The sequence below is a fragment of the Anabrus simplex genome, chromosome 2 (assembly GCF_040414725.1).
Source record: "Anabrus simplex isolate iqAnaSimp1 chromosome 2, ASM4041472v1, whole genome shotgun sequence".
In the NCBI taxonomy this organism is placed as follows: domain Eukaryota; kingdom Metazoa; phylum Arthropoda; class Insecta; order Orthoptera; family Tettigoniidae; genus Anabrus; species Anabrus simplex.
Window position 1 is genome coordinate 598804504 of NC_090266.1, and position 72089 is coordinate 598876592.

Consider the following 72089-nt stretch of genomic DNA (forward strand, 5'->3'; position numbering starts at 1 on the left):
CTATTCCACTCACTCTTCCTGTCTTGGACAAATACAATCATTTTATTGAACGCATCAATGTAGCCGCTTCGATAGCAATCCCGAAGAGAAGAAATATCCGCAAACCTCGGGGGTATACGGTACCTTGGTGGAATCCTGAATGTTCAAAAATGATAGCTAAGCGAAAATTCTGCTTTAGTGCAAACAGGAGATATCCTACTTGGGGCAATTTCATAGCCGTGAAGAAACAAGATGCTGAAACAAAACGGTTTCTGAAAAAACGGAAGAAAAATAGCTGGAAACAATTTTGTGAAATTCTCTCCAAGGAGACTCCCCTCTCGAAAGTTTGGACGATAATAACAAAACTCAAAAAGAAACCCCCGGTGCCTCGAACAGCCCACTCGTGCACGGAAGAATTTGCGAACATTATTTCTCCTCCTACTGCTGCCCCGCAATGTCATATAACACCATCGGCTCGCACCGGCAACACACTAGATATTCCAATGGCGCCATTCACACTGCATGAACTCGAGACTGTTTTAAAAAAGTCTTCAAATACAGCTCCGGGCTATGACTACATACACTACAGTATGATCTCATATCTCCCAATGAACGCAAAAAAGTTGCTCCTGAACCTCTTCAATGAAATTTGGGTTAATGGAACTCTTCCGGAAGATTGGATCGCTCAAATTTTCGTTCCCATTTTGAAGCCAGGAAAGGACCCTAGCGATCCATCGTCTTATCGGGCCATAGCCCTGCCATCGTGCGTCGCTAAAACTTTCGAGCGTCTCGTAAAAGTACGACTAGAATGGTGGTTAGAGCATAACAAACTGATGCCAAAAACCCAATTCGGATTTCGAAAGTCCCGTAGCACACTCCATCATCTAAGCGTCATAACTACTGACATCGAGAGAACATTTTTTGAGAAAAAATACCTTACAGCAATTTTTATTGACATTTCTGGAGCCTATGACAGCGTTATTATCGAGGTCCTCATTGACAAACTTCAGAACTTAGGGGTTCCTGCTCAATACTACCTTGGCATTTATAATCTACTCCGCCATCGAATCATTTATGTTCGAGAGCAAGACAATACTCTGTTTGGACCACGCTATGTAATAAGAGCCCTTCCTCAAGGGCCCATTTTGAGTCCGTTATTGTATACTTTGTACACTTCAGATTTGGAAACGTTTTCCAACCAAATATTAAAGTACTCCAATACACCGATGATATTTGCATCTACGCTAAATCTTCCTGCTTCAGGGTAACAAGACTTTGGCTAAATGATGCTGCGATAGCCCTTTCTTCATGGTCTTCAGACCGTGGCCTGACACTTTCCCCATCAAAGTCGTCGGTCATTGTATTCACTAGGAAATCGCGTTCATATGAGGCAACAAATATTCGATTGGGTCCATATACCTTTCCTCTTGTCTCATCAGCAAAACTGCTTGGATTGTATTTCGATAGTCGACTCACATGGAGACGACATATCGAACATATACTTACGAAGATTAGCAAAACATTGAATGTGTTACGGGCTGTAACACGTCCTTGGTGGGGATCCCACCTCGCAATATTATTAATTCTTTACAGGAGTCTGATTCGCCTAATATTTTATTATGGTTGTTCTTTCTTCGGAAACGCACCAAAGCACACTTTGCAGAAATTGGACGTAGCCCATAACCGATCCAACAGGATATGTGTAGGTGCAATGATGTCAACTCCTACAAACGCTTTGCTGATTGAGGCGACAGAAATGCCTCTAGCTCTACATCGTCAGGTTCTTACGGATGTCTTCATACTTCGTACAGCTTCCATGTCAGAACACCCATTACAGAAGAAACTGGAGAGCCTGACACAGGCTATCGCTGACGAAAGATTGTTCCCACCACGCCGGCTTTCATTGCTCCTAATCAGCTACAGTGAAATCAAACTGAGGATACCTTTGATTTATAAAAGTCCAATCAACATAACCTTCCAATTTGACTAAAACCTTACCCTTCTGAAGCCTTCAGTTTATCACCTTCCACAATATATGCAGGAGTTTAAAAGCCTCAACAATGCAGTTTCAAATTTTGTCAACAGTACCTGGTCCAATTATGTCCAGATCCACACAGATGGCTCAAAAACCTCTGAAGGAACAGGGTGTGCATTTTATTGCTCACTGACGGAAGAATATGGTAAACTCAAACTTCCTACAGAAACATGTATTTATACCGCCGAAATCCTAGCTATCCTTGCTGCCATCAAATATGGTCTCTCTTACCATTTTCAGAACATACTCATCCTCACCGACGCGAGAAGCGTCTTAGAAAAACTGCAACAACAACTCAAAACAGTACCACAAATCCTTACATTTATGATCTACTTCAACAGATTCAAGAAGCTAAAACATCCGGTAGTCAAATCCGTATTTTTGTGGATGAAAGGATACATTGGAATAAGATACAATGAAGTTGTCTATCATCACGCGAAAGGAAGGATACTCAGTGGCATGTTTCAAGGGATACAGCTTCCATATACTGACTTTATTCCGCTAGTCAAAAGAAGAGCCTATAACCAGTGGAAAGATGAATGGGCAAGAACTAGCCACCACCGAGGAACACATTACGCACAACTGCAAACAACAATACCGCAAAAACCCTGGTTCTGGAGATACAATATTGCAAGGGGACATCTAACAACCATCATCCGGATGAGGCTTGGACACGGATGCTACCCTCACCACATCCACCGCATCGTAGTGACTACCACGACAGTTTGCCCACATGCCGATTACGATGATGCGGATCTGAATCACATAGTCTTTTCTTGTTCCAGGTATGAGCAACAACGAACAAAGTTATTCGCACAGCTTCGGTCATTACGTATCCCATTCCCCACAAATGTTAACATTCTTCTTCAAGACCACGATAGCAAAATCTACAGAGCACTGATCCAGTTTCTACAAGACACCAGTCTCACTCTATAAACCCTGATGCAGAAGCCAGCAACAAAAACAATTAATAAAGATAATCTCCCAACTGTTACACACCATTACATTACACACCTTTCTACCGTGGCCTTCCTATCCTATAGTAACGCCATGACCGGCCTCCTTATACTTATCACTACCAGCTGGCCAAATGGTGTCTAACCAAAGGTCAATCTTGTAAAAAAAACGTTTCTTCTTCTGTCATCTCCTCAGCCTCAGGAATGTGACATGCCATTAGCATCTCCAGCGTGTCCTTCCCCACCTGAGTAAGCGACTCATCTGGTTTCTCCAGTGTCCCCACCTGATTTATATGGGTTGATTTAGGAACCTTCTGGAGCCTTGCTGTTTCAATGTGTGATTCCATTTTCTCACAGAACAGTCTCCAAGATTTTCTTTTTGCTTTCCGTATCTCTATGTTATACTCAGTGAGTATCCTATGATATACGTACCACATACCATTTCTAGATGATATTCTATACAACAACCCAACCTCATTTTTCATTTGGCTATTTTGGTGTTCCACCACCCTACTTTTTGGTATTTTTATTTTTTGAGAGGACAGTTCTCATGGAATGAGTCTATAATAGCCTCTTCTAATAGTTCCACTGCCTCATCCAATTCTTTCTGTCCTCTCACGTCAGTTGGAATTTTTTGTACAGCCTTCCCTAGAACTTCTCTGTATCTATCCAGTTAGTTCTTTTTGGGTCTCTGTACTTCTCAATCCCGCATAGTCTCAAATCTATTGCAAATTGGATATGCTGATGGTCTGTCAGTGATGGTTCCTCCAGCACCTTCCAGTCTTTAATAAAGTTTGCAATGTGCGTAGTGCTTATCCCTACGATTTTTATTTATAAATGTAGGCTTTTTTCTAGGTTTAGTATCGTCAAATCTGTTCCAGTAATAAACTCTAGTAAAGACTCACCTCTTGCATTGCAGTTCGTTCTGCCCCATGCCCTGTGGTGTGAATTTGCATCTGCTCCAAGGACTAGGTGTTTGCCTTTCCTCTTTGCGTTTCAAATTAGGTTCTCAACTTCTACAGATGGGGCATATTAGTTGAGTCATATGGGAGGTATGCAGAGCTTATGGTTATTTCTCTGGGACCTTCCCAATTTCCAAGATTTATCTTGGCCGCCACTAAGTCCTTTGAACAATGTTCCTGCAACAGAAGGCATTTTAGTTTTCTGCTTACAAGTAAACATATTCTAAGCATATTTGATGTAGTAGCGTACATTAGTTTACCTCCAGATTCCGCCAGTCCTGCTACTCTGCCCTTAACTACCCATGGCTCTTGCAAAAGAGCCACATTGATAGCCTCGGACTTGAACTTCCTGACGAAATTGGCCACAGCTGATTTTTTATGTTGTAGGTTGGCCTGTAGAATTTTCAGTACCATCCTTGCCAACGCTAGGTTTTATTTTCCCCTTAATTACTTGAAATTTGATCTTCCCAAATCCAAGCTTGGCCTTAAGGCCTCTCTTCTTGAGCTCTTCAATATCTCTTTCTTTAAGGGCCAAAACAATTGTCCTTCCTGTGTTATCAGTAGTTGTTGCATTCAGCACTCTTCACTCTTTCGTCGGAAGTTTCGTGTCATGCTGATGTATCCTGACAAGCACATCATCAACCTTCTTATTGTCAAATGGAGGGGGAATCTTGGTGATGACCTTTGTAGTATTCAGCACCTTCTTGGCTTCTGCCACCTCCAAATTCTTCCCGTTTCCAACGGTTGCAATTGGCCACTGTCTGTTACAGCCAGCTTTTAGTTTCTGGATTTGCACAGATCAGTACCATTGCTCCACTTTCCCGCCTTGGAGACTCGAGGAAGCCTGGAAGGCATCCGTCCGACAGCGGTTTCATTTGCGCTATCAGAGAAGATGAATGTTCCTTCACGTCTTCCTCCTTCAGTTTCCATCTGGAAAGGTTTTAGCTATTATTGCTACCCTGATTGAAGTTTTCTTTCCGAAAAGGACATAACCGTCTCTTTTTTCTGTTCCTTGGCTTGAGGGCTGGGCGTGTGTGGCGTATTCAACATTATAAATCATCCTAGGTAGGGCCCTCATCTTCACAGACATTTAGATCGCCTAATAGGCCGTCTACTAGAAAAAGACCTGCCCCAGGCCTCTCCGGAGGACATACGCCATTATATTGTATGGTTCCGAAACTGCCTGTCTCTAGAGACTATGGTGCTCTGGAAGGTACAGTCGCTCAAAAAGAAATGAGCGTATGGTAGGCTATAGTATTTTGCTCGCATAATATTTTTTAAGACTTTATAATGCTTGTTGTGGATAACCACATAGTTTGTGGCTATAATGAATGATATTTAATAATATTTAAAATTAATTCTGTTACAATAATAAATGCGAGGGACCTACAATACCATGCGCTTATCCTTTCTTCTTTTAGAGCGACTCCACACCTGCAGTCTTGGGACAATATCAGAGGCAGACATTGGACTATCGGACATTGTGTTCTTGACGTTAGAACGGAGGCCGAATGTCGACTAGTATAAGGGGCAGAAGACTCACCTTGTATAGAATAGTAAATGATGAAACCTCAATGTCGCTTGCAAAGAATGTTAGGGTATTATACAGTATAATTTTCTAGTTAAGGACAGGAAATTGCGCTTTATTCTGACAGTTTTGGCTAATTGAATGTAGAACAGTGGAGCACCTTACTTCTTGTTGAAAACTTCTTGTCAATATTCTTATTGTATTTGCATTCTTGTTAACATATTTATGGGGTGCACAACTTCTTTCTCTTCTTCTTTTCCTCTTCTCCCGCTTTATCTACACCATGATGGGATCGCGGGTGCGAACCGTGTAGCAAATGGGGACTTGACCATGTTTTGCGGCCAGATGCCCTTCCCGAGGGATGTAGAGGGATGTGTTCACTATTGCGATTCAATGTGGTCCTTGGTAGCGTGGTGTGGTGTGCGTCTTTGAAGAGGAGAATGTTTGTACAAACATTAATACACAGTGTCCGAGTAAGAGGAATCAAACAAATCCGACTGAAATCCCCGACCCGGCCGGGGATCGGGCCCGAGATCCTCTGAACAGAAGGCTCAACGCCGACCATTCAGCCAAGGAACCGGCCTATAGTGAACACAACTGATTTACACAAAATACCGTATATTTTCTTCAACGAATAAGTTAATGTCTTTAATCTCCGTAATGCCAAGTTTTGAACAACTTTTATCTTGATGACATCATTTGTGTAAGCCGTAAACTTCATAGTTAGTGTGAATATCTTGTATATAATAGAACTGTCAACACGAAAACATTCTTATTGTTTTGTACATAGAATTTACTCGTACAAAACACGACATCAGAGTTAGAATGTGTTTGAAACTTACACAATACCAATTACAATTTTGTAATAGTTCATACGAAGAGCTGTCCAGAGCAACCTTAAACAAAGTTAAAAACAATTTTTTGAAATCGTATTTGCAGCCCCATCTTACGATGCGCTTAACTTCAGAGCTCCTGACTTCTCCTTTGGAGAAATTACCCATCAGCACACATCACCCCTTTGGAAGTGATATCTATCCAAATAAAATACGTTTCAGTGTTATGATTACAGCCTGAGCTGGAGATACTGGTGACATCCCTTGTGCCCATTTCTCTCTTCTCTTGATGTCTCTTCACTTCACTCGTCTTCTCACAATGATTTCTTGGCCCTATAGGTAGATACGTCTAGCACCCTGATGGGCGATATCCTGTTTTCAAGTCTGTTGTGCCAGAATAAGGCGGAGCATATTGTCAAGTGCTCCTGTGTGTAATGTGACTGTCCATTTGAATAGAATATTTCACTTACTAAAAAGGCTAAGTGAGATGCCAGAAACACGTTTCCACGATATTGACGAACAATGCATACAGCAGCAGATTAAATTCCGAGCCAGTGTTTGTGAGCACTGAACTGTCCGATATGTTTACTGCCTATTCGAGTTCGGCCTGCGGCGTGGGTGTGCGGGTTTGAGTGTAGCATATCTAGTTATACGTGAATGTTTTTGCTCCCTCACTGACTACGTTTCAAATTACATGACCGAGCGGGTTCGCTGCATGGTGCGGACGGCGTGGCTGTAAGATTACATTCGAATGATAATGGGTTCGAACTCCACCATCGGTGCCCTGAAGATGGTTCCCCAACTGGCAAATGTTGATGCTGCACTTCCATAATGGCCAAGGTTGCTTCTTTCCCAGACCTAGCCCTTCTCTATCCCGTCGTTACCGAAAGCCTATCTGAGTTAGTGCGACGTGAAACCACCGATAATAATAATAATAATAATAATAATAATAATAATAATAATAATAATAATAATAATAATTAAAGAAAAAAGATTGTATGAAGGAAAGAGATTTTCATCTACGTGTGTCAAAATTATAAATTGGGCTGTATAGTCGAACAACACTGAAAGTCAAATTTTAAACCTTAACTTTTTTCTATTTGCTTTACATCGCACCGACACAGTTAGGTCTTGTAGCGGCGAAGGAATAGGAGAGAGCTAGGAGTGGGAAGGAAGCGACTGTGGCATTAATTAAGGTATATTGCCGTTTGCCATTTCTCATTTGTGTGGAAGCCACGGAAAACCCTCTTCGGGGCTGCCAACCATAGGGTTCGAATACACTATCACCCGAATGCAAACTCACAGCTGCGCGATCCCAACCTTACGAAAACTTAATAATGTTATTTGCTCTACGTCCCACTAACTACTTTTACGGTCTTCGGAGACGCCGAGGTGCCGGAATTTAGTCCCGCAGGAGTTCTTTTACGTGCCAATAAATCTACCGACACGAGGCTGTCGTATTTGAGCACCTTCAAGTACCACCGGACTGAGCCAGGATCGAACCTGCCAAGTTGGGGTTAGAAGGCCAGCGCCTTAACCGTCTGAGCCACTCAGCCCGGCTACGAAAACTTAACAAGGCTTCATTCAATAACTCTATATGTTTGACAGATATTGGGTGTCAACAGTACGTCATTTTATTTATAGAACTTATCACAATCAAAATAAGTTCCGGCTCCTCAGGAAAATGGCCTGTGTAGTGGTTTTCGGTTCAGTGATTTCCAGGTTTGATTTCCGAACGGGTGGGGGATTTTAGCTGAGTGAGGTTAATTCATCTGCCTCGCTGGGTGTTTATGTTTGTCTCAATACACACCTCTTCTTTACACACAACACACCACTTCTTTACACACAACACACCACACTGCCAACTACCACAGAATAGAATAATACCCTACATCCCCTATATAATAATGGCGTCAGGCAGGGCATCTGGCAATAAAACTATGCCTAATCCCCATCTAGCCACAACTCGCACCTGTTGCCGAAGCAGAATGTGGAAAAAACGGTAATAAGAAACGTAAAAGGCACATTAAAACAATAAAAATATCCTTAAATCAGAGCTCTGAACACATCTACCGATAAAAATCCGGCCAGATCCCACTGTAACATTTGTACAAGACGTTGTATATTAGGGTAAGAACTTTTCCAGTGAATTAAAACCCATCGGCAGCTGTCTTAGGTTTCTCACTGCTTTACCGAGTTCCCCAGTGTGACTGCCACCTCTCAGTTCAATGGCTGTACAGATAAGTCACCCTCATACATTCCCGCGGCTTTTAAAATCCTTGGGGCCGATGACCTTAGATGTTTGGCCCCTTTAAACAACAAGCTTTAAAATCCATGCAACATCAACATATGATTTCGAACAACTAACTGACATATGACTTCGCGAAATAAACATTAAAATAATAATAATAATGTTATTTGTTTTACGTCCCACTAACTACTTTTTAAGGTTTTCGGAGACGCCGAGGTGCCGGAATTTAGTCCCGCAGGAGTTCTTTTACGTGCCAGAAAATCTACCGACACGGGGCTGTCGTATTTTAGCACCTTCAAATACCACCGGACTGAGCCAGGATCGAACCTGCCAAGTTGGGGTTAGAAGGCCAGCGCCTTAACAGTCTGAGCCACTCAGCCCGGAAATAAACATTTCTCTTTAGGAAAACATACTGTTAACTCTGACATCATATGATCTAAAAGTGGTAGTATGTCATCTGATCACTAATTGGAAGGTTAGCTCCATGAATTTGGCTAATGCTGTTCGAGGTATTGACACATGAATTTACAGTTTTTCACTTAATAAATCTGCTGTGGATTAAATGTATTTAAATTTTTCTTGAACAGTGTTCTGTGGTTATTTAGTGTGTACTTTCTGTAGAGTGCTAATTTGTTTGCTTTGATCATATCAAGTGAGGTACAGTGAACTTGGCGAGCGAGTAGCAAGGTCAGTAAAAAATTCCCTACAACTAGGAAACCTTCCAATACGACAATCAATTGTAAGTGTGTGATGGAAAATAACACTATTAGCTAAAATACCGTACTGATTGTTCCTTCTTGTTCTTTAACAATTTTCTCGAGAAAGTCTTTTGATGTGACGTCCGTAGACAACCTGCGCGTCGTGATGAGGATGAAATGATGATGAAAACGACACATACACCCGGACTCCCGGGCCAGCGGAATTAACCAATTATGGTTACTACTCCCAACCCTGCCGGGAATCGAACCCGGGACCCTTGCGACAAAAGGCCAGCACGCTAACCATTTAGCCATGGAGCCGGACTTCTTTTCCATATCATAATACATAATGCACAATGTTAATTGTTCACAGGTACATTCATAAGTTGTCTCATGCCCTTCTGTTTTAAAGTACTAACTGCACTCGCTTTTTATGCGATCTACAATTTTCTGAAATATTAACTTTCCACAACATTCAAGTAAAACCTTTGGCTTAGTTTTGCTGATAAGGATTGCATATTGGGAGCTGTCTCTAAGTGTTCTTTCAATATTGCATGACCACCACTGACGCGATACCTAAGAAGAACACGAAAATTCTATTCGATTTCAGATACCGCGCTTGAACAAAGTTGGATTTTTCCGTCAACCCCATGATTCCTGGTAGGAATATGTTAACGGCTGCACAAAACAACAGTTTCTATGATTGTAACTAGCCGCTGCCTATTTTGTTCAACCAGTTTCCTCAAATGGCTGTCGATTTGAACAGATACGTTTTCAAAATTTCCGCCCGTTGTTTCCTTAAAACAATTAGCTTTAAAAAGAGTCATTTAGTGGTGCAGACATGAAGAATGTTTGCTGAACCCCTGCATTGCATTCTTATAGCGACTGAATGGTTTTAGTGAAAGAGCTCCAAGGTTTAGGTCACCCTTACGCTCCTCATTTCTGCCGAATAATACACAAAATCGACACTATGCACCATTATCTTTAACATTATTAGCTAATCAGGGGATTTTAATAATATATTTTAGCTCGAAATATGGTGGAGATGAAATTCATATTTCGAATGCGGTAAGCGATATATCAGACTATCAGAAATTGCCTGATTGTTAACATAGTTTAAGACTAATCGGAATTTGTTCTATATGATTGTTAAAATGTGATACTTGTACATACATGCACACTTTTAACACTCCCCGCATAATCTATACATATAAAATAGCTTGTCCTGACTAACTGACTGACAGATTCATCATCGCCGAGCCAAAACTACTGGACATAATGAAGTGAAATTTTGGGGATAGATTCATATTAAGATGTAGGTGCTAGCTAAGAGAGGATTTTTGGATATTCCGTCGCTAAGGGGGTGAAAAGGGGGATGAAATTTTAAAATGAGTGTATCTATATCTCAAAACTTTAAAAGTTAACAAATGTAAAAATTGGTATTTAGAATCTTCATTAAAAATAAAGAAACACGATTTTTTGTTTTCGGAAGGAGGGGTGGAAAGGGGTGAAAAAGGGGTTGAATGGATTTAATGAGGATACTTATATATCAGAAACTGAAGATATTACAGCCCTGAAAACTGGTGCTTTGGATCTCCTTTAAAAATAAAGAAACAAGTATTTTTTTGTTTTTGGAAAATCCAATTAATGGGGGGTGAAAAGGGGGTGAATTTTTAAAATGAGTGTATCTATTGTGGATACTCCAACCACTATTCTTATACCTTCATACCTTCCACACAATATAAACAACATTTGTTTGAGCGCCAGTTGCTTTTTTAAGAAAAACAACAAAATTCGGTAGAGCATACCTCTTATATCAATTATCTCAAGGCGTGAGGTGATAAACTCACATATCTGGCAATATACAGTGATATGGATCAGGAAAATATTAAATTACTGTTGTTTTCCACAATTGAGGATTGTACATGGAACTGGAATCACTTATTATAATTAAAATAAAACTGAGTTTATAACTATAATTTACGTCACAATGAACAATCATTGACGTCTTTTAATTTAACAAAAGAAATATATCGTGAGATTTGCGGTACTAATAAAAGGAAAATTTAATCTAAACAAAAAAAGCTATTGGCATAAACTTGAAGTGCGATGTGATATCGCCGCTGATTACACTCTTCTTCATGTTATGAATGCATAACATGTCTGATGCTTTAATTACCTGTTGTCTGCATACACCGCTGTTGAACTTGAAATTCTTGGGAAAACCTGTGAGCTGAAGTCGGGAGCCGTCTGCTGTTATCTTCTTATATAACAAGGAGTTGGCCTACATACCATGTACGCGTGTAGGGAGTTCCAATGTAATTACGTCCACTCAATATATTATAAATAATTGGAAAATATTATTGAAACATCTTGTGAAGTCCATCCTCACAAGAAGATGATGTTTCTTTATCAGCATAGTACCCGTCTCTGTTCGGATACAACCACCACTTGTAGACTTCCTCGATTATTACTTCTTCAAACACAACTCTTAACTCTAACCATCACTCGAAGACCACTTCTTCCATTTGATACATCTGACTGTTACATATGATCTGAACGATATGAACTGAATACTATGAACTGAGTAGATATGAACTGAGTACTATGAACTGAATAAGAACAGAATACCTCTCCCCACCGTCGCCTTGACTTATCTAACCTCGCGATGACGACTCCTCTCCCTACTCACTGTTCATCCCTTCCACTTCCACATACAGTAGCTGGCGAATACTGACACCTGGTCGCAATCACGTGCCCACGCACTGATGTCATCAGTCAAGTGTTGTCTAAGCGTACCCAAGCGGCTTGAGAATGACTAAGCTGAATGCGTCACCGGAAAATTTACTTGCACAGTTAAACATAGCCTCGATTGCAAAATACTATGCCAGCTCATCCAGCCAGAGTTACAAGCCACAGCATGATAATATGAAACCAACAAATCTCACTTACTACAATACAGAATAATTACAAATAAATTTCACTTAACCTATGATTAAATACAATAATATACGTGATACCTAATTATTACAGTCTAAATGATGAGAAACAGAATATATAAAATCTAATGAATCGGGTTAATAATAATAATAATAATAATAATAATAATAATAATAATAATAATAATAATAAATACTGAATGGAATCTGTAACCCTGTTGTACGGTTACACTATATCACAAAACTTTTAAAGTTTATAGATGTAAAAATTAGTATTTAGAATCTCCTTTAAAAATAAAGAAAAAGTATATATTTGTTTTCGGAAAATCCCAATAGGAAGGGTGGAAAAAGGTCAAAATATGTTGAATGCCTTTCATGAGGTTAATTATATTTCAGAACCTGAAGATATTACAGACCTGAAAATTGGTATTTGGGATCTACTTTAAAAACAATAAAGAAACAGGTTTTTTCGTTTGTGGAAAATCCAAATAATGCGGGGTGAAAAGGGGGGTGAATTTTTAAAATGAGTGTATCTACATCTTAAAATTTTAAAAGTTTACAGATGTGAAAATTGGTATTTTGAATCTCCTTTAAAAATAAAGAAACATGCATTTCTGTTTTCGGAAAATCCCAATAGGAGAGGAGAAAAGGGGTTGAATGCCTTTAATGGGGATACTTACATCTCAGAAACTGAAGATATTACAGAACTGAAAATTGGTATTTGCGATCTCCATTAAAAATAAAGAAACATTTTTTTTCCTTTGGAAAATCCAAATATTGGGGGGGGGGTGAAAAGGGGGATTTTTTAAATGAGTGTAACTGTATCTCAAAACTTTAAAAGTTTGCACATGTAAAAATTGATATTTAGAATTCCTTTAAAAATTAAGGAACACGTTTTTTTTGTTTTCTGTAAATTCGAATAGGAGGGGGTGTAAGAGGGTGAATAATGGGTTGAATGCCTTTAATGAGGATACATGTATCTCAGAAACTGAAGATATTACACAACTGAAAATTTGTATATGGGATCTCCTTTAAAAATAAAGAAACTCGTAATTTCTTGTTTTTGGAAAATCCAATTAATGGCGGTTAAACAGGAGTGACACATTGGGGTGAATTTGTTGAAAGACTATATCTACAGAATATCTGAGAAACGTATAATGTTACAGACGTGAAAAGCGATATTTGGAATCTCCTATAAATGTAAAGAAACATAGGCGATTTGTTTTTGTAAACTCCTCTTATGGGGAACTAAAAATGGGGTGAAATTTTAAAATGAGAATTTATACAGGGCCTACAGACGTGAAAATTGGTATTTGGATCTCCTTTAAAAACAAAGAAAAGCCCGTTTGGTGGGGGGGGGGGGGAATTATTTTGGTGAGCGGGAGTGAAAAGGAGTTGAATTCCTTTCATGAGGACACATAAAACAAAAACTGAAGAAGTTACCGTTGTGATAATTGGTATTTAGAAGATCTTTTACTATTTAAGAAACAAGTATTTTTTGCCGGAAAATTCACTTGGGGGGGGGGGGGCGGTAGGAGTGTGAAAGTGAAAAAAGTGAATTATTTTAATCTCAAAACTGAAGGTAATAGACGTAAACATTAGTGTTTGGAATCTCCTTTAAACATAAAGAAAGACGCCTTTTTTAGTTTTTTTTTGGGGGGGGGGTTAATAAACTTAACGGCGGTGGGGTGTGAAAGGATGTGAGACCAATTGATTTTACTGTTCATAATACTTATAAGGAGCCTCCGATGCTCAGGCGGCAGCGCACCGCCCTCTCACAGCTGGATTCCGTGATTCAAATCCCGGTCTCTCCATGTGACATTCGTGCTGGACAAAACGGAGGCGGGATAGGTTTTTCTCCGGATACTCCGGTTTTCCCTGTCACCATTCATTCCAGCAACACTGTCCAGTATAATTTCATTTCATTTGTCATCCATTAATCATTGCCCCCGAGGAGTGCGACAGGTTTCGGCTGCCGGCACAATTCCTATTGTCGCCGCTAGATGGGGGCTTTATTCATTCCATTCCTGACCCTGTTGAATGACTGGAAACTAGCTGTAGATTTTCGATGTACTTATTCTGATCATAAACCGGTCATTTTTAATCTTTCTTGGGTTCGTTTTCAATTGCCATATTTACCGGGCGAGTTGGCCGTGCGCGTAGAGGCGCGCGGCATTGAGCTTGCATCCGGGAGATCGTGGGTTCGAGCCCCACTTTCGGCAGCCTTCAAGATGGTTTTCCGTGTGGTTTCCCATTTTCACACCAGGAAAATGCTTGGGCTGTACCTTAATTAATGCCACGGCCGCTTCCTTCCAACTCCTAGGCCTTTCCTATCCCATCGTCGCCGTAAGACCTATGTGTGTCGGTGCGACGTAAAGCAACTAGCAAGAGCCATATTTTCCTTCGGAGAACGTTCTCAGATTACAGTAGATTCTCCTGGCATATAAATAAAAATTTAAACACATTTGAAATAAACGATAGGATTGAGATTGACCGTCGAATTGTTCACCTCTATAATAAGGTCAATAATGCACGGAAGTGTGTCTTTCGTATGGCTATAAATCCCGCACACTTGCCTACGCGCGACAATGGTGCTGGTTACATTTTCAACAATCACAATGGCAGCAGATGTAATTTACCACCAAGTAGCGGTCTTGCTTCTTGCTGTTGGGTCCAGAACATCTATAATAATAATAATAATAATAATAATAATAATAATAATAATAATAATAATAATAATAATAATAATAATAATGTTCTGGACCGTCGTCAAATGTGCGGACCGCGCTGGAAACGGCTCTTGGACGGGTAATTACTAAGAATGCAGTCCGGCCGCGGGTTTTGTACCGCCAAGGCACCCAAGACGACTCCACGCCGGATCTCGTGAATGATTTGTTCCACATTAAAAATGCTTATAGGAAAAGATGGCAAAGATTTAGGGACCCAAGTGACCGGGTGGAATACCTGGACCTAGCCCGGGAAGTACGAAATCGATTGCTGGACAGAAAGATTGAAAAATCTGAGGAAACTTGCTGTAATCTATTAGAAAACGAGTCAGATCGCGAATTTTGGCGGATTCTCTCAGAAAAAGAGTCAGATCGCGAATTTTGGCGGATTATATAAAAACAATAAGCATTCAAATATAAATTTCAGTATAATACCGTAGCGAAGTACGGTTATCTTGCTAGTTTGGTAATATTTCTGCTGCTGGATTAATGTCAGAAGGATCAACTTCCTTTTGATTATTAACTCAATTTACACTCCTAGGATAATTTGAATTAACACTGTTTCTGTATAGCCCTATCAAAGAACGAATGTAGAGTTGACTGGCTGCTTAATTTAAATGTCTAATTTGAATTAAATTTCGAGTAAGTGTATACTTTCACATTGCTTTCAGTTCTACAATAACTCACCCCATGGGTGTTCTGTTAGGTTTAGGTCGGGACTCAGTGCAGTTGTAGAATATTATTGTCCTTAACCCCTTGGCTTAGAGAGGCAGCTTCATGACTCCAGCGTTATCATGTTGGTATAAACAATGTCCGTCACTGAACTGATCTTCCACGCTTGGCAGTACGGCAGTTTCAAAATGTGTTGATATCCTTGAATGTTTACAGTGCAGGAAGGCCGAGTCAATGCTATAAGAAATACATCCAATCCATAATGGTACCTCTTCCAGACTTCACTGTTAGTAACAAACGTTCAAGCAGATGGCGACATTTCGATTCCTCCGCAAGAGGTATCTGAGTATAGGCTTAGTTGAGATCTAAGATTGCGAAGACAAGGGTCTTGAAGAAATACAGTTAGCTAGCAGGTGTGCCTGGAATGTCTCAGTGGAGCTCCTTTGCGATATAGCTTTAAAGATCTTGCCTGACAAGACACCGACGGTGTAAGGATATGTGACTTGCAAATTGCGAGAGTGAGAGAGCAAACACCAGAGCACGATCTTAGAATTCCACTAGGAATCATAAAAATGAAATGACGTCATTCGTGGAGTTGACCGAAAATCATGGCTGGAGGATGTGGCAAACTACTAAATCCTGGGATAGTGCAGGTGAGGCCACCGAAGGGTTAGGTGCTGCAAAAGCGGCATTGCTAATGAAAAACGTGGGAACTTATTGTGGATTGCCCACGATATTTGTTATCTGTTCAAATGGGCCAGACACGCGCTGCGGTTCGATAGATTCCCCACTATCCGTAGACTTAGTATGGTCCTCGTACAAGTTCATGGGGTAACATAATCACTCTTCCCACTAACAAACCCAGACAATATTTGATTCACCTTATTAGACAGCTCAGAGAATAATGAGTTAGCCATACTAGAAAACAAAAGAGACAACTGATCCCCCACTCTCTTATAAAGTGAAACGGCCTAGCCTGGCCTCGTTTATGTTGGTTGCCGGAGCGTTCACCTCGTACAAAAAAAAACTAACCACAGACGCAAGATCAGCAATATTAGTGGTGATCGCGGACAATGACTCACCAACTTCCTTCCCTCAATAAGCAGGAATAGAAATAGGCAACTCTAAAGAATCTCTTAATCTTGATGTGTCTATTGCAACAGTGGCACCAGACTGAAAATTTTTAATTTCAAGTTCGTAAATGAGCTCCTCCTTTCGTAAATACCAAGGAGCAAGAATGTCTCTTGCCTCAGAAATAAGGAATAGTATTTTTGACAAAATTTAGAAAAATAACGAACACTGAAAAATGTCTACTGTTCGAATACCAAATTTAGTGAAAATAGTCAAACGGGGCCTTGTCCAGACCCATTCAACCACGCTCAAATACCACTTGTTACCGCGATTCCGTGGCTCACTGAGGAATGGTAAGCGCCTGGGTTGAAAGGCTGGACATGGGATGATTTAGGACAACTTTTACTTTAACAAATTTGGGAATTTACTTTTTCCTTTCTTAAAATTTAGAGAGGGAAATCTAATGATATAACAAACAACATTTCAAAATATTAACAACTAGCTCGTCAGCTCCACCAATGTGTTGGACTTAGAAGTCCTAAATCAGGCACAAATTACATTGGCGGAACATCCCAGTCGTTAAATTACATACGAAAGAGTATAATTGCTCCGGATAGGTACAACATTATTATGAAAGAACGTAGCTGTTCCGAACAGTTACAATATTACAGGAGTATCACTCCAGAATACAATAGAGGCTAGCCGTAATCAAGCAATCAATTTCTGTTTACCAGCTTTTACACCCTTAACACTCGCTGTCCTTATTTCCCAGCGAAGCAATAAGATATAAACTTGGATCAGATGGATACAGAACAAGCAGGAGCAGAAGCTCATACTTCAAGGCCTAGAGTATTTAAAAAAATGTTTAATGAAACAGAGGAAAAATACCAGAAGTAGTGTATGCTGAACCCACTAGAGCAGCGCCAGGTTATGATCGCAATAAAACCTAATGGGGCAGAACACTCGGTGACACACTGGTTACGCCATACTACACTGTGACTAAGACAGGGAAGGAATATGGTCGAAAAGCAGGAAGGAAAAGTTTAGATTAAGAAAAATAGTCGCAGTAGTGTAATACATCACATTACATCACAATGCTAGAGGGGAAACGCTGGTTTCTTCCCCAGCTCGCCCGCTATCTTGAGTGACATTTTCACACGTCGGTGCACTAATCAAAATAGATGCTGGGATGCCAAGATCTGTCTTATTTGTAGTGTTGATCTGGGCAATGATTGGTTAATTTAAATTTGAGAGTTCGGTAGGGGTACCTCAAAAACTGAAGAAATAATCCAGAGAGTACCAGCTCGTAACTATTACAATTCTCCAGTAAAGTAATTGATTACAATTCCCTTGGTGGCATTCCAAGCCAAAGTAGTGACATCTGTTAACAGGCTTCAAAATGACAAAATTACGCAATGTTGTAAAAGTTCAACTTGTGTCAGCAAGGCATCACCATACTCAGATGTTCAAAGTATGGACTAACACTAGGGAGAGGCCGTACTGATGTCACTGTTATTATTATTATTATTATTATTATTATTATTATTATTATTATTATTATTATTATTATTATTCCGGGGTATCTGTGGAACGCAGAAGGAGAAAGTAGGTGTGGCCTTTAATGGGTCTAACTACAATATCAAAAATTATTTTATGTTTCTTTTCAGATTTAAAACTTAGCAAAATTCTTCACTTCTTGAAGAGAAAACAATGTGTCAGGTACAATGACAATTTTGATACCAGAATAGAAAACCCCAGAATAGCGAATTTAACAGTTCTGGGGTTCAAGCCCCCAATTTACAAGTTTACAATGCCGCCAAAGCAGCGTTTAATTAGACACAAAATTCCAGAACACATTGCTCCAACCAATACAATTTACGGCCTTCCAAAGGCACTACTCAATATTACATTAAAAGCAGAAAAGTGTTTACATGCTCTCCGAATTCAACAAAGGAGGCTGGCTCCCAATTTCTTACAGCCTACACAATTCAAATTTACAAAAATCTTATAATCACTGGCCACTCTAGGCACAACCTACCACTTACAATTTAGTTAATACAGAGGTACCCATCAACTGGGCCTTCGTGAAAAAGAAGAACAGGTTAACTTTACTGGCCCAAACTCGAAAAGTATGGAGGCGTACACTTGTGCTCCTAGAAAACCAAGCATGAAACCCTACTTGGACTCGTGGCCCGATGATACAGAGGCTAATCCCAAGCTACTGAGGTGACTGGCACGTAAAAGAACTCCTGCGGGACTAAATTCCGGCACCTCGGCGTCTCCGAAAACCTTAAAAGAGTAGTTAGTGGGACGTAAAACAAATAACATTATTATTATAATATTATTATTCTGGACCCCACAGCAAGATGCAAGACCGCTACTTGGCGGTAAATTACATCTGATATCTTTGTGATTGCTGACAATGTGATCAGCACCATTGTCGCGCGTAGGCAAGTGCGCGAGATTTCTGGCGATACGAATCATACTTCCGTGCATCATTGACCTTACTATAAAGGTGAACAATTGCACGGCAAATCTCATTCCTATCGTTTATTTCAAATGTGTAAATTTTTTTATTTATATGCCAGGAGAATCTACTGTAATCTAAGAACGTTCTCGAAAGGAAAAAAGACGGTTCTTGAAAACGAACCCAAGAAAGATTAAAAATGATTGGTTTGTGATCAGAATGATTACACTGAAAATCCACAGCATGTTTCCAGTCATTCGACCGCGTCAGGAATGGAATGAATAAAGCCCGCATCTAGCGGCGAGGATAGAAATTGTGCCGGCTGCCGAAGCCTATCGCACTCTTTTGGGGCAATGATTAAGGAATGACAAATGAAATGAAATGATATTGAAGAGTGTTGCTGGAATGAATGATGACAGAAAAAACCGGAGTTACCGGAGAAAAACCTGTACCGCCTTCGCTTTGTCCAGCACAAATCTCATATGGAGTGACCGGGATTTGAACCACGGGACCCAGTGGTGAGAGGCCGGCGCATTGCAACCTGAGCAACGGAGGCTCCTTGTAAGTACATTATGAACAGTAAAATCAATTGGCCTCACCTCCTTTATGCACCGCACCCTCGTTAAATTGATTACCCCCCCCCCCCGCCTCCAGAAAAAAAGAGGCATGTTTCTTTATGTTTAAGGGAGATTCCAAATAGCAATGTTCCCGTCTTTTACCTTCAGTTTTGAGGTGTAAGTATCCCCGTAAACGTAATACAATTTTTTCACTTCCTTTCACCCCCCCCCCCTTTAAGTGAATTTTCCTGCAAAAAATACTTGTTTCCTTAATAGTAGGGGATCTTCTAAATACCAATTATCACGACTGTAACATCTTCAGTTTTTGAGGTATGTGTCGTCATGAAAGGAATTCAACTCATTTTCACCCCCGCCCCCAAGGTGATTTTACCCCCCCCCCCCAACGCGTTTTTCTTTGTTTTTAAAGGAGATTCAAATACCCACTTTTACGTCTGCTACAACCTTAGTTTTTATTAGATGTAAGTACCCTCATACAATTAATTCTACTGATATTTCAATTCTTTGAAATCCCCCCCCCCCCCCTTCATTGGATTTTAAGAGAATACATGTTTCTTTACTTTTAAAACAGATTCCAAATACCAAATTTTACGTCCGTAACATCTTCAGTTTGAGATATCGGTATCCTAATTAAAAGAACTCAACCACCGGGCGAGTTGGGCGTGCGCGTAGAGGCGCGTGGCTGTGAGCTTGCATCCGGAAGATAGTAGGTTCGAATCCCACTATCGGCAGCCCTGAAAATGGTTTTGCGTGGTTTCCCACTTTCACACCAGGCAAATGCTGGGACTGTACCTTAATTAAGGCCACGGCCGCTTCCTTCCAACTCCTAGGCCTTTCCTATCCCATCGTCGCCATGAGACCTATCTGTGTCGGTGCGACGTAAAGCCCCTAGCACAAAAAAAGAATTCAACCCCATTTTCAGTTACTTTTACCCCCCACCAAAGTGATTTTTCCGAAAACTAAAAATACACGATTCTTTATTTTTAATTGAGATAAAAAATACAATTTTTCACTTCTGTAACAGGTTAAGTTTTTGAGGTATATTGTAGAAATTCTCATTTTAAAATTTCACACCCTTTTTCCCCCCTTAAGTGGAGTTTCCCAAAACTAATTATCTATGTTTGTTTACTTTTAAAGGAGATTCCAAATACTAATTTTTACTTCTGTAACATTTTGCGTTTGTGAGATATACTGTAGATATAGTCTTTCTAAAAATTAACCCCAAATTGTCACTTTTGTTTAACCCCATTAATTGTTTTTTCCAAAAACAAAAAATACGTGTTTCGTTATTTTCAACGGAGATCCCATATACCAATTTTCAGGTCTGTAATGTATTCAGTTTCTGAGATATAAGTATCCTCATTAAAGGCATTCAGCCAATTTTTCCCTTCTGTTCACCCCTCCTACTGGGATTTTCCGAGAACAAAACATACGTATTTCTTTATTTTAAAGGAGATTCTAAATGCCAATTCTACATCTGAAAACTTTTAAATTTGTGAGATATAGATACATTCATTTTAAAAATTCACCCCCCTTTTGACCCCGTTAGCTATGGAATATCCAAAAATCCTCCCTTAGCGGGCACCTACATATGAATATGAATGTATCCCCAAAATTTCCTTTCATTATGTCCAGTAGTTTTGGCTCGGCGATGATGAATCAGCCAGTCAGTCAGTCAGGACATGTTCTTTTACATATATATATAGACATGGCATACACAGTCAAACTGGATACACTATCACACGGATGTATATAAAACTGCTACTACTCTGAAGTATCAAACATTTAAAAAACTATAGGGTACTGGACTAACTTATGCTATGCTAAATTGCTATATTAGAGAAATAAAGACTAGAAATGCGAGTAACAATATGAAAAACACTAATTACTGAACAAAATGCAAGAGATCGCCAACCGTACCAAACACCATACACGCCGAGCGAGACAACTTAACCACGTGGCGAATGTACAGAATAGTTGGCAACTAGGTTTCGAGATAGCGCTTAACCGATATAAATAACAGCTTGAGATTGGCTGGATGTCTGTGTTCCCCCGCATAACAACCACACAGAGCCAAGCTCACCCAAAACGTCAGTGTATAAGCTATAATGTTCAGAGTATAGCTACAGTAGGACCTACAGTATATTAAAAGTAAAACACATATGCACTGACAGTCCAACGCCTCATATCAGTTTTGTAAATTACAGTAGTAGTATAATAGACGGGTTCTGCCGCCTCCTCCTCCTCCGGCTCTCGGGAGAGGCCTCCTCCTCCACCTCAGCCAGTGGCCTCCCAGTGGCCACCTCCTCCTCCACCTCAGCCAGTGGCCTCCCAGTGGCCTCCTCCACCTCAGCCAGAGGCCTCTTCCAGTGCTGCCAACTTAACCTAACTAGCGCGAGATAAAGAAAGCCACGTGCTTTTTGACAGACAACAACGCACCGCTAACCTCAGTACTGCCATCTTGACGGGCCTAAACCTCAGTAGTGCCAACTTAACCTCACAAGCGCGAGGTAAACAAAGCCACGTGCTTTTTGACAGCCACGTGCTTTTTGACAGATTTGTAAACAAAGCCACGTGCTTTTTGACAGCTGTCATCGACAACAACGCATCGCAAACCTCAGTACTACCATCTTGACGGGCCTAAACCCCAGTAGTGCCAACTTAACCTAACTAGCATGAGGTAAACAAAGCCACGTGTTTTTTGACAGCCACGTGCTTTTTGACAGATTTGTAAACAAAGCCACGTGCTTTTTGACAGACAACAACGCATCGCTAACCTCAGTACTGCCATCTTGACGGGAATAAACCTCGGTGGTACCAACTTAACCTAACTAGCTCGAGATAAACAAAGCCACGTGCTTTTTGACAGCCACGTGCTTTTTGACAGCTGTCATCCGCCATCTTTAAACTACAGAGCGCTGTGCTGCCCTCTTTCGTCACCTGTCATCGGCAGTGCTGCCATCTTGGCGGGCCTAAACCTTAGTGCTACCAACTTAACCTCACTAGCTCGAGATAAACAAATCCACGTGCTTTTTGACAGCTACGTGCTTTTTTGACAGCTGTCATCCGCCATCTTTAATCCATAGAGCACAGTGCTGCCCTCTTTAGCTACTTACCTTTGAAATGTGGTGGCGGATAATTTGAAAAATGCTTTTTGACAGCAGCCATCTTGCATCGCAAACCTCAGTGCTGCCCTCTTTAGCTATATACTTGTGGTAGCAGACAATTCCACGTGACAGCAGCCATCTTTAATCAAGAGAGCACCGTGCTGCCCTCTATGTGGTGGCGGCAAATTGAAAAATTCCACGTGCTCTTGTTTGGAAACAAACTCACGTGCTTTTTTGACAGCTACCATCCACCATCTTTAATCAACAGAGCAGTGCTGTACTCTTTAGCTAGATACCTTTGAAATGTGGTGGCGGCAATTTGAAAAATTCTATGTGCTCTTGTTGGGAAACAAAGCCACGTGCTTTTTTGACAGCTGTCATCCGCTATCTTTAATCAATAGAGCACCGTGCTGCTATCATGCGGGCAATTTCGTCACCTATCACCCGCCATCTTTAATCTACAGAACACCGTGCTGCCCTCTTTATAGCTACTACCTTAAGCATGTAGTAGCGGGCAATTTGAAAAGTTCTGTTAGCTATCATCCGCCATCTTTAATCAAGAGAGCACCGTGCTGCCATCTTTAGCTAGATACCTTTGAAATGTGGTGGCGGCAAATTGGAAAATTCCACATGCTCTTGTTTGGAAACAAACTCACGTGCTTTTTGACAGCTACCATCCGCCATCTTTAATCAACAGAGCAGAGTGCTGCCCTCTTTAGTTTGAAATGTGGTGGCGGCAAATTCCACATGGTCTTGTTTGGTAAACATAGCCACGTGCAGCTATCATCCGCCATCTTTAATCCAGAGAGCACCGTGCTGCCCTCTTTATCGCAGTAGATGTAAATTCGTCACCTGTCATACGCAGTGCTGCTATCTTTAGCTAGATACCTTTGAAATGTGGTGGTGGATAATTTAAAAAGAAAAATTCTACAGCAGTCCTCTCTCGACGCTAATTGCATAAGATGGCGGCTATACATGACTCCTTAAGGGTGCTTACGCAAGACGGCTGCTATACAAAGGTTCTTATGAGACGCCCTTGGGATGCTTGCGCAAGATGGTGGTTATACAAGGCTCCTTATGAGACACCCTAGTGATGCTTGCGCAAGATGGCGGTTGCTCTTATGAGGCGGCTTAAGGGTCCTTGCACAAGATAGCTAGAGACGCCCTAAGGATGCTTGCGCAAGATGGCGGACACAAGATGGCGGCTATACACGTCTCCTTATGAGACGCCTTAAGGGCGTGGCGGTTGCTCTTATGAGGCGGCTTAAGGGTCCTTGCACAAGATGGCTAGAGACGCCCTAAGGATGCTTGCGCAAGATGGCGGACACAAGATGGCGGCTATACACATCTCCTTATGAGACGCCTTAAGGGTGCTTGCGCAAGATGGCTGCTGCTCTTAGCTTAGAGGCTAACGTGTCGTGCTAGTTCGATTCATTAAATTTAGGGCTTAAATGCAAAATGTTAAATATCTCGAAAGCAGTGCACCGTAGAGCAAAACGGACAAAATTTTTCTGCCTAATACCTAGGTTCGCAGTATGAGGAACAAGAAAATCATAGTCTAATGATGGGATCAACGGTCCGGTTCCTACTTAGGCCCTTTGGCATTTGCTCTGTTTTAGCTTGTATTGAAGCGAGTCTTCGTAACATGATCAGGTTTAGCTATGGTAGAGAGTATAACGTGCCGTGCAGGTTCGATTCATTAAATTTGGAGGCTTAAATGCAAAATGTTAAATATCTCGAAAACGATGCATCGTAGAGCAAAACGGACAAAATTTTTCCGCCTAATACGTAGGTTCGTAGTATCAGGAACAAGAAAAAACATAGTCTAATGATGAGATCAACGGTTCGATTCCTACTTAAGCCCTTTGCCATTCGCAGCTATCTATTTCTACAAGATGGTGGCTGCTCTTATGAGAAACAAGATGCCTTGAGACGTCCTAGGGATGCTTACGCAAGATGGCAGACACAAAATGGTGACTATACATAGCTCCTTATGAGACGGCCTAGGGGTGCTCGCACAAGATGGCGGCTACTCTTATGAAGAAAGCTAGCTTAGAGGCTACTGCGCAAGATAACAGCTGCTGTTATGCATGTGGTGGAGGGCAATTTGAAATTCTATGTGCTTAAACAACAGAGCACCCTGCTGCCCTCTTTAGCTGAAATGTGGTGGTGGATAATTTGAAAAATTCTTTTGACAGCTATCATCTTTAAACAATGGCGACTATACATAGGCTGTTAAGGCCTTATCATTCTCCTCCTCCTCCTCCTCCTCCTCCCCTCCTCCTCCTCCTTCTCTACCTCCTCCTCCGCCTCTTATGTCAAGGCATAGCTTTATATCGAACAAGTTTAAACCTGCATCGCGAAGGCAAGCGTGTGCAGCGATAACATTATTGTGCATGTTTAGAATTTCGAAACATAAGAAGAGTAGAATCAAACGCTGTACTCGATACGACATGTGATCAGAACATTGATTGATGCGTTCAGAAAACAAAATAAGTGATCAAGACTAGAATCGAACGATGTACTCAATACATCATGTGTTTAGAATATGTCAGGGGATACGCTTGTTCTAAGAAGATCAGATTGAAACATAACAAGACTAGAATAGAACACTGTAATCGATGTTGTTAACTTCAACATGTGATCAGAACATTGATTGATGTGTTCAGAACACAAAATAAGTGATCATGACTAGAATCGAACACTGTACTCGGTACAACATGTGATCAGAACATTGATCGATGTGTTCAGAACACGAAATAAGTGATCAAGACTAGAATCGAACACTGTACTCAATACAACATGTGTTTAGAACATGTTAGGGGGTACCCTTGTTCTAAGAAGATCAGAATGAAACATAACAAGACTAGAATCGAACACTGTAATCGATGTTGTTAACCTCAACATATGATCAGAACATTTGTTTGATGTGTTCAGAGCAAAAGTACAATTTTGATGATTTGCGCAGCTAACTCGCTCGGTAAACGATGTGGCCAAAGTATAACTTCAAATTATTTACCTTCCATCATTCGTCTTGTGTGTAAAAATCAGTCGAACAAGCTATCGCATAAACATAGCTGAAAAAAAATCGTGATAGGGTATGGAACCCAGGGGTTACATCTTGTCAGAAGAGCAAAAAGGATGAAAGGACTCTTCCTCCTCCTTACCGCACATTCCTTGGCTAAAGGGCTAATGGGCTAAAGGGCTAATGGGCTAAAGGGCTAATGGGCTAAAGGGCTAAAGGGCTAAAGGTGCAACAACCTCGTCGATCGCTATCAGCAAGAACGCTTGTACTTTGTAGAAAATTAATCTTTATTTGTAAATGGTTTCATGTTCAGAACAAGGAATGGAACCTAGGGGTTACGTCTTAACGTAATAAAATCCCCGAGGTGCGATGAGTTACGTTTTTCGAACTAGTGTTTGGAACACTGAACTTTTCAAGATGGCAAGAGTGAGGTTAGCAATGTTCTGTTGTTGGATTTTAAATTCCGCGCTACAGCATGCATAAGGTGGCAGCCTTGAGGTTTACCGCCGTAAAGATGGCAAGAGTGAGGTTAACAATGTTCTGTTGTTGGATTTTAAATTCCGCGCTATAACATGCATAAGGTGGCAGCCTTGAGGTTTACCGCCGTAAAGATGGCAGCAGTGAGGTTAGCGACGCTCTATTGTCCTTCAAAGTGAGGTTAGGGTTCGTCAAGAAGACAGCTGTCAAAAAAGCACGTGGCTATGTTTACCAAACAAGAGCACGTGGCTGTGACGTCACGGTCACGTAATCAATCCTTAGCTCGACGTCGTTAAGAGCAGTATTAGGGTTAGCTATGCTTAAAAGTCTTGGGAACAGAGCAGCAGTATGAATTGCTATGTTTCAAAGCGTGTACACATGACCTATCGATTTTACATGCATCGACTATCGAACTAAACTTCACCCGCTAGATCGTGCTGCTATCTTAGCATAACCTATACCCTTTGCATGCTGAGGCGGTATACTACGTGACCGTGACGTCACAGCTACGTGCTCTTGTTTGGTAAACATAGCCACGTGCTTTTTTGACAGCTGTCTTCTTGACGAACCCTAACCTCACTTTGAAGGACAATAGAGCGTCGCTAACCTCACTGCTGCCATCTTTACGGCGGTAAACCTCAAGGCTGCCACCTTATGCATGTTATAGCGCGGAATTTAAAATCCAACAACAGAACATTGTTAACCTCACTCTTGCCATCTTTACGGCGGTAAACCTCAAGGCTGCCACCTTATGCATGCTGTAGCGCGGAATTTAAAATCCAACAACAGAACATTGCTAACCTCACTCTTGCCATCTTGAAAAGTTCAGTGTTCCAAACACTAGTTCGAAAAACGTAACTCATCGCACCTCGGGGATTTTATTACGTTAAGACGTAACCCCTAGGTTCCATTCCTTGTTCTGAACATGAAACCATTTACAAATAAAGATTAATTTTCTACAAAGTACAAGCGTTCTTGCTGATAGCGATCGACGAGGTTGTTGCACCTTTAGCCCTTTAGCCCTTTAGCCCATTAGCCCTTTAGCCCATTAGCCCTTTAGCCCATTAGCCCTTTAGCCAAGGAATGTGCGGTAAGGAGGAGGAAGAGTCCTTTCATCCTTTTTGCTCTTCTGACAAGATGTAACCCCTGGGTTCCATACCCTATCACGATTTTTTTTCAGCTATGTTTATGCGATAGCTTGTTCGACTGATTTTTACACACAAGACGAATGATGGAAGGTAAATAATTTGAAGTTATACTTTGGCCACATCGTTTACCGAGCGAGTTAGCTGCGCAAATCATCAAAATTGTACTTTTGCTCTGAACACATCAAACAAATGTTCTGATCATATGTTGAGGTTAACAACATCGATTACAGTGTTCGATTCTAGTCTTGTTATGTTTCATTCTGATCTTCTTAGAACAAGGGTACCCCCTAACATGTTCTAAACACATGTTGTATTGAGTACAGTGTTCGATTCTAGTCTTGATCACTTATTTCGTGTTCTGAACACATCGATCAATGTTCTGATCACATGTTGTACCGAGTACAGTGTTCGATTCTAGTCATGATCACTTATTTTGTGTTCTGAACACATCAATCAATGTTCTGATCACATGTTGAAGTTAACAACATCGATTACAGTGTTCTATTCTAGTCTTGTTATGTTTCAATCTGATCTTCTTAGAACAAGCGTATCCCCTGACATATTCTAAACACATGATGTATTGAGTACATCGTTCGATTCTAGTCTTGATCACTTATTTTGTTTTCTGAACGCATCAATCACTGTTCTGATCACATGTCGTATCGAGTACAGCGTTTGATTCTACTCTTCTTATGTTTCGAAATTCTAAACATGCACAATAATGTTATCGCTGCACACGCTTGCCTTCGCGATGCAGGTTTAAACTTGTTCGATATAAAGCTATGCCTTGACATAAGAGGCGGAGGAGGAGGTAGAGAAGGAGGAGGAGGAGGGGAGGAGGAGGAGGAGGAGGAGGAGGAGGAGAATGATAAGGCCTTAACAGCCTATGTATAGTCGCCATTGTTTAAAGATGATAGCTGTCAAAAGAATTTTTCAAATTATCCACCACCACATTTCAGCTAAAGAGGGCAGCAGGGTGCTCTGTTGTTTAAGCACATAGAATTTCAAATTGCCCTCCACCACATGCATAACAGCAGCTGTTATCTTGCGCAGTAGCCTCTAAGCTAGCTTTCTTCATAAGAGTAGCCGCCATCTTGTGCGAGCACCCCTAGGCCGTCTCATAAGGAGCTATGTATAGTCACCATTTTGTGTCTGCCATCTTGCGTAAGCATCCCTAGGACGTCTCAAGGCATCTTGTTTCTCATAAGAGCAGCCACCATCTTGTAGAAATAGATAGCTGCGAATGGCAAAGGGCTTAAGTAGGAATCGAACCGTTGATCTCATCATTAGACTATGTTTTTTCTTGTTCCTGATACTACGAACCTACGTATTAGGCGGAAAAATTTTGTCCGTTTTGCTCTACGATGCATCGTTTTCGAGATATTTAACATTTTGCATTTAAGCCTCCAAATTTAATGAATCGAACCTGCACGGCACGTTATACTCTCTACCATAGCTAAACCTGATCATGTTACGAAGACTCGCTTCAATACAAGCTAAAACAGAGCAAATGCCAAAGGGCCTAAGTAGGAACCGGACCGTTGATCCCATCATTAGACTATGATTTTCTTGTTCCTCATACTGCGAACCTAGGTATTAGGCAGAAAAATTTTGTCCGTTTTGCTCTACGGTGCACTGCTTTCGAGATATTTAACATTTTGCATTTAAGCCCTAAATTTAATGAATCGAACTAGCACGACACGTTAGCCTCTAAGCTAAGAGCAGCAGCCATCTTGCGCAAGCACCCTTAAGGCGTCTCATAAGGAGATGTGTATAGCCGCCATCTTGTGTCCGCCATCTTGCGCAAGCATCCTTAGGGCGTCTCTAGCCATCTTGTGCAAGGACCCTTAAGCCGCCTCATAAGAGCAACCGCCACGCCCTTAAGGCGTCTCATAAGGAGACGTGTATAGCCGCCATCTTGTGTCCGCCATCTTGCGCAAGCATCCTTAGGGCGTCTCTAGCTATCTTGCGCAAGGACCCTTAAGCCGCCTCATAAGAGCAACCGCCATCTTGCGCAAGCATCACTAGGGTGTCTCATAAGGAGCCTTGTATAACCACCATCTTGCGCAAGCATCCCAAGGGCGTCTCATAAGAACCTTTGTATAGCAGCCGTCTTGCGTAAGCACCCTTAAGGAGTCATGTATAGCCGCCATCTTATGCAATTAGCGTCGAGAGAGGACTGCTGTAGAATTTTTCTTTTTAAATTATCCACCACCACATTTCAAAGGTATCTAGCTAAAGATAGCAGCACTGCGTATGACAGGTGACGAATTTACATCTACTGCGATAAAGAGGGCAGCACGGTGCTCTCTGGATTAAAGATGGCGGATGATAGCTGCACGTGGCTATGTTTACCAAACAAGACCATGTGGAATTTGCCGCCACCACATTTCAAACTAAAGAGGGCAGCACTATGCTCTGTTGATTAAAGATGGCGGATGGTAGCTGTCAAAAAGCACGTGAGTTTGTTTCCAAACAAGAGCATGTGGAATTTTCCAATTTGCCGCCACCACATTTCAAAGGTATCTAGCTAAAGATGGCAGCACGGTGCTCTCTTGATTAAAGATGGCGGATGATAGCTAACAGAACTTTTCAAATTGCCCGCTACTACATGCTTAAGGTAGTAGCTATAAAGAGGGCAGCACGGTGTTCTGTAGATTAAAGATGGCGGGTGATAGGTGACGAAATTGCCCGCATGATAGCAGCACGGTGCTCTATTGATTAAAGATAGCGGATGACAGCTGTCAAAAAAGCACGTGGCTTTGTTTCCCAACAAGAGCACATAGAATTTTTCAAATTGCCGCCACCACATTTCAAAGGTATCTAGCTAAAGAGTACAGCACTGCTCTGTTGATTAAAGATGGTGGATGGTAGCTGTCAAAAAAGCACGTGAGTTTGTTTCCAAACAAGAGCACGTGGAATTTTTCAATTTGCCGCCACCACATAGAGGGCAGCACGGTGCTCTCTTGATTAAAGATGGCTGCTGTCACGTGGAATTGTCTGCTACCACAAGTATATAGCTAAAGAGGGCAGCACTGAGGTTTGCGATGCAAGATGGCTGCTGTCAAAAAGCATTTTTCAAATTATCCGCCACCACATTTCAAAGGTAAGTAGCTAAAGAGGGCAGCACTGTGCTCTATGGATTAAAGATGGCGGATGACAGCTGTCAAAAAAGCACGTAGCTGTCAAAAAGCACGTGGATTTGTTTATCTCGAGCTAGTGAGGTTAAGTTGGTAGCACTAAGGTTTAGGCCCGCCAAGATGGCAGCACTGCCGATGACAGGTGACGAAAGAGGGCAGCACAGCGCTCTGTAGTTTAAAGATGGCGGATGACAGCTGTCAAAAAGCACGTGGCTGTCAAAAAGCACGTGGCTTTGTTTATCTCGAGCTAGTTAGGTTAAGTTGGTACCACCGAGGTTTATTCCCGTCAAGATGGCAGTACTGAGGTTAGCGATGCGTTGTTGTCTGTCAAAAAGCACGTGGCTTTGTTTACAAATCTGTCAAAAAGCACGTGGCTGTCAAAAAACACGTGGCTTTGTTTACCTCATGCTAGTTAGGTTAAGTTGGCACTACTGGGGTTTAGGCCCGTCAAGATGGTAGTACTGAGGTTTGCGATGCGTTGTTGTCGATGACAGCTGTCAAAAAGCACGTGGCTTTGTTTACAAATCTGTCAAAAAGCACGTGGCTGTCAAAAAGCACGTGGCTTTGTTTACCTCGCGCTTGTGAGGTTAAGTTGGCACTACTGAGGTTTAGGCCCGTCAAGATGGCAGTACTGAGGTTAGCGGTGCGTTGTTGTCTGTCAAAAAGCACGTGGCTTTCTTTATCTCGCGCTAGTTAGGTTAAGTTGGCAGCACTGGAAGAGGCCTCTGGCTGAGGTGGAGGAGGCCACTGGGAGGCCACTGGCTGAGGTGGAGGAGGAGGTGGCCACTGGGAGGCCACTGGCTGAGGTGGAGGAGGAGGCCTCTCCCGAGAGCCGGAGGAGGAGGAGGCGGCAGAACCCGTCTATTATACTACTTACAGTAAAACGAGGAATACAGTGCCAGCATGATTCTGTGGAAAATAATGGGGGTGGGTGGATAGTACACCCAGAAATAACACTAAAATCCCTATGAACATAAGTATGCCCTACGTTTGATCGGTTAGAAGTTACAGCCTTTCCTACTTCGTGGGGACGTAAACTATTGGTAATAGCCTTATCTGGCACATCCCATGTCAAATAGCTGTCACCAAGTTGGTGTACCAATAGGTATACTGCATTCTAATACAGGAAGTCCTCAAAATGTCCACCATGTACCCAAATGCACAACTGAACACGCCGCCTCATTGGTTATCGGACACGTTCGAACACGCAAGATACACGCTCTGGCTCCACTCGCAGCCGAACTGCTGGAATTTCCGTAACGGTACTGTCTCCCCATTCCAACTGACAACTGAAACAGGCGTAGCTCCTGAACGATCGAATATAGGGCATATAGGGATTTTTTGTTGTTGTTGTACCACTCCCCCACCTCGATTACTTCTCACATTTTTGGGAAGACTCTGTACAGCGTAGGCTATTTTAAATGTGTTGTAGAATTACATTTTCTTTATTTACTTGATTTACACCAGCATGTTCCAGTGTGTTGTTTTTTTTTCAGTATTTTTACACCTCTCTTTAGTGGCGCAGGTTCCAAAAATTCTGAAAGTTTATTCAGAAGCGAGAATTGTATTATCTCTGTACTGTTTGTCTAAAACGTAATGCAGTGGCTGTGTAATGCATTATTTACTTGTGTTCTGGCACATTTGAAAATTTCGGCAAGTTTCCTTGCAGAAATTTCTTTCTCGCTTTCGAGAATAACTTTTCTCCTCCCCTCCAATGTTAAAAAAAACTTATACATTCTACGAATGGATAGAGTACTGCAACTGAACTCATTCGCTAAAATGCCAATTTGCGTGAAAGTAGTTCACCCTATTTAAATGTTTTGAAACGAGTTGGCATGTTGTCGGCTTGTTCAATCACGTTGTCCCCTTCATTGTCGCGGGTAATTTATAACTTCGGTTAACGGACAAGAGTGAATAAGGAAGGAGGACAGTTTTTATTGTATCCCAGAAAAGAGAAACTACGGTACTATTTCCAGATGTGAAAAATAGTAGACTTTATAACCATGTGTCTGTCTCAGGGAAAAAGAAGAGGAATGATTATGACCGGCCGTTTCATTCAGAATAGTTTGTGAAATGTATCTGGTCGCTGTCCGTTGTCTCAGGTAATTGCTTAAAGGAGGGGCTAGTAACGCGGGATTTGTGGGAAAATTAATCGCTTCCAGAGAAAAGTTGCTGATCGTTGAGGTGACCTCTCCTCAGATAGCATGCTGAATAATCGTCGTATATTATTTGCTCATATTTTCCACGATGAAAATGTGTGAATTTTCGATTGTACAGCCCGAGTTTAAAATCCATGTACTTTACAAGTTCTAACTGACGTGCAGTAACAGAAAGGAAGTGCTGAGGAACTATCTTATTATCATAACAGCTTAGTCGCAATTCTAAGTCTTGTTTCAATTGGATTCTGGTAAATTGAGATCACCCGCTGCAATCATGCTCATTTCTGTGTCGTTTCGCTCATAAATGATTACTTTACTAAGTAATCCCGCTTCACCGTCATCCCTTCAAGGTCTGTATATCCCTAAGGCATCAATTTACCTATTACCTTTAGAGAAATATTTCTCGTCCAGGAGAAAACTTTCACATCTATAATGACACTTCTCAGCCACGATTCGACTTCTATTACAATATCTGGTAAATAAATATCTATTAATTACTTAATTCTATTCCTTTCCCTACAGTACATCTATAGATTAGCACTAACAATTTCGTCATCCTCACTTGACTTCCAGTTCCCTGTTCTCTCATCACGTTACCTATTCCAGCCCGTTTCCCTGAATGTATCACTCCATAATCCTTCTAAACAAACCATAAACCTATAGTACTCATACGGTTCAATAAGGACCATTTGGGCGCAGTTCTCTATCTCCTATGCACCCGTTAGGACCTCACTCCCAGTTTCCAACATACCCAATCCATGGTTTCACTTAAATCCCTGCTCAACCTCCATTCAGTATCCCTAGTTTCCAGTAAAATCCCGTATATTCTCTTGAATTTTTCTTACATTTGCAAGGGTATCGTATTATTTATTATGTATTTAAAGGAAGTATTACTTTTGTGATAGGTGCAACGGATCTTAGATACTACACGAAATACTGTGGCTAGTACCAAGGCCTAAACAACTGTAAAAACTGCGAGAGGTGCAATTCCGAGCAATAAACAGTCTTAATAAATATTGTACCATCGAAACTACAGGTATTTAAATGGAAATTGCTATATAATTTCCTATTTTCCCCGACCCAGTATCAAAACAAAATAAACCTCCATATGTTAGTACAGCACATAACCTACCAAACACCAACTGAAGTGTGGTATTCGATGTAACATTTCAATCACTATTCTTGGTTACTTCTATAACCACCATAAACCCAGTATTTGTTGCACTGGTTCACTAACACACCAATTAATATTGGTCATAGTGGTATTGGAACCCATTTATTTCTCAGATTCGTTGGTAGCCAGAAATAAGATCACACTGAGATAACGTGGTGGATCGTTTACAAAACTTAAATACACGCTTATACTAGGATTAATTTAAATGAATTCATTGAAGAAGGTGATTACTGACTAGGGAACACATACATGTGTTACACTGGGATTCGGTTGAAATTTGGTAGGAATATTCGTGTGAGTCAGTAGAATGCTAAGGTGAAAACTGCATGTGCCCATCTCAAGTTTAAACGCCAAAATTGAACAAATAATTAGTCGTAAAATTAGAAATGTCGCGGGAGTATCGAGGTGTGATGGAGAGGTAGGGAGGAGCGATGCAGCGGACGTGAACCAATCAGGCTGTACGAGTTGCGCCAGTAGCCAGGCAGCGTATAGTTAGCGCGTTCCCCTTAACTTCCCGGTCAGATGTGCAAGACGTAAATATGAAAACAGCACATGCAACAAGTGTGCAAAGGTTTGAAAAATTACAAAGAGTAACAAGAACTCCGGCGTGAATTTTTCAAACCTTATTGGCATCGTTGTTCAAACATCGTCCTTTGCACACTTGTTGCATGTGCTGTTTTCATATTTACGTCTTGCACATCTGACCGGGAAGTTAAGGGGAACGCGCTAACTATACGCTGCCTGGCTACTGGCGCAACTCGTACAGCCTGGTTGGTTCACGTCCACTGCATCGCTCCTCCCTACCTCTCCACCACTCCCCGATAGTCCCGCGGCACTTCTAATTTTACGACTATTTATTTGTTCAATTTTGGCGTTTAAACTTGAGCTGGGCACATGCAGTTTTCACCTTAGCATTCTACTGCCTCACACGAATATTCCTACCAAGTTTCAACCGAATTCCAGTGTAACACATGTATGTGTTCCCTCGTGAGTTTCTTTTAGAATGTGAAAGATATTCACTGTATAAGAGTTACAGTTTTTTGTTGTTATTTGCTTTACGCCGCACCGACACAGATAGGTTTTAGGGCGACGATGGGGCAGGAAAGGCCTAGGAATAGGAAGGAAGCGGCCGTGGCCGCAATGAAGGTACATCTCCAGCATTTGTCTGGTGTGAAAATGGGAAACCACGGAAAACCATCTTCAGGACTGCCGACAGTGGGATTTGAACCCATTATCTCCCGGATGCGAGCTCACAAGTGCGCGCTCCTAACCGCATGGCCAACTCGCCCGGTAGAGTTACAATTTGATACACGTTAATTTGAAGTAAACTATTTAAAAAGGTTGTGTTCATATTAAAATAAAAAATGCAAAAAGGGCAACCAGCAAGATTAAACCGATTCCTTAAAATTGCATTATTCCCAAGTTCCTTTTTTTAACATAAATTAATCTTGCCAGAAATGAAATGAGAAACGTCATATAGCCTATACATGATGATGACCACAAGTTACCTGTTTCTATGCAAAGTGGTGTGATCTTATCTGGGAAGCAATTGAGGCTAAACCTTATCTCAGTGCTCAAGATCAATTGTGAGCTATATATATATTCTGAATAATCAGAAATCAGTCAAGAGTTTCTAGAAGGGCGATATGGGTATATTCGGTCACGTGAAATGAACACTTGATTTCGATGACCAAGGCCTGATAATGTGTGAGGGATGGATGTGAAAATTCCAGTATTGTGTAAATATTGCCGAAGAGGGACACAGATACAACATCTATCGTAATTTTGAGAATAGTGTGACTGGAGTGGGTCCCTGCAAACCCGTCCCAGATTTCCGTTCGTAGCTTCCCCTCTAATTCCCCAATAAAATATGAGTTTCATACTATTTAATAAATAGTGTAATAATCACATTCTATCTCTTTGTGACACAGAAGACACCTAGTTCTACCTTCCCTCATGAACTATCGCGCCAGGGTGGGAATAGGATTAAAACATCAAGATGAAACAGAAGAAAAGGTCTGATTATCATTTTCAATGACAGAGAATACCCTCTGAGCTACTTCTCTTCTTTCCATGCCGACAGTGGCGTATGCTGGTATCAAGACGTGGGCTACCACTAGACTTAGGCTATCCCTTTTCGATAGTTGGTTTAGGGAACATCAAGCCATAAGCATTTTGTGCTGTATCCAACAGCCAAGGGAGCTGCCTGCTGTGTTGTCTAGGCTGCTTCACAAGCTACTGCCCTTGCCTCAGCACCGCCAATACTCAACACCTGATCAATCGAGTTGGTAGCCTAAGGTTTAGCAAACTGAAGTCCAGCTTTGAGGCTAAATGGATAGAATGCTTGCCTTTGGTCCGACGGCCCCGGTTCAATTTTCAGAATCAACTCCCTCATACTGTTAATTCCCCTGGCTTGAGAACTGGGTGTTTATGACGTCTTCGCCATTCATTTTATCCTTATTAGGTCACCACTAAGCCTATGTAGATGTCATGCAGCATTATTATTATTATTATTATTATTATTATTATTATTATTATTATTATTAACATCATCATCATAATCGTTAAATAACAATGTTGAATTTTACAGCGGTCTTACCCATCGTTCAATGGTTAATTATCTTCCTCGGAAGATCATTGGTGGTGTCCGACCCATGATCACGGTTTCGATTCCAACCAACAAAATAGAACACTAAACCTGAAAGATTGCGTTTCATTTTAGCAGATCTACCAATAAAAAGAAAACTATATTACTCCTATAACAGCAGCCCTGCAGTGTCTTCCTACAATGATGTAGAAGTAAACGGGAGTGAAATACCAGCACTCCGTTATCTATATATTTATGACAGAAGGATGAGGTGAGGAAGTATACAGGATGTTAGGTGTATACGTGCAGATATTAAGCTAGTCGGCTAAGAAAAATACATCTCATAATATATGCTATGTACTTTTTACCTTGTCCTATTAGTTTGCCCATAACTGAGCCAAATATTTCAGGACCTAATGTGTTTTGAACGGCCGTAGCAGGATACGCCGGTGATGTCATTCTGTCCACGCGTAGCGGAAGTACAGTAGCCGAGTATAGAGCTTGTTGAACCTGTTTCTTATCGCAGGTCAACACATGTTGTTGTGCACTTCCCCTAAAGGCTTGGCAAGTAGAAGAGGATGACTCACGTGCCAGGTCACTTGCTGTACTCGAAAACCGGTGTAGGGTACTCTGTGTGAAAAGTACACAGAATCCTTACAGTGACGTCGAAGATCCGTACAAGCACATACGTGCGAATCAAGTGTTGTGTATTTGTGTGCGATTTTTAAACGTCAATGGCATTACTCAGTGATCCAAGCTGACAAAATGAAAGGAAATGGTTAATAAGTAAATGAAATATGGGCGCAACATTTCTGCGCTGTTATTGCGACAGTCTACGATGAATTTCTGACAATAGACAATGCGGGTTGTCGATGCTTATTCATAAACTTTTTAGGTCATTGAAAGGACGGTGGACACTGAAAGAAAAGGCTATAAGTATTCAGTGAAATTGTTATTAATGAGACAAATTTCAAAAACCGTATTTGCATCCATCGTGAACATTGCTCGAAGGAAAAAGACCTACTGTGGAATTGCCGCCGGGCATTTCTAATAGAAGGCTTATTCTTCTTTTTCCTAATCTGTTTACCCTCCAGGGTTGGTTTTTCATGGGACTCAGCAAGGGATCCCACCTCTACCGCCTCAAGGGTAGTGTCCTGGAGCGTGAGACATTGGATCGGGGATACAACTGGGGAGAATGACCAGTACCTCACCCAGGCGGCCTCACCTGCTATGCTGAACAGAGGCCTTGCGGGGGTATGGGAAGATTGGAAAGGATAGACAAGGAAGAGGGAAGGAAGCGGCCGTGGCCTTAAATTAGGTACCATCCCGGCATTTGCCTGGAGAAGGGGGGAACTACGGGAAACAACTTTCAGGATGGCTGAGGTGGGAATCGGACCACCTCTACTCATTTCACCTCCCGGGGCTAAGTGGACCCCGTTCCAGCCCTCGTACCACTTTTCAAATTTCTTGTCAGAGCTGGAAATCGAACCCGAGCTTCGGGGGTGGCAGCTAATCACACTAACCACTGCACCACAGAGGCGAACGGAAGGCTTATTACTGAACAGTAAGTACCGATAGGTAAAATGATGACTGTAATGGACCCATTTAATTAGAACTTCCGTAAAAATACTACTACTACTACTACTACTACTACTACTACTAATAATAATAATAATAATAATAATAATATCTTTACGTTCCACTAACTAATTTTCACGGTTTTCGGAGACGCTGAAATGCCAGAATTTTTTTATCGCAGTATCTTTTAATGCAAATAAATCTACAGACACGAGACTGACGTATTTGAGCACCTTCAAATACCACCGGACTGAGCCAAGACCAAGCCTCCCAAGTTGGGTTCAGAAGGCCAGCACTTTACGCAGTGCTGCACCAATCATCTTGCCGGGCTGAGTGGCTCAGACGGTTGAGGCACTGGCCTTCTGAGTCCAGACTTGACAAGGTGCTCAAATACGTCAGCCTTGTGTCAGTAGATTTACTGGTACGTGAAGAACTCCTATGGTACTAAATTCCTGCAAATCCGCGTCTCCGAAAACCGTGAAAAGTAGTTAGTGGGACGTAAAGCCAATGACATTATTATCATCATCTTACCTGCACAGTTCATAGGAGTATCTTACCTGGAGTTCCTCATAGGTACGTTATTAGAGCTTTCAGAGGACGCTCCGTTTCGACTACGCCGAAACATGAGGTTTTTACACGATGGTCCACCACCTGATATAAGCCGCTTACTGCGTGATCATTTGGATCAGTCCTTTGGTCTATGGCGAATAGAACTACATGGACCCATCAAATGGCCCGCCAGATCTCCAATGGATATTACGGAAGACTGGATTCGGAGAAGTGATTTTCTTTTGTTAGTTGCTTTACGTCCCACCAACACAGAGAGGTCTTATGGCGACAATCGGACAAGAAAGGCCTAGGAATGGTAAGAAAGTGGTCGTGGCCTTAATGAAGGTTCAACCCCCGCAATGCCTGGTGTGAACTTGGGAAACCACGGAAAACCATCTTCAGGGCTGCCGACATTGGGGTTCGAAGCCCCAATCTCCCGGATGCGAGCTCACAGCTGTGCGCTCCTAACCGCATGGCCAACTCGCCGGGTACGGAGACGTGAAGCCTGCAGAGTAGTCCAGGGAGGTCACTTGAACAATTGCTACGTGTTTCACATTGGTATGTCAGATGATACACCATTTCTGCAGCGTATTGTGTTGGGAATTCAGTTCTCAATCGATGTAGTCTTTTGAGTCGCGATAGTTCGATATTCTCATAAATCCGAGCAGAAAAATTGAAGTACCGGTAACAAAAATTATAAATCTAGAGTTTCAGTTCGCGATTGCCTTGTACGTGGCGCAAGCTGAACACAACACACGGAAGACGTGCTTGTTAAAACGCTAGATATTGACCTTGAACACAGCATGGCAGTTCTTCATTCTACACTGTACTGGTTTGGGTACATTGCGTGTGTGTGTCTGTTTGATGTTTATACACAAAACCTGTTTGTCACACTTTGTCCTCTAGTGCTAACCACAAAATGAAGATACACCTGACTCATCGCAAAGAGACCTGGTTCTGGTCTTACGCATACTATCCTGTAGTAAACTACTGCGAGCGATGTAGGCACGGGTGAAGTACATTTCATTTTGTTTCCTCCTACACCACGCATATTTTACTATTTTCTTCCCTGCCATTCAGCTCCTAATGACCTGATAATAATAATACCGGTAATGTTATTTGCTTTACGTCCCACTAACTACTCTTACTGTTTCTGGAGGCGCTGAGGTGCTGTAATTTAGAATCGCACGAGTTCTTTTTACGCGCCAGTAAATCTACCGACACGAGGCTGACTTATTTGAGCATCTTCGAATACCATCGGACTGAGCCAAGATCGAGCCTGCCAAGTTGGGGTCAGAAGGCCAGCGCCTCAACCGTCTGAGCCACTCTGCCCGGCAGCAAAAATTATTATTATTATTATTATTATTATTATTATTATTATTATTATTATTATTATTATTATTATTATTATTATTATTATTAGCGTGCGAGTTGGCCGTGCGGTTAGAGAAGCATGGCTGAGAGCTTGCATCCCGGAGATGATGGGTTCGAATCCCACTGTCGGCAGCCCAGAAGATGGTTTTCCGTGGTTTTTCATGTTCACACCAGGCAAATGCTAGGGCTGTACCTTAATTAAGGCCACGGCCGCCTCCTTCCAACTCCTAGGCCTTTGCTATCCCATCGTCCTATAAGACCTATCTGTGTCTATGGCGACAGATATAACTAAGGACTAGGATCGGGAAGGAAGCAACCGTGGTCTTAATTAAGGTACAGCCCAGCATTTGCCTGGTGTGAACATGAAAAACCACGGAAAATCATCTTTAAAGCTGCCGACAGAGGGATTCGAAGCCAGTACATCCCGAATATTGGATACTGTTCGAACTTTAGCGACTGCTACTATCAAGCTCGGTGATGATTTAAGATTGGATTTCTGCCGCTGGTTAATTGATCAAGCACTCAATCCAGAATTTCTGTCAAGTGTATTAGTGACACATGAGGCAATTTTTATAGAAGGAGTGTTTAATATTTAGTATACCAAGGCAACCTCTAGCACCGGCTCTCAATTAATATCTGGATGGATGCAGTGGGAAGTCTGTCTCTTTGACCAATCGTCTTTTTATTAGCGTTATTTTGCTTTACGTCCCACATACTATTTATACCGTTTTCTGAGACGCTGAGGTGACGAAATTTCATATCGCAGGAGTTCATTTACGTGCCAGTATTTCTACGACACGAGACTGACGTATGTGTGCCCCATCAAATATCATCAGACTGAGCCAAGATTGAACCTGCCAAGTTGGAGGTCGGAAGATAAGGACCTCAACGGTCGCAGACACTCAGACCGGTACCAATCACCTTACTTGCATAAATTTGATCGGTGTAGCTTTCCTTATGGTGACGATGGGACGGGAAAGGGCTAGTATCGGAAAGGAAGTGATCGTGGCATTCATGACGTTACAGCCCCAGCATTTGCCTGGTGTGAACATGGAAAACCACGGTAAACCACCTTTAGGGCTGCCGACAGAGGGGTTGGAACCCACTATATTCCAATCATGAGCTGTGGAATATCCCCATTCAATAGGACAAGGCAGTTTCCAGCACCGGTTCTAATTAATATCAGGATGGGTGTAGTTGGAGGTCGGTTACATCTTTTTATTAATGTTATCTTGCTCCTGTACAGTAGATACAGTACGTTACTGGAGCTTTCAGAGGACGTGTCGCTTCGACTACGCCGAACCACGTGGATTTTACACGATGGTGCAGACATTTCCTCAACGGTAGACAGGACGATGTGGAACTATCAATTGGCCAGCCCTTATTCCAGTGGATTGTTATGCCTGGGGGGACATGAGAAACAAAGTATACCGAACTGAGGTAACCACTTCGGATGACCTCCGTGAACGTATGTTTAAGCACCAGAGGATATTCTGAACCACAGTGGTGTCTTGGCTCGAATGACAAGTTGCTTTACGTCGCACCGACACAGATAGGTATTATAGCGATGACGGGGCAGGTAAGGGTTAGGAGTGGGAAGGAAGCAACCATAGCCTTAATTAAGGTACAGCCCCAGCATTTGCCTCGTGTGAAAATGGGAAACCACGGAAAACTATCTTCAGGGCTACCGACAGTGGGGTACGAACCCACTATCTCCCGAATACTGGATACTGGTAGCACTTAAGCGACTGCAGCTATCGAGCTCGGTGTACCAGTAAATATACCGACACGAGGCTGGCGTATTTGAGCACCTTCAAATACCACTGCACGGGGCCAGGTTCGAACATGCGAAGTTGGAGTCAAAAGGCTGGCACCTCAACCGTTTTAGCCACTCAACCAGGCAGGAAGCACGAAATGTAGGTACGTTTAATTTAGTTGTATAATATGTCCATTTTTCGTTTGAAACAAAACGTTCGATGTGCTTCGATAATTCAATTCTGATTCTACTCATATGGATATCCTATGCCATGCATTTGTTCGTTGGCGCAAGGAACTGTCTTCCTTGTTCTACCTTTACGCAATGCACAACGGGGATCGTACCGCATTTCACGTCCCGGCGTGCGTATCCCAACCAATAATTATATCACACTCTCGTACAGGTCGCGCACCGACACAGGTTTTCAGGTCATATCCATACTCACTAGATCACAGGGCTGACGACCACAGATATTCCTATCCCCTAAAGGACGTAACAGCAAATGAACCAGTATTAACGCTGAGAATTCAATACATCTCCAGGGTCCGAAACCGATAACTAGTGTTGTCTGAAACCCCTAAGACGAAAACTAAATACTAACAACAACAAACCAGTCTGGCGATAATGTAACGTAACATGTTGTAGACTGGTAGCCTTCAGCTGTTACCGTAGGTCAGTTGCTCGTAAACATAAAACCAGTTTGGCAAGTATATTACGTAACATCTCGTGGCATTGAATAGGGAGCGCTCAGCTGTCACAGTAGTAGATTTGCTCTTAAACATAAACAGAACAGAAACCAGTTTGGCAGGGATGGCGCGTGACTTGCCTGTTATCAAAGGAAAGCTATTCATTCACAAGAACAAGGCATACTACCTATTCTAAAACCATCGTACCCTTTTGCTCTCGAAAATAACTTCCGAGGATTACTAAAAGTTTGATATATAGTGGTTCGTCACATCGTTCTCTATTGCTACAATAAATATCTGCACGTATACACCTAACACCCTGTATATGATGAGTAACGCATGGTGATAGCAGTGGCGATCTGACGGACCGAAGCCTAGCACAGCTATCCTCCGCCGGTCCCCGCACCTGTAGGCAGACAGCAGCAAGCCGCGTGAGGCGAGTCGATGGGAAGGGACGAGAGTCTGGGCTGCAATATCAGTCTCCGAAGCCTTGTTCTCAGAAATTCGTGCGACGTGTTTTCTCAGGTTTGCAAATGGAACAATGTGGCAGATGCTTACAATATAATGTGCTTTAGATTTCCATCGCTCGCATTTGAGGTTTGGGCTTCACTGATAGCCTTGGTAGCCCTCAGTATATGCCACTGCATGCCAAGGACCCGTAAATTAGTGAGAGTAGAAATCCTTACAGGATGAACACAGAAGGAAATTTCCGGGCATGTAAACCGTGGAGCAATCGGGATGCAAACTCTCAAAGTTTCAGCGAAAAGTGCGTCTGGCATTTTCAAGAGTCCACTCCCTCCGAGGGCCAGCAATGGATTGACCTACGGGATTGACCTACTGACCTTCGGAAAGATCATTATCCCGCCTACAAAACTGACTAGGACTTCACTTCACGAATTAATCTTCTTTACGATACATCTAATTCTATATTTATGACATGGAAAACACTGTTTCAGAAAAGAAAAATGTTAACTCCAGAGCCCAGCTAAGTGGCTCAGACTGTAGAACGCTACCTCATTGACTGTCGGACACGTCCGAACACTCCAGGAATTGCACATATTCGGGGGAATCTTGTTCCACACGCTGGCGAAGTACTGCAATATCCGTAACGGTACTCCTGACTCCAAACCTAATCCTAAATACGAACTCTCCCCCACACTGCGGCTAATAGGTCTAAAATAAAATAGGCGAGCTCGTAAACGATCGACCGTAGGACATATGTTCATAGGGACGTTTGTGTTGTTTTAGGATGTGGTATCCACGCCCACCCAAACATGTTTGGGAACACCCTTGTCTACTGTCACTACAATATTAGGTAGAGAAAATCCGTTGGATACAAAACGGCCCAGATTTTGCACTTGCAAAATATCTTAAGATTCTCTCAGCAATGAAGTAGGTGAAAGCAGAATGAATACTCCCTTGGAAGATGATAGTGGAAAAACAGGGGCAGTTATCATTTCAAGTAATATTAAATATAGAGAAGAATGTTATCTTATTTATTGATTAGTAATGAGAGTTCAGTGTTCTTACTAAAGGGAAAAAAGTACTCCGTTTGATGATGTTGAAATAAGACGTGAACTTCTGTTCTACTGGATGACATTCCGTGCAAGGAAAGTTATTTTGTATGTATGCATGTATGGCGCTCGCTTGTCTTTTACCTCTACACTGTCCACTTCACATATATTCCCATCGTTTTACAGCGCCTCTAGTGGACACTTTTCGTAAACTACGAGCGCGTAGACATTCTTCGTGATTAAGTCCAGCACCGTACTACAACGAACGCTTCGACTAAGTTGATCGTTCTTAGTAAATTATGTCGTAAGCCAGGTGGGTTGAAGCGCAGTTGCGGGGTTTCACCCAGGACTTTTTCTGTAAAGATTTCAAGCCCTTTCCTTCTCGGGCTTCTTTCTCCCCGCTGGGGGTTCAATCATTTTCCTCATCGGGACTGACCGGGTGTGTTTTGTGGGATTTCTACCTTTACGAGGGCTGGAGTTCGCACCTGTTTGGGTTTCTCCTTATCCCCAAATTTTCAGACCCCCCTCCTCTTCAGCCATTGAGCTGGATGGAACTTCTCTCTCTTCTGGACATCTTCGACTCTCGTAAAAATGTACCCTTTAATTACCAATATTCCAGTCACCACCAGTACAACAACAATTACCACTGCCACTGCTACCATCACCGTTACCACCTCTAACACTGGTACCATCCAATCCCCCGCCGACCCAAACTATTACGTTATCTCCTTATGTTGCCAGTCTGACAGCGGAAATACCACCGCATCTAGTGCAAAGGAACCGCTCCGAAACTCCTCTTCGCAGAAGAACCAGCGACACGTCGTCTTGCAGTGAACCCAGATTCACCACCAGGCGCCATCTCTACACATCTGAAACCAACCATCGTGGACAGTGAGCTAATCGACGCTACCTCATCCACCACAGTCACTTCAGATTCCACCATCTCCAGAACCCACCGTCCTATCAGTAAGCCTCGTACCCTCTAAACCCCACTCCAGCGGGAACCCATTCCCGTCTTCTTTTTGCTAGTTGTTTTACGTCGCACCGACACAGATAGGTCTTACGGCGACGATGGGACAGGAAAGGGCTAGGAGTGGGAAGGAAGCGGCCGTGGCCTTAATTAAGGTACAGCCCCAGCATTTGCCTGGTGTGAAAATGGGAAACCACGGAAAACCATTTTCAGGGCTGCCGACAGTGGGGTTCGAACCTACTATCTCCCGAATACTGGATACTGGCCGCACTTAAGCGACTGCAGCTATCGAGCTCGGTATTCCCGTCTTCTATCAAACGCCTCCACCAAATAGAACTCGCCCCTCACTATCTTCTATACCCTCCTGAAGTTCATTACGCGCTACGAGGAAATAGTGGATATTCGTAAAACGTCGTATGGCGTCATTATAAAGCTCAATGGGGAAGTGGCAGCAAGCAAACTTACTCTATAAATATGAGCAGCCCAATTGCTTCTCCAACACCCCCTTCCTACCACTGGCCCAACCACAAGTTAGAAACTCACTCCTGTCACCTGGGCATAGCTTATTCAGCTGCTTCCTGCGTGGGGGTGGACCATACCATCAACGACGAGACCATCCTAGCCGAACTTAATGTAGAAGGCTTTCCAGCCAGGAAAGCATTACGCATTAGGTACTCATCTAGAACCACATTTATGGTGCGAATCCTTCTGCTCACATTGGATGACGTCGACAGAGTGCTGGAAAATGGCGTATCCATACATCGCCAATGTCATAAAGTGGAAGCCTCATGTGCTCCCCTTCGCAGTTCATCCGCAGCGAGCGATATCTCGCATACAACCCGCTCACCACCGCTCAGAGCAAAGCTGCGAATCCAACATGCATACAATGCTCACAGCTACACCAAACCCACAGTAACCCCCACACTGCAATAGCTGCGGAGACACACGCCATTTATATGCTCGTCGTTACAAAGTTCATTCCGAGCCAACCCCAAAACCAATCGCAACAGTAGCACCCTTCAGAACAATAGATATCCCCATCAACACCACTTGTTCACCCCACAACCCTCAACCGAGATAATATAATCAGTTTTATTACTATAACACTCTACTACATCCATCATCCCCACAATCGTGTCCTCGTTATTGCCCACCTTCAGCCCGACGGAACCAGACACTCAATGCCCACTTTCAGACGTCCCACTCCGGCTTTTACCCACCGAGAGACTCCCCCGTCATCCTTATCAACTTGGAGCTTTCGAACAACGTGTCTACTAAATGGGTAAATGGGTGGGTGGGTTGGGGGATAACAATTCTTATATATGGGTTCTTTTCTTTTCCGTTCATCTCTCTTCTTTCTTTTTTGACTTATTTTCTCTTCTTTTATTCTTATTATCACACAATTATCGGCCGAGTCATCTATTCATCTACTAACCTACGTCTACAACTATCCACATGTTCAAATACCCATCCATTACCTGAACTCAACCACTCTATCTTTCACGGATTCATCCCACTATCATCCAAAATCATCCATATCTCATGAATCCCAGCCCTTATTCATTATAAATCATAGCCATCACATCTCATCGATCCTACTCTTCACTTATCCAAGAGACCCAGCTCACTACCAGAATATATTTACTTCGTTATCCACCTCACTTTCTTTCATACCGTTTTAACACACCTTTTCTCCTGACCAGAGAGGAGGCATAATTCTTTAGCTGGTCCACCTTACCACTTCGATGTCCGACCCGTTGGCTGAATGGTCAGCGTACTGGCCTTCGGTTCAGAGGGTCCCAAGTTCGATTCCCGGCCGGGTCGGGGATTTTAACCTCCATTGGTTATTTCCAGTGGCCCGGGGGCTGGGTGTTTGTGCTGTCCCCAACATCCCTGCAACTCGCACACCACACATAACACTATCCTCCACCACAATAACACGCAGTTACCTACACATGGCAGATGCTGCCCACCCTCATCGGAGGGTCTGCCGTACAAGGGCTGCACTCGGCTAGAAATAGCCAAACGAAATTATTATTATTATACCACTTCGATGCAAAAAATGTCTCAATTTCTATTCTGCTACTCAGAGGAATGCCCAGGAGTGATTGGATAGGCAGTGTACAAAACACATTTTGCCTGTATGTTCCGCTCCACAGTAAAATAGTGAGTGTTAAATGTTTGTAATGTATCATGATGAAGTTCACACAAAGTTATCTGAAGCCAGAACATTTTCAAGAACGTTTTAAAAGGAGTTCTTGTTTAAGTGTGAAATGCTTATGTGTGGGCTGATCGTAAGTGGCATTTCCTTAAGAACTGAAGGAAGAAAGTAAGTTATTTATGAAGTGTCCTTGAAGTACTCAAGGTAACGTAAAAATATTAATATTTTGAGAACGAATGAATAAACTTATTTTAAAATATGACGCACGATGTAGATAATTATTTTTATAGGTATACCCCAGCGTGTCTAATTTAACATTGATCATAAAGAACATTATCAACCTTAACCTTAAAGCAACAATAAAGCACACTTGTCAAGGATGAGAACCACAACTAAAATTCCTCCATTCTCAGGAACAAGAAACGCCAAGATCGAGAAACAGCTCTTTCATTCTTTCTATACATTACGAGGATTGTATTGAAGTTAAGGCATGCTAAATGCCTCCGTATCATGCTAGGGGACAAATTGGAACACATTCTGCTCCATTCTAAGTTATGAATAACGATGTTCATAACTATTATTAGGAGGTAGTTAACAAGGAAGCATATCCCAACATTTTTCCTATAAGAAGTGCGACGAAATTTCGAGATTTCCTTCCAGTAATGGCAGGTTATTTCTTATAGCGTAAAAATGGGATTTCTTCATTAGAAAAAGTAGGAGATATGTAACGTGTCATCGAACATTACTTCAGTCTTATAAAATAATAGTTCCTTATGTCTTCTAAGCTAACAGAGGAAGGCTATGTTATACATGGAGGAGTTTCCCCTAAATGTATAGCGATAATTGTGGTGAAAACTGTTAGTAATACCACCTAATTAAAAAAATAGGAAATGTGATCACCATCCTCGGGTAATTGCTGCGATTATGAAATCCGTCTGACAACTTCCGTTCAAGATGGTGGCAAAAGCCTGTGAGTGGATAAGTATGCTCTAAGTAGTTATTGCATTTTCAATGGTTAAATATGCTGTGGTCGTGTTCGCTCTGCGCGGAGATGTAGGCCTAGATCTTAACTTTAGAGCCCAAGTTTGTACTTTAATCCGTAGGAGTGGTCACGCTATCCACCTGTTTGTTGAATGTGATTCATGCAGTGAATATTCGGAGAGGACATGCGCGTAACTCAGCATCTTGGAGTATAGACCCGAACTAATAGGCATGCTGGCGATGTGAGATGCCGCCGTTTTCGGAGTCTTTGTATAACAGTACCAGTGACTTTCTCAGTGAATCTGTAAATAGTGCATATAGTATTGTGTCCGTTTGTATAACAGTACCAGTGACTTTCTCAGTGAATCTATAAATAGTGTATATAGTACTGTGTCCGTTTGAGATACTGACCATGAAGTGACTTCAGGGGGGTGTTTGATTCATAAATACAATCTGGGTGAAGAAAAATATAGTAAAGGCATGGGGCTGATAACACTGGCTGCCAGAGGGCCATATATTTTTTCTATAGTATGGGTAAAACAACAGAGTTCATAAAGTATCCTAGGTAACTAATGCTAGTGGAAAGTAATCGTTATGTAACCTCTAACTTAAATAAACAAAAAGCCAAATAGGTAAGTTTTAACAGAATAATATTTCAAAAAATGGGGTGATTTATATGTACAGCACACTCCCCAACAAACATAATAAATACGTTATATATTTTTAACATAGCTTCAGGTATTAAACAGTAATATTGATTCCGTTTGTGTGAGAAGTGTCCAAGTGGAGCTAGTCCTTGAAGAATTCAACAAATTACTCAACTGATAATTAATCATGAAGTTAAATTACTTTGAACAGTAATGTATTAAGAGACATGATTGATAAACTTACCTTTCATGCATGGACCCCTCTGAATAACTAGTTACTAATTCATCAAAATTAATTGCCATCATCTGACTTGACTGGCCATAAATTTACAGTCGAAACAAATCGAAACATCACATGACGATAACGAAAAAATGAATAAGCAATGCTGGATAGACACACACTTAAACAACAATGATGGGAAATATAACATGAGCCATTGAACTGGTCCTGTAACCATTAAGAGCGGAATTCCTCACGGCAGTATTATTGGACATTTATGTTTTCTTACATAGACCTATAAAAATGATATTAGCAAAGGACTGGAATCGGAGGAAAGGCTTTTTTCTTCATATGATATTATAATGTATAGAGTGTCCGACTCGTTGGCTGAACGGTCAGCGTACTGGCCTTCGGTTCAGAGGGTCCCGGGTTCGATTCCCGGCCGGGTCGGGGATTTTAACCTTAATTGGTTAATTCCAATGGCACGGGGGCTGGGTGTATGTGCTGTCTTCATCATCATTTCATCCTCATCACGACGCGCAGGTCACCTACGGGTGTCGAATAGAAAGATCTGCACCTGGCGAGCCGAACTTGTCTTCGGACACTCCCGGCACTAAAAGCCATACGCCATTTCATTTTTTTCATGTATAGAGTATTAAATATGTTACACCACTTTGAGCAACTGCAAAAAGACCTCAACAATGTTGTGAGATGGACACCAGGCGATTATATGGTGATAAACGGGGTTAAAAGTCAGGTTGTGAGTTTTATTAGACAGTTCAAAAAATACGGGAACATATCTTTGAACATACGCCATGCTCAACAAAACAATCCCTCACCAAAACCAAACCGCATGGCTCAACAGCCCCAGAGGTCCATGGCCTACCAAGTGATCGCTGCTCAGCCCAAATGCCTACAGATTACGAGGTGTCGTGTGGTCAGCATGACGGATCCTCTCGGCCATCATTCTTGGCTTTCTAGATCGGCGCCGCTGTCTCACCTTCAGATAGCTCCTCAATTGTAATCATGAAGGCTGAGTGGACCTCGAACAAGCCCTCAGATGCAGGTAAATATCCCTGACCTGGCCGGGAATCGAACCCAGGGCCTCCGGGTAAGAGGCAGGCATGCTACTACTACACCGCGGGGCTGTCAACAATACCTCACACGCAGGTATATTGCCAGCTAAACCTTTATTCATTATCGTTGAAGTATACAAAAGAACATCGATGGATTCGCGTTCATTTTTAGAACACAAAGGAAAATGTCCAAATAGGGGCGGAAACAACGTGAGAACATTTCTTCAGGTGGATTTTTATCACCGTTGGAGAGCTTCAGTATGGTGTATATCCATCACGAGGAATTCTCACAGTTTGGCACCTACTCGGCATATTCCGCATAAGTCGACGGAGGTTACGTTGCGGTATTAGGTCCCATTCTTCAATGAGAGCCTGTTCAAGGTTTGGGAGAGTCTGTGGTGGAACAGGACGCCCACGAACATTTGTGTCAAGCCTATCCTACACATGCTCGATAGGATTAACGTCGTGACTTACTGCTGGCCATTCCATCTCTTGAATGTCCAGTTCTCGCAAGACAGCTCTGGTGATGCGCGCTACATGAACCCTAGCATTGTCGTGCATGAGTACGAATTCAGGGCCAATACCGTATGAAGCAACCAATACATGCTGTAGCAGTATCTGATCGATGTACCTCGCAGCGGTAAGATTACCACGGACGAATACAAGATCCGTACGGCCATCAATACTGATGTCACCCCACAGCATCACAGAACCTTGTCCGAATCGGTCGCCTTCCTGGACAACACTTGTCATGTACTGCTCACCACGGCGTCTCCATACACGTTGATGTCTCTCACGCTGTGTCAGGGGAAATTTGGACTCGTCTGTGAGCGACACAGGTCTCCATTGGCGAAGTTGCCAGTTGGCGTGGCTATGGGCAAACAGAACGCGAGCTGCGCGATGTTGCTGCGTCAAACGTGGCACTCGAACAGGACGTCGGAGTCGTAAGGACACTTCTTGTAACCTGTTGCTTACTGTATGGTCAGACACCGTGACTCCAGCGACCCTCCTGAGGTGTTGTTGCAGTTCTTTGGCAGTTGGTGAATTACGCCGCAACGCACAGATGGTCAGATATCGGTCATCCTGTGGTGTTGTCGTGCGTCCACGACCTTCTCCAACCCTCCTTGTGAAAGTGGCTTGTCTCATTGTAGCGATTCCAGAAGCGTTGAATAACTGATGGTGAGACATTGCGATCCACAGCAACACGACGAAAAGTTCATACTTCCTGGATCAAAGTGACGGACGGCCCTTACGACTTGAACCTCGTTAAGATGTCTCATGGGATGTGCTGGCTTGCGTACAACGTGCTCAAATGACCGAAGTAGTCTCTGTACTTCTCAACGGCACACGGACGCACAGCTGTTCCCTTTGTTTTGAGGGGTCACCTGACGTTTTAATGTATGCTACGCCTACAGATGGAGTATAACTTCGATTTGACATATCATCAGTAGCTAAGGTCTCAATGTATGCTGTACGACCATTGGAACCCTATCTATCACATTAACGTTCACATACCAGACGTTACAAAAAATGTTCCCCTAATTTTCTTGAACTGTGTAATAGGAAAAAATCATCTCAGGTTTAATTACGTGTTGATGGAGGTGAAAGTTCCATAAGGAGGATCGCTGTAAGTACCTAGGTGTTAATATAAGGAAAGATATTCATTGGGGTAATCACATGAACAAAATGAGGGGTACAGATCTCTGCATGCTGTTATGAGGGTGTTTATGGGTTGTAGAAAGGATATAAAGGAGAGGGCATTTAAGTCTCTGGTAAGACCCCAAGTAGAGTATGGTTCCAATGTATGGGACCCTCACCAGGATTACTTGAGTCAAGAACTGGAACTAGTCCAAAGGAGAGCGGCTCGATTTGTTCTGGGAGATTTACAACAGAAAAGTAGCGTTACTAAAATGTTCTCCGATCTATGTTACCTTCATAAAATAATCAATGGCTAAATACTCTTCCAGCGTAATTTTCTACACACGATCCTCCCTGCCCAACACGCAACCGGCGATTCCCGTCCGCGCCTAAACTTACAACAACGCTCTATCTACTCTTGGTAACTCACTACCGTACCCGATATCGATATATTCACACCTTTCACATCTTTCAAACAAAAATTAAAATATTCCTTTGAAGTCCACTCCAGGTTTCCATTTCCTTCTGTCCATCCAACCCTCGACCTTTCTTCTTCCTAATCCTGTAACAGACGCTTGCCCGCTATCGTTGCCATTTATGTAACATTGTTATTGTTAATAACTGTTAATTTACTGTTGATACTTAATATTGTTGTTTATACCTTTGTTATCTTTTATACTTATTTAAACTTATTATTATTAGTGTAAAATGGCCCCCATAGGCTCTATCTAATAATTAAATAACTAAGTAAATAAATAGATCAGTGGTGATTGATTGATTGATTGATTGATTGATTGATTGATTGATTGATTGATTGATTGATTGATTGATTGTTACTCGCTCGAAAACATGACATGAATATCATACAAATAACTACAATGAATAACTGCTCTCCAAAAGAATATATATATCAACCCACTATGAGCAGATAAAGCAACAATAACCAACAGAAATTTGTCAATGTTTTTGTTTGAGTTTTTCTCTACAGTAATTATTATCGTCACCACTAATCGAGTCCAAACAAATTCGCGGCGTAGAAAGGGATGATAATGTGACCATAATAAAACCTCGTATCAACGGAAATTACTAGTCAGATGAGATTACATCTGTACAGAATGGTCGTCTTCCCATCCGATATATCCGACTCACTTGGTCGTAGCATTTCGTCGCTGCAGGGACAAAACCTCCTATGTGAAATATTTTCGCTTAGAACTTTGGCCAGTAAGGTTCTGTCATCTAAGGTGCAATATTGTGTGAATATTGTCAATGTATTCTCGCTCTTCATAATGTATGTGCTTCGGGTCAGTATATCTCCAAATATATTATCACATAGGAGGTTTTGTCCCCGCAGCGATGATTTGCCACGAAAAGGATCGCAGGTCTGATGAAAATCACATAAAATATCGCAGTAATCAAAAAGAAATAGCAGTAAAATTTATCATTAATAGAAAAATTCCAAACAAAACATTACCATTCTATCGACAGGCACTCCTTACTAACACCTAGTGGTATCGAATGTGAGTGAATGAGATAATTATCATTATTTAGTTGCTTGATATTGAAAAATTTCCTATAAAAATTATCACGTGTGGTCACATCAAGCAATTATATATGGTGATTCAAAAACATTTTTGTTGTACGCCACACAGAAAAATGCTGTATAACCCTAATTCTTTGAGCACGTTATCCAATATCATCTATAATATTAAAGCACCCATGAAAATTCAATACACGATAACACACGTAATTAACGTATTATTATTGAGGTTAAAGTGCCTGTCTGCTTTTATTTATAGCATGTAACATTAAGCTTCAATAGCCTCCCATAGCTATCAATATTAAATGGAATTATTTATTAAAAGAGTTGCTGTATCACCTCGTGTTAGATGGAAAGTATCCTTGAAAAGGATGATTCGTGATAAAATAATTATATATGGTAATTTCAAACACAGTCGTTGGAGATCCACACCTGTGGTAAAAAATAAACTAAAACTTAATTTATATCGGGGCATATTTGATTATTAATTGAAACCGTACAGTGTCCTGTACAGCTCCATGGGAATGATATGGGCCTCTATACTCCATTAAAATTACTCCTAAAGGTCGCGTCATTGGTAGCAGTATGGGCGAAGGGGATCGAGCGGCGTCCGGCCAGAACGGAACCCGCGAAAAGAGCGCCTGCGAACAATGGAAAGACAAAGCAACAGCCAAGCCCTCGCGGAAATACGCTCTCAACGTGCAGAGAGAGATAGAAGGGGACGCGATGCTGGAATAGTCAGATACGCCCCGAGGTGGAGCCTAGCCTCCCCGAGTTCCAAACGAACATAAGGAACTTCCGGTTTTTTATGCACGTGTCACGGGTGCCAACGTCGGATTTTGGCGCGTAAACAATAGAATGATATTTTAATCCAGACATAGGAAAATTATGCGAGACACACCATTGAATAGAGCGGAATTTTCTGCGTTCTCCAGACTAAAAATATGTAATAACTTATGCAGGGGAAGAAATGAGGTCACCAGCTGTCAAGATGTAACATATCGCTAACACATGTGGATACAGCGGCGTCACCCACGCCAAGAATCGCGCTTAGGAGATAGCTCCACCCCCCAGAGGACGCTATGAATTAATCAAAGGCGGGAAGCAAATTACATAAAAACTGCTGATCGTCGGTCCAGCACGCCAGGCTCAAATGAAAGAGGAGACAGAGGGCTACAAGATGCACTATTCAAATATCGTCAATTCTTGGTACGAAAGGAGCTCTTGTGCTTAATGAACCGTGAACGTTGACGCCCCCGAGCTTCCGGCGGGTAAGATAATATAAGCCGGGCAGGCCATTGTAGAGACAGTTGTTCTTTTACGGGTCGGTGAGGAGGACACTACATCCCGCGGTGCCCCAGTTTAAGTCAGAAACCCTTGACCGTGTATTGAAAGCGCCATTGTGTCCAGCACGCTTTGTGAAGTGAACGGGAGGCCAAACGAGCCTAGGTATTGTTCCTGTGCTGCGTGTCAAACTAGTAAAAACCCGCGAGCATAATTTGCAAACAAGTATTGGAATTCGGCTGAGACAGTGCCGGCTTTAATGAGTCAGTCAAATTCATAATTTGGTATCACCCAACGTGTTACTTTGAATCAGGGGCTCGAATCTCGTGAGCCACCCGATTCTTACTGTGAACGCGGGTGTAAACTCTGAAATAGAGGACGTGTGACGAGTGTAAAAGTGTTACCCACTTGGATTACTGTAAGATTTCAGCTGTGACGAGTTCCCCATGATGTCGGACTGGTATGGACCAGGGATGAAGGACTGCACGCCCGCCACCTACCGAGTGGTCATGGAGTACTAAGAACTTCACCATGGGTCTCCCGTGGCGGAAGAAACAACGGCCACCAAACAGATGAGTGATGTCCAAATTTAATTTCTAAGCATGACATAACCCGGGGATAGGATTAGCGTTCTTTTGTAAATATCAAAATGTTGTAAGTTAATGCATGTCCTATATGGAAATTTTATTGATTTTATAATGTTGAAGTAAAATTTAAGGGAGCTAAATTCCCGGACGACTCATATTTCTTTCTTAATGGTTAGCTTATCGCGAGGGTTATATTTTTAATGTAGAATGTCCTAGCAAATATGGGAACAAGGTTAGGAGAATATTTGAGTTTCCCGTAGGGGCGGTTGGAAACATAGTGCTGGCAAGCAGGGAAATATGTCGAAATGTTGGTAGTCACTGTCCCACGTGGTTGTCGGATATGCCAGGGAAACTCATGGGTCAGTCAGATAATGCATGCCTAGCTTACAGATATAATCCGTGCATGTACATCAAGAATGAAGAAAATCCCGACCGGGAGAGGTACATACTGTGTGATCTAGATAGGTGTGAGGGACCATGTGCAAGTCTCCCGTGATTTTTGATTAATGGGCCATAATGGTTTGGAGTGTATTTTTTTATCTATAGCCGGGGTAAGACCCAGGGGCATGAGTCCCTAATCTTTGGCCAGAAGGTTTAAATATAAGTGTAGTTATGTGGTATGGACGAGGAGCCATGAGAGCCATAGGCCCAAGGGAAGAAGATACGCGGTATGAGGCGTAGTGGAAGGGCCGAATAGGAACTTACGATGAGATGATTGAGAAGTGATCGTGCCCACAGTCTCAGTGATAATAATGAGAAGGGAGTGAATAAAAAGAGTATTTCATGGGAATTCCATAATGATATGAATAAACAAATGAAGCGGGCTGTGGATATGTGTGTCCCCGAGATGAGAGGGTAGACGTGTGAGCGAGAGAAGAATCAGAACGGCCGTGCGAAGTGAATGGCCGGCCTTCCTTCTGTTGTGAATGACTGGCTCTCGCCCTCGCGACAGAGGGATCCCTTTAAACCATTGTGTTAAGACTAACTTGGAGCCCTGGGTCAACCTCGCGCTCCCCTCGGTTGGTTTAAATGGCTCAGCTAAGAATACTTGTATAATGATAATATCACGGTAACTTCTTTTAAAAGGGTATTTAATAAATGAGTAGGGATTCCCCCAGATATCCGGCGAGATGAGATTGTAGCTATTCTCGGTATCTACAGAAACCCACAGTACCTCTCGGTCGGGAGTCTGCCAGTTCGACGCCGGATGATGACGGCGCCCTTGAGCGAGCTGCTTCCAAGCTTGCGCTTTGGGCCGGAGACTGTGATAACCATGCTGTTTTCTTTTCTAGGAAGGGTTCTCCGGTGTGCATGAAGTGTATATATCCATATGTTTTGTGTATGTTTCGTAATGATGTGCACATATTTTTGAGTTCAAACAGAACCTATGTGCACGACGTGTGGTCTTGGTGACAGATGAGAAGTCCGGGGTTTAGCAAAAATGGTATTTGTGTTTGTTTGTGCATTATGCAAATGTGTCTTTTAATATGATATTATGTAGCGTAGGCCCCGGTTATGTTCGTGCTTAGAACAGCTAGTGATATTTGTGTATCGGGACATCAAGTCATCTCACGGTGTGATCGACAGAATAATGTACAAATTTCATGAACGGTATGAATTAATGAGGAAAAATGAACGATAGCAAGTCGCAAAACCTCAATCATACCGTTATGCAGACGACGCCCATGGGCGATTCGTATTTTAAAATGATTATTATTTTCTTTTCATCCCATATGTGGAGAGTCATTGTATAGAGCTGTATCAACCTTTTTAAATTGTTATTTTTGAATAAATTTGCATTCGTAACCCCTATTTTATGGTTCTTGTCATTGGTAGCAGTGGTAAGCAGTATCCAGTAGGCATTCGAACCCAGAGATCCTACTTTCATATTATAGACATAAGGCTCCATCTTAAGGATTTGTTGTTTTTGTTTTTCTTTGAACGTACCACTTCCCCAAGTGCTCAGGCTGCCGGGCCGGCACAGAAAGTAGGAAGGGGAGCGGTTCGAAGCTCGTTAAGCAATTCGACCCGCTCTTCAATCCAAATCTCATCCGTGGGTGTTTACCCCGTTACGTGGAGGCATTTTTATGCGTGGGTCATCCATTCGAAGCCCGGTAGGGTGTATAATTGGCGCCCAACGTGGGGCATTGTTTATAGTTTACGCTGGAGCATTTTTAGTAATAGATAGGCCGCCCACAGGGAGGATAGTGTGCGATGATGGAGTCAAATTGCCAGGTTCGTACCACAATCTGATTACATTTGGTATCGAACGGGTTGGCAATTATTTGAAATGGAATACCCGCCACGTAACCGAACGGATGGAGACGTTAAGCACATGTCCGAAGTGCTAAGATTCATAATTATAAATTGGATACTGCAAGGGTTGTTCAGATTGTGTGATACTCAGCAGGACTGTCATGGTCATCGTACGGGTGTGCGTAAGTCACAACTCGTGATGATAACTCACACAAGATCAGCCATGAAAGGGAGCGACGTGAATAATAAATAGGATAGGAAAATGACAAGAACAGAAAAATCATGTGTCCAGTTTAAGTGGAAATCTGCATGAGTGTCGCTCATAAATTCAAAATGGATACCCGGGACAGACTATGAAGTTGTCAGTTCGTTGGGAGATAATGTTATGGTTCTCTCAGTGTGAGGTTAAAACGGCCGGCAAAATTCTTCAAATTTCGCCAGTTACGGGTATCGGCCAAAGATTGTGCGCTGAGGTAACAACATTTGGCAAATATAAATATTTTTTTCGAGAGGGCTTTAGACGCCGCGGATAGAGCAGGGTACCTCAACCCAGGCTCTAATTTTTGCGCAGTGACGGATGCGATGTTGCCAGTTTGAGACGGGTAATTGTCTGCTAACGTCATCTTACCAATCTCAAGGTGATAACATTCATTTGTGACTGGGGTATGCCATGTCTCCGGCATACGTAAAATCGAGCCCACGGTAGGCCGCACGCGTAACCGGAAAACTTATTCCAGGATAAAAGGGCTAACGTAGAATCAGTATTATTATTGTTATGATTATTGTCAAATGATATGACGAAATTTCCTATACAATGAATTATGACATTAATATGGTAGGGGGCGTGACACAAGCCGTTTGTAGGCCCAGTTTGGATTGATTTGTCGGAATTTCGAGTAGAGTTAGGTCACGCTGAAATTTATATTTAAAAAAAAAATATTTTTTTTGAATGTATCTATGCTTTCTGTCGATCACCGGTGGTCATTTTCTGCCCACGGGAGATCCGCTTTCTCCAAAATTGAATTTAATATGGACATGGAGGCCATGAGGGAAATGATGTGCCAGTTATTGGCAGAACGCAAGGAAGACAGGGAACTTTTGAAGGGACAGTTAGAGGTAATGACGGAACAATTAAATCAGCTAGGCAAGCAGGCAGTGGACTTTAAGGCGCAGTTTGACACGCAAGCAGAGCTTCGCCAGGCTCAGGCGGCTACGAATAAGGCTTCGTTAGACGAGCTCGCAGAGGATGTGAGATTAGGTTGTGAACGTAGCGACGAGAACGCCGCGAGGCTGGAGGCAAAGATGACTGAGGCGTTGGAGGAGAAGTTAGATGACGTCATCCAGCGAATAAAGCAAGTGGAGATTAGGGTGACAAAGAAGATCGACCTGACGGACACCAGAGTAAGCGCGTGCGAGGAAGAGATGGAGAAGGTGAGCACCCGCGTAGAGGATGTTGCAAGAGACGTGAAGGATACCAAAGCGGAAGTCCGAGAACTAAGGACCCAGACGACGGAGTCCCTCAACAAAGTGGCAGATGAACTCAGGGACAGCATAGCCCAAGTGCAGGATACTGCGACAACCAAATTCAAGGAGGTCCAGGCGCAGATGTACGATGAGGTCGAGAAGCTACGGAAGGAGATGACCGAAGAAATGGGAGTAGGAAGAATCGGTAAAGTTTCTACCGAACATATAGTAAAAGCAGATAGGAACGACGGAGTAGAGAAGGTGGCCACTAAAAGGGATACCGAAATAGACGCATCCGAAACCCAGGGTGACATCGAGGTGGATGAAACTGACATACGGCGACCACCAGGCTTGGAGATGAGTGACACGGCTGGCGGAGTGTACTCAAGAGTGGAAGAGATAATGGAGATAATAGATGACGTCGAGATAAGCCATCTGGAGGCGAGAGAAGAAGTAGAAACTGAATTGGTAGGAGCAGGAACAGCGAGAATGGCTAAGGACATAGAAGCGTTAGTTGGAGATACTAGGGAGTCGAACTCAGGACTAGAAGATATGGAGTCAAGTCTACATCAGGCAGAGATCAAACCCAAACCAGAAGACTTAGTGGAAAGAGATGCGTCCCCAGATGTCGAGAGGAAGTGCGAGATGGAAAGGTCAAAGAATGGAGCCAGGGAGTGTGACTCGCTAATGGACATAACAGTAGCCGTGGAACAGAGGGACACAAACTGCTGGGAGCAGGTAGTGAACTCCAGAGAAGAAAGGAAGACATTGGGTCATTTGGGAGCAGAGCTGAAAGAAGGGGGCGAGCTATCTTTAAGTACCCAGGCCATTGTGAATGGACAAGAGGCGACAGGCGTATCCCTAGCTTATAATGAAAGAAAGGTCGCTAATGTAAATGTAATGAGAGACGTAAGTACGAGCTCTAATTCTCGTACGGAACTAAGTGAACAGGTGATGGAGAACAAACAGTTTCAACCAGCTGGAGAATCGAACTGGGTATCTCAGCCCAGAAGAAGGAAGAAGAATGTATTAGGTCGACGTAAAAGACGATACCGCTACAAGTACGGATGGTTCACTAGACGGAGGAAATTGCTGTCAAGAAGAGAGGAGCGACGCTATGGAAGGACCATGAGATCGCGACCCGTGCAGCGTACCTTACGTAATAATAGAGCTCGGAAGAAGGAGGACCGGTGTAGCTACGGGAACGTTAGCACAGGAAAGAAGAAAGAAGGGAAGAATTGTGAACCTCATCCTAAGGAAGGCAGAGGCAGGGGCATCCAATTAGACCCCCACGTCTCAGAGTACGATCCCGGAGGGCGAAGAGAGGATCTACAGGATTGATAGCGAATTGTGGTCACATGAGAAACTGTATATTATGTAAATAAATTTCATCATAGATGTGGGCAATTTTTTTTTCTCGCCACATATTTTTAAGGGGGCACGAATATATTATTAATTATGCATCAGATGAGACCAAGGTGGAATCAGCGGGAGCCCAGGAAGAGTAAAACTGAACATGTGTGAAGACAACGGTGCAAGATGTCCAGGCATAAGCCGAGAAGAGCATGACAGCAAGGAATTATTACCATAGTTTACAGAACCCTACATCCAGAACCTAGAGAATAATGCCTACGAAGTACAGTCAATGGATGGGAGAACAGAGGCCACTTACAATGCTGCAAATCTCAAACTGTACCACGCCCCAGGACAACACCCTGAAGAAGGTCCGGAGGAAGAAGAACCAGGAGAAGCCGAGGATGACGAGGACAACCCGGATCCAATCGAAGAAATGGAAGCCGATGAAGAAGATGATGCCGTGAATCACATTGTTTTGGAAGAAGGGAGTGAGTCCGAGGCATCAGCCTGTGAAGATTGTCCAGAATGTTCTGAGAGGACCGGTCTTAGGAATGTTTTAATTAATCTATGCTACCAGATACAACTGGAGAACACAGAGTTGACCGAGAAGGTCCACCAGCTTCGCGACCATCACCAATGACTACTTTCCGAGACAGTTAAAAGGGAAAGAAAAATCCCGAGTTCGTGATTTTTCTTTGATGAAGTAGGAGGAGAATGAAACCGTACAGTGTCCTGTACAGCTCCATGGGAATGATATGGGCCTCTATACTCCATTAAAATTACTCCTAAAGGTCGCGTCATTGGTAGCAGTATGGGCGAAGGGGATCGAGCGGCGTCCGGCCAGAACGGAACCCGCGAAAAGAGCGCCTGCGAACAATGGAAAGACAAAGCAACAGCCAAGCCCTCGCGGAAATACGCTCTCAACGTGCAGAGAGAGATAGAAGGGGACGCGATGCTGGAATAGTCAGATACGCCCCGAGGTGGAGCCTAGCCTCCCCGAGTTCCAAACGAACATAAGGAACTTCCGGTTTTTTATGCACGTGTCACGGGTGCCAACGTCGGATTTTGGCGCGTAAACAATAGAATGATATTTTAATCCAGACATAGGAAAATTATGCGAGACACACCATTGAATAGAGCGGAATTTTCTGCGTTCTCCAGACTAAAAATATGTAATAACTTATGCAGGGGAAGAAATGAGGTCACCAGCTGTCAAGATGTAACATATCGCTAACACATGTGGATACAGCGGCGTCACCCACGCCAAGAATCGCGCTTAGGAGATAGCTCCACCCCCCAGAGGACGCTATGAATTAATCAAAGGCGGGAAGCAAATTACATAAAAACTGCTGATCGTCGGTCCAGCACGCCAGGCTCAAATGAAAGAGGAGACAGAGGGCTACAAGATGCACTATTCAAATATCGTCAATTCTTGGTACGAAAGGAGCTCTTGTGCTTAATGAACCGTGAACGTTGACGCCCCCGAGCTTCCGGCGGGTAAGATAATATAAGCCGGGCAGGCCATTGTAGAGACAGTTGTTCTTTTACGGGTCGGTGAGGAGGACACTATATCCCGCGGTGCCCCAGTTTAAGTCAGAAACCCTTGACCGTGTATTGAAAGCGCCATTGTGTCCAGCACGCTTTGTGAAGTGAACGGGAGGCCAAACGAGCCTAGGTATTGTTCCTGTGCTGCGTGTCAAACTAGTAAAAACCCGCGAGCATAATTTGCAAACAAGTATTGGAATTCGGCTGAGACAGTGCCGGCTTTAATGAGTCAGTCAAATTCATAATTTGGTATCACCCAACGTGTTACTTTGAATCAGGGGCTCGAATCTCGTGAGCCACCCGATTCTTACTGTGAACGCGGGTGTAAACTCTGAAATAGAGGACGTGTGACGAGTGTAAAAGTGTTACCCACTTGGATTACTGTAAGATTTCAGCTGTGACGAGTTCCCCATGATGTCGGACTGGTATGGACCAGGGATGAAGGACTGCACGCCCGCCACCTACCGAGTGGTCATGGAGTACTAAGAACTTCACCATGGGTCTCCCGTGGCGGAAGAAACAACGGCCACCAAACAGATGAGTGATGTCCAAATTTAATTTCTAAGCATGACATAACCCGGGGATAGGATTAGCGTTCTTTTGTAAATATCAAAATGTTGTAAGTTAATGCATGTCCTATATGGAAATTTTATTGATTTTATAATGTTGAAGTAAAATTTAAGGGAGCTAAATTCCCGGACGACTCATATTTCTTTCTTAATGGTTAGCTTATCGTGAGGGTTATATTTTTAATGTAGAATGTCCTAGCAAATATGGGAACAAGGTTAGGAGAATATTTGAGTTTCCCGTAGGGGCGGTTGGAAACATAGTGCTGGCAAGCAGGGAAATATGTCGAAATGTTGGTAGTCACTGTCCCACGTGGTTGTCGGATATGCCAGGGAAACTCATGGGTCAGTCAGATAATGCATGCCTAGCTTACAGATATAATCCGTGCATGTACATCAAGAATGAAGAAAATCCCGACCGGGAGAGGTACATACTGTGTGATCTAGATAGGTGTGAGGGACCATGTGCAAGTCTCCCGTGATTTTTGATTAATGGGCCATAATGGTTTGGAGTGTATTTTTTTATCTATAGCCGGGGTAAGACCCAGGGGCATGAGTCCCTAATCTTTGGCCAGAAGGTTTAAATATAAGTGTAGTTATGTGGTATGGACGAGGAGCCATGAGAGCCATAGGCCCAAGGGAAGAAGATACGCGGTATGAGGCGTAGTGGAAGGGCCGAATAGGAACTTACGATGAGATGATTGAGAAGTGATCGTGCCCACAGTCTCAGTGATAATAATGAGAAGGGAGTGAATAAAAAGAGTATTTCATGGGAATTCCATAATGATATGAATAAACAAATGAAGCGGGCTGTGGATATGTGTGTCCCCGAGATGAGAGGGTAGACGTGTGAGCGAGAGAAGAATCAGAACGGCCGTGCGAAGTGAATGGCCGGCCTTCCTTCTGTTGTGAATGACTGGCTCTCGCCCTCGCGACAGAGGGATCCCTTTAAACCATTGTGTTAAGACTAACTTGGAGCCCTGGGTCAACCTCGCGCTCCCCTCGGTTGGTTTAAATGGCTCAGCTAAGAATACTTGTATAATGATAATATCACGGTAACTTCTTTTAAAAGGGTATTTAATAAATGAGTAGGGATTCCCCCAGATATCCGGCGAGATGAGATTGTAGCTATTCTCGGTATCTACAGAAACCCACAGTACCTCTCGGTCGGGAGTCTGCCAGTTCGACGCCGGATGATGACGGCGCCCTTGAGCGAGCTGCTTCCAAGCTTGCGCTTTGGGCCGGAGACTGTGATAACCATGCTGTTTTCTTTTCTAGGAAGGGTTCTCCGGTGTGCATGAAGTGTATATATCCATATGTTTTGTGTATGTTTCGTAATGATGTGCACATATTTTTGAGTTCAAACAGAACCTATGTGCACGACGTGTGGTCTTGGTGACAGATGAGAAGTCCGGGGTTTAGCAAAAATGGTATTTGTGTTTGTTTGTGCATTATGCAAATGTGTCTTTTAATATGATATTATGTAGCGTAGGCCCCGGTTATGTTCGTGCTTAGAACAGCTAGTGATATTTGTGTATCGGGACATCAAGTCATCTCACGGTGTGATCGACAGAATAATGTACAAATTTCATGAACGGTATGAATTAATGAGGAAAAATGAACGATAGCAAGTCGCAAAACCTCAATCATACCGTTATGCAGACGACGCCCATGGGCGATTCGTATTTTAAAATGATTATTATTTTCTTTTCATCCCATATGTGGAGAGTCATTGTATAGAGCTGTATCAACCTTTTTAAATTGTTATTTTTGAATAAATTTGCATTCGTAACCCCTATTTTATGGTTCTTGTCATTGGTAGCAGTGGTAAGCAGTATCCAGTAGGCATTCGAACCCAGAGATCCTACTTTCATATTATAGACATAAGGCTCCATCTTAAGGATTTGTTGTTTTTGTTTTTCTTTGAACGTACCACTTCCCCAAGTGCTCAGGCTGCCGGGCCGGCACAGAAAGTAGGAAGGGGAGCGGTTCGAAGCTCGTTAAGCAATTCGACCCGCTCTTCAATCCAAATCTCATCCGTGGGTGTTTACCCCGTTACGTGGAGGCATTTTTATGCGTGGGTCATCCATTCGAAGCCCGGTAGGGTGTATAATTGGCGCCCAACGTGGGGCATTGTTTATAGTTTACGCTGGAGCATTTTTAGTAATAGATAGGCCGCCCACAGGGAGGATAGTGTGCGATGATGGAGTCAAATTGCCAGGTTCGTACCACAATCTGATTACATTTGGTATCGAACGGGTTGGCAATTATTTGAAATGGAATACCCGCCACGTAACCGAACGGATGGAGACGTTAAGCACATGTCCGAAGTGCTAAGATTCATAATTATAAATTGGATACTGCAAGGGTTGTTCAGATTGTGTGATACTCAGCAGGACTGTCATGGTCATCGTACGGGTGTGCGTAAGTCACAACTCGTGATGATAACTCACACAAGATCAGCCATGAAAGGGAGCGACGTGAATAATAAATAGGATAGGAAAATGACAAGAACAGAAAAATCATGTGTCCAGTTTAAGTGGAAATCTGCATGAGTGTCGCTCATAAATTCAAAATGGATACCCGGGACAGACTATGAAGTTGTCAGTTCGTTGGGAGATAATGTTATGGTTCTCTCAGTGTGAGGTTAAAACGGCCGGCAAAATTCTTCAAATTTCGCCAGTTACGGGTATCGGCCAAAGATTGTGCGCTGAGGTAACAACATTTGGCAAATATAAATATTTTTTTCGAGAGGGCTTTAGACGCCGCGGATAGAGCAGGGTACCTCAACCCAGGCTCTAATTTTTGCGCAGTGACGGATGCGATGTTGCCAGTTTGAGACGGGTAATTGTCTGCTAACGTCATCTTACCAATCTCAAGGTGATAACATTCATTTGTGACTGGGGTATGCCATGTCTCCGGCATACGTAAAATCGAGCCCACGGTAGGCCGCACGCGTAACCGGAAAACTTATTCCAGGATAAAAGGGCTAACGTAGAATCAGTATTATTATTGTTATGATTATTGTCAAATGATATGACGAAATTTCCTATACAATGAATTATGACATTAATATGGTAGGGGGCGTGACACAAGCCGTTTGTAGGCCCAGTTTGGATTGATTTGTCGGAATTTCGAGTAGAGTTAGGTCACGCTGAAATTTATATTTAAAAAAAAATATTTTTTTTGAATGTATCTATGCTTTCTGTCGATCACCGGTGGTCATTTTCTGCCCACGGGAGATCCGCTTTCTCCAAAATTGAATTTAATATGGACATGGAGGCCATGAGGGAAATGATGTGCCAGTTATTGGCAGAACGCAAGGAAGACAGGGAACTTTTGAAGGGACAGTTAGAGGTAATGACGGAACAATTAAATCAGCTAGGCAAGCAGGCAGTGGACTTTAAGGCGCAGTTTGACACGCAAGCAGAGCTTCGCCAGGCTCAGGCGGCTACGAATAAGGCTTCGTTAGACGAGCTCGCAGAGGATGTGAGATTAGGTTGTGAACGTAGCGACGAGAACGCCGCGAGGCTGGAGGCAAAGATGACTGAGGCGTTGGAGGAGAAGTTAGATGACGTCATCCAGCGAATAAAGCAAGTGGAGATTAGGGTGACAAAGAAGATCGACCTGACGGACACCAGAGTAAGCGCGTGCGAGGAAGAGATGGAGAAGGTGAGCACCCGCGTAGAGGATGTTGCAAGAGACGTGAAGGATACCAAAGCGGAAGTCCGAGAACTAAGGACCCAGACGACGGAGTCCCTCAACAAAGTGGCAGATGAACTCAGGGACAGCATAGCCCAAGTGCAGGATACTGCGACAACCAAATTCAAGGAGGTCCAGGCGCAGATGTACGATGAGGTCGAGAAGCTACGGAAGGAGATGACCGAAGAAATGGGAGTAGGAAGAATCGGTAAAGTTTCTACCGAACATATAGTAAAAGCAGATAGGAACGACGGAGTAGAGAAGGTGGCCACTAAAAGGGATACCGAAATAGACGCATCCGAAACCCAGGGTGACATCGAGGTGGATGAAACTGACATACGGCGACCACCAGGCTTGGAGATGAGTGACACGGCTGGCGGAGTGTACTCAAGAGTGGAAGAGATAATGGAGATAATAGATGACGTCGAGATAAGCCATCTGGAGGCGAGAGAAGAAGTAGAAACTGAATTGGTAGGAGCAGGAACAGCGAGAATGGCTAAGGACATAGAAGCGTTAGTTGGAGATACTAGGGAGTCGAACTCAGGACTAGAAGATATGGAGTCAAGTCTACATCAGGCAGAGATCAAACCCAAACCAGAAGACTTAGTGGAAAGAGATGCGTCCCCAGATGTCGAGAGGAAGTGCGAGATGGAAAGGTCAAAGAATGGAGCCAGGGAGTGTGACTCGCTAATGGACATAACAGTAGCCGTGGAACAGAGGGACACAAACTGCTGGGAGCAGGTAGTGAACTCCAGAGAAGAAAGGAAGACATTGGGTCATTTGGGAGCAGAGCTGAAAGAAGGGGGCGAGCTATCTTTAAGTACCCAGGCCATTGTGAATGGACAAGAGGCGACAGGCGTATCCCTAGCTTATAATGAAAGAAAGGTCGCTAATGTAAATGTAATGAGAGACGTAAGTACGAGCTCTAATTCTCGTACGGAACTAAGTGAACAGGTGATGGAGAACAAACAGTTTCAACCAGCTGGAGAATCGAACTGGGTATCTCAGCCCAGAAGAAGGAAGAAGAATGTATTAGGTCGACGTAAAAGACGATACCGCTACAAGTACGGATGGTTCACTAGACGGAGGAAATTGCTGTCAGGAAGAGAGGAGCGACGCTATGGAAGGACCATGAGATCGCGACCCGTGCAGCGTACCTTACGTAATAATAGAGCTCGGAAGAAGGAGGACCGGTGTAGCTACGGGAACGTTAGCACAGGAAAGAAGAAAGAAGGGAAGAATTGTGAACCTCATCCTAAGGAAGGCAGAGGCAGGGGCATCCAATTAGACCCCCACGTCTCAGAGTACGATCCCGGAGGGCGAAGAGAGGATCTACAGGATTGATAGCGAATTGTGGTCACATGAGAAACTGTATATTATGTAAATAAATTTCATCATAGATGTGGGCAATTTTTTTTTCTCGCCACATATTTTTAAGGGGGCACGAATATATTATTAATTATGCATCAGATGAGACCAAGGTGGAATCAGCGGGAGCCCAGGAAGAGTAAAACTGAACATGTGTGAAGACAACGGTGCAAGATGTCCAGGCATAAGCCGAGAAGAGCATGACAGCAAGGAATTATTACCATAGTTTACAGAACCCTACATCCAGAACCTAGAGAATAATGCCTACGAAGTACAGTCAATGGATGGGAGAACAGAGGCCACTTACAATGCTGCAAATCTCAAACTGTACCACGCCCCAGGACAACACCCTGAAGAAGGTCCGGAGGAAGAAGAACCAGGAGAAGCCGAGGATGACGAGGACAACCCGGATCCAATCGAAGAAATGGAAGCCGATGAAGAAGATGATGCCGTGAATCACATTGTTTTGGAAGAAGGGAGTGAGTCCGAGGCATCAGCCTGTGAAGATTGTCCAGAATGTTCTGAGAGGACCGGTCTTAGGAATGTTTTAATTAATCTATGCTACCAGATACAACTGGAGAACACAGAGTTGACCGAGAAGGTCCACCAGCTTCGCGACCATCACCAATGACTACTTTCCGAGACAGTTAAAAGGGAAAGAAAAATCCCGAGTTCGTGATTTTTCTTTGATGAAGTAGGAGGAGAATGAAACCGTACAGTGTCCTGTACAGCTCCATGGGAATGATATGGGCCTCTATACTCCATTAAAATTACTCCTAAAGGTCGCGTCATTGGTAGCAGTATGGGCGAAGGGGATCGAGCGGCGTCCGGCCAGAACGGAACCCGCGAAAAGAGCGCCTGCGAACAATGGAAAGACAAAGCAACAGCCAAGCCCTCGCGGAAATACGCTCTCAACGTGCAGAGAGAGATAGAAGGGGACGCGATGCTGGAATAGTCAGATACGCCCCGAGGTGGAGCCTAGCCTCCCCGAGTTCCAAACGAACATAAGGAACTTCCGGTTTTTTATGCACGTGTCACGGGTGCCAACGTCGGATTTTGGCGCGTAAACAATAGAATGATATTTTAATCCAGACATAGGAAAATTATGCGAGACACACCATTGAATAGAGCGGAATTTTCTGCGTTCTCCAGACTAAAAATATGTAATAACTTATGCAGGGGAAGAAATGAGGTCACCAGCTGTCAAGATGTAACATATCGCTAACACATGTGGATACAGCGGCGTCACCCACGCCAAGAATCGCGCTTAGGAGATAGCTCCACCCCCCAGAGGACGCTATGAATTAATCAAAGGCGGGAAGCAAATTACATAAAAACTGCTGATCGTCGGTCCAGCACGCCAGGCTCAAATGAAAGAGGAGACAGAGGGCTACAAGATGCACTATTCAAATATCGTCAATTCTTGGTACGAAAGGAGCTCTTGTGCTTAATGAACCGTGAACGTTGACGCCCCCGAGCTTCCGGCGGGTAAGATAATATAAGCCGGGCAGGCCATTGTAGAGACAGTTGTTCTTTTACGGGTCGGTGAGGAGGACACTATATCCCGCGGTGCCCCAGTTTAAGTCAGAAACCCTTGACCGTGTATTGAAAGCGCCATTGTGTCCAGCACGCTTTGTGAAGTGAACGGGAGGCCAAACGAGCCTAGGTATTGTTCCTGTGCTGCGTGTCAAACTAGTAAAAACCCGCGAGCATAATTTGCAAACAAGTATTGGAATTCGGCTGAGACAGTGCCGGCTTTAATGAGTCAGTCAAATTCATAATTTGGTATCACCCAACGTGTTACTTTGAATCAGGGGCTCGAATCTCGTGAGCCACCCGATTCTTACTGTGAACGCGGGTGTAAACTCTGAAATAGAGGACGTGTGACGAGTGTAAAAGTGTTACCCACTTGGATTACTGTAAGATTTCAGCTGTGACGAGTTCCCCATGATGTCGGACTGGTATGGACCAGGGATGAAGGACTGCACGCCCGCCACCTACCGAGTGGTCATGGAGTACTAAGAACTTCACCATGGGTCTCCCGTGGCGGAAGAAACAACGGCCACCAAACAGATGAGTGATGTCCAAATTTAATTTCTAAGCATGACATAACCCGGGGATAGGATTAGCGTTCTTTTGTAAATATCAAAATGTTGTAAGTTAATGCATGTCCTATATGGAAATTTTATTGATTTTATAATGTTGAAGTAAAATTTAAGGGAGCTAAATTCCCGGACGACTCATATTTCTTTCTTAATGGTTAGCTTATCGTGAGGGTTATATTTTTAATGTAGAATGTCCTAGCAAATATGGGAACAAGGTTAGGAGAATATTTGAGTTTCCCGTAGGGGCGGTTGGAAACATAGTGCTGGCAAGCAGGGAAATATGTCGAAATGTTGGTAGTCACTGTCCCACGTGGTTGTCGGATATGCCAGGGAAACTCATGGGTCAGTCAGATAATGCATGCCTAGCTTACAGATATAATCCGTGCATGTACATCAAGAATGAAGAAAATCCCGACCGGGAGAGGTACATACTGTGTGATCTAGATAGGTGTGAGGGACCATGTGCAAGTCTCCCGTGATTTTTGATTAATGGGCCATAATGGTTTGGAGTGTATTTTTTTATCTATAGCCGGGGTAAGACCCAGGGGCATGAGTCCCTAATCTTTGGCCAGAAGGTTTAAATATAAGTGTAGTTATGTGGTATGGACGAGGAGCCATGAGAGCCATAGGCCCAAGGGAAGAAGATACGCGGTATGAGGCGTAGTGGAAGGGCCGAATAGGAACTTACGATGAGATGATTGAGAAGTGATCGTGCCCACAGTCTCAGTGATAATAATGAGAAGGGAGTGAATAAAAAGAGTATTTCATGGGAATTCCATAATGATATGAATAAACAAATGAAGCGGGCTGTGGATATGTGTGTCCCCGAGATGAGAGGGTAGACGTGTGAGCGAGAGAAGAATCAGAACGGCCGTGCGAAGTGAATGGCCGGCCTTCCTTCTGTTGTGAATGACTGGCTCTCGCCCTCGCGACAGAGGGATCCCTTTAAACCATTGTGTTAAGACTAACTTGGAGCCCTGGGTCAACCTCGCGCTCCCCTCGGTTGGTTTAAATGGCTCAGCTAAGAATACTTGTATAATGATAATATCACGGTAACTTCTTTTAAAAGGGTATTTAATAAATGAGTAGGGATTCCCCCAGATATCCGGCGAGATGAGATTGTAGCTATTCTCGGTATCTACAGAAACCCACAGTACCTCTCGGTCGGGAGTCTGCCAGTTCGACGCCGGATGATGACGGCGCCCTTGAGCGAGCTGCTTCCAAGCTTGCGCTTTGGGCCGGAGACTGTGATAACCATGCTGTTTTCTTTTCTAGGAAGGGTTCTCCGGTGTGCATGAAGTGTATATATCCATATGTTTTGTGTATGTTTCGTAATGATGTGCACATATTTTTGAGTTCAAACAGAACCTATGTGCACGACGTGTGGTCTTGGTGACAGATGAGAAGTCCGGGGTTTAGCAAAAATGGTATTTGTGTTTGTTTGTGCATTATGCAAATGTGTCTTTTAATATGATATTATGTAGCGTAGGCCCCGGTTATGTTCGTGCTTAGAACAGCTAGTGATATTTGTGTATCGGGACATCAAGTCATCTCACGGTGTGATCGACAGAATAATGTACAAATTTCATGAACGGTATGAATTAATGAGGAAAAATGAACGATAGCAAGTCGCAAAACCTCAATCATACCGTTATGCAGACGACGCCCATGGGCGATTCGTATTTTAAAATGATTATTATTTTCTTTTCATCCCATATGTGGAGAGTCATTGTATAGAGCTGTATCAACCTTTTTAAATTGTTATTTTTGAATAAATTTGCATTCGTAACCCCTATTTTATGGTTCTTGTCATTGGTAGCAGTGGTAAGCAGTATCCAGTAGGCATTCGAACCCAGAGATCCTACTTTCATATTATAGACATAAGGCTCCATCTTAAGGATTTGTTGTTTTTGTTTTTCTTTGAACGTACCACTTCCCCAAGTGCTCAGGCTGCCGGGCCGGCACAGAAAGTAGGAAGGGGAGCGGTTCGAAGCTCGTTAAGCAATTCGACCCGCTCTTCAATCCAAATCTCATCCGTGGGTGTTTACCCCGTTACGTGGAGGCATTTTTATGCGTGGGTCATCCATTCGAAGCCCGGTAGGGTGTATGAGGTTAAAGTGCCTGTCTGCTTTTATTTATAGCATGTAACATTAAGCTTCAATAGCCTCCCATAGCTATCAATATTAAATGGAATTATTTATTAAAAGAGTTGCTGTATCACCTCGTGTTAGATGGAAAGTATCCTTGAAAAGGATGATTCGTGATAAAATAATTATATATGGTAATTTCAAACACAGTCGTTGGAGATCCACACCTGTGGTAAAAAATAAACTAAAACTTAATTTATATCGGGGCATATTTGATTATTAATGTTCCAAAAGCTATCGTAAATAGAACAGGTTAAAATACTCTAACGCAACACATGGCTATCACAAAATGACCAGCGTGCCAAACTACCTCTAACTACTCTAAAAGTTAAAGTATCAAGTATTCCGTTTAGATTCATGCTTACAGACAAAGGAATAAGTTAATGTGGCATATTGGTTACTCATCTGGTGACTTATACGAAGTCTTTTTGTAGGTTTCATGATGCTGATGTCTTGGTGATGGTGACTTGGCGTTCTGTAGGATCGCTTTCTATTCTAGGAGCTCCTGGTGTC